Raw genomic sequence first — 72,089 nt, 5'->3', positions numbered from 1 at the left:
GGTTGCATTCAGTTTACTGGTCTGCTGGCTAACCAGGAAACTTTGTTGGACTGCTCTGGCACACTATAGCCTTCTTACTTGCATAAGCTACAGCCCCACAGACTTCAAGGCCTCCTCCAACCAATTCTTTCTTACTCTGTTTAGATGCCAGCATGAACTTCTCTGTGTCATCCAATGGCCTGCACTTGGTCTTCACCATTCTGGCCATCATGTTGCCGCCTATCAACAGTAGCTTGGAGCCTTCCAATCATCATGGCCATGCTTGGGGCATGTGATGTTCTAGCCAAAATGGGGTAATGGAGGTGGGCCAGTGTTGCTCAGAAGCCTTCTTCTCATTGTCAAGGAACTCTCATCCAGCTGGCCTTTCCAGTTGAACCACTATAGCACCTGAGGGTCTACTATGATGACTATAGGATGAAGCTTGGATAAGGGTTTTGTGGAAGCAAGATAGACCATCGAATAAGCACTTATCCGAGGCATTTATCATCAAGCTGCAAAACACAGGTTTAAATCCTGGAGGGCTGACTCAGACCTATATCAGTCAGAGCTTACTAAATTGGGTGCCATTCATTTGGGTATTAATAGCATATTTCCTTACAGTGTTTAGAAGTGGGAGGAATCTGCCAGGAAGCACTATATAAATTAGTATTAGATGTGGAGGATTTGTCTGATGCGCATCTCTACCTTGCCGTCTGGAACTGTGTTCTGCATGCAAATTGTAAGAGTATGTAGACATTTCCTTAACAAACAATGGTGTATAGGCAAGCTTGTTACTTGAAATAAATTACATTTCAATTGTTTTCCCATTTTATGGCCACCAACTTCCTCCAGACACAGAAAAAAAAGTGATAGGTCCAGTCCTTTGGCAAGCAACAGCTGGTGATGTTCGGACTCCTATCTGCAGCATGCCTTGACAGGTAATTCCACCACTTTTTTGGATCTTCAAGGCTGGCATGAAGTGCTATCTCTACTGATGAAGGCTAACCCCTCTTGTGCCCCATCAGATCCTTTTGCTCCTCTGCTCGTCAAGCCTAATGCCCCTTTAGTGGGCTCTCACCAAGATGAACTCGTCAACCTATCCTTCCCCTCTGCTTGGTTTCCCTCTGTTTAAAAACACCCACGGTCATCCATCTTCTAAAAAAGCAATGGTTGACCCGAACCTATCGGCTAACTTTCGCCCTGTGTCTCTCTTTCCATAATACTGTAAAGTGCTTCAAAGGGTTGTGCTCAAATGTATTACCAATTTCTTACACATCCACAACTTCCGAGCAGGTTTCCACTCCTGTCACTCCACGGAAACTGCTCTCATAAACATGAATGTCTCCAATTTCATCGCCTCTGCAAAGCACTTCAACTTACCCTCTATCCTAATTCTCCTTGGCCTGTTTGCTACCTTTGACACTGTTGATCACTCTGATCTCCTTAAATACTCTTTTTATTCTTGGGATGCATGATCAAGCCCTTGCCTGGATTGAATCATACCTTGCACCTTGCCAATTTTATGTCTCCTGGAGCAACACCTCTCAACTCACTGATCTAACTGTTGGTGTTCCACAAGGCTCTGTCTTGGATCCGCTCCTCAGTCCAATTTATACCTCCGCTCTTGGGGCACTAACCCCGCCTTTGGGTTCTTGTATGAACTTTTCATAGATGACACCCAAATCTTCTCTTTTCTTGTTCTCTCCTATGATCTCTCTATCAAAGTTTCTAACTGCCTCTCTGCCATTAATAATTGGATGGCTTTGCACTCTCGGATGTTAAACTCTACCATAAACAGAGGTGCTCCTGGCAAAAGGTTTGTGTCATCTCTCCCTCTGCCTATCCAGTTCCCGACTATTCTTCAGCTAGAAATCTCAGGGTCATCTACGACCCTTCTCACACCTTCTCTACTTTCATCTCCAAAACTGGAACAGCAGCTTGCCTCAACCTCCGAAATATTAGGAAAATCAGGCACCTCCTTCCTTTCAACACCACCAGGCATCTCTTAACCACTCTTGTCTTCTCTAAACTGGACTGCTGTACCAGCATACTCTTTGGTCTCCCCAACTATGCTTTGTGTCCGCTCGACAAGATCGTGAACTTCACTACCAGGTCTCTCTTTTAACTCCATCACTTCACACCTAGCTCCTCGTACTGTCATCAGGCTGGATGGCTGATGATGCAAAACAGTGCCAAATTTAAATTTCTTCTCCTGGTTCACAAATCTATCCACAGTAAGGCACAACTGTATCTATCCTCCTCTATCCAACTTTACAAGCCATCTCGTAATCTCTGCTCTGCCTCTTTGACTACCCTTGTGGCTCCTCACTCTTCCAGTGCTTCCTCTCACTTCTGCTCCTTCTCTCTTCTTTCTTCACCTGCATGGTATTTTCTTCCCCCAAACATCCGAGAAACAGTCTACATGGATTTGTTCAAAACCAAACTAAAAGCCTACCTCCTTGCCTCTGAATTACCCTCTTAACATAACTCTCCTCTGCCTGCTAGCTAACATTTTTCCTTCATCGCTAACCTGCCTCTGTCCCTCACTTCCTCTGCCTGCACTCTAGCACTTCAGCCATCCTGGTCATATCCCGAGCACAGCTGGCCATACCGCCTACTTGAACTTAAAAATGTAAATTGTCCTTAATCTATGAATGTCTACTTATGTATTTTCCCCTGTGACTGTTTAATTTACCCCCCGCCCCACAACCTGGTCAGAATATCCCTCAAACTCACCCATTGTAAGAAGCTCACTGCTTCCCGTCAAATCTGATTTTTTATCTGTTTTAAGTTCTTTTGTGATCAAAAGAGCATTGTTTCTCCTATGTATAAATAAAATACAATATTCGTCCTGATATGTGATGCTTAATTGTTTCAAAGAGTCCTGTAGTCAGGCCCTACCTTTGATGATACCATCCACATGGTTGGGCAGTCTTCATTAAATCATTTTTGGTTTTCACTATCTCTTAGACCTCATGCTATATTCCTTCCACTTCTAAGGACTTCATTAATCAATGTGACTAGTACTCAATTTAATGGTACTGTACTCAATGTATCGCCCTCTGAAGGAGGTCATTTTGCCTACCCAGCCTATGGGTGTTAGTATCGCCTACACAGAAAGCAAGTATGACAAGGCCAATAGTTTCACCTTATGTGTAGGCATAGAATACTGCTTTTTCCAGGCACTGACATACTACTGGACCATAGGAGGTCCAACGCTGGTAAATGGTGCTAGGACCCAAGCATATTATGGCAGTGTCTGACAAATGCCTAATGCCTATAAAAGAGCCCAAATTGTTTGCTTTGTCAAAGCTTGTTTTAATAGGAATTCAATGCAAGGAACAGATGCAAAGACCCACATACTGCTTGTAAATCAAGTGGCTGAAAGCACAGTTGATTACATCAGAAGATGATTTAGAGCTCAAATAAGCTATTTCATTTTATAAGGTTGCTCAGAAAGCTCAGAGCTAGAATCAAAGGGGTCTTGAGCGGAGGGTCTGGTTTTGGACGAAGAAGGGCAGGTGCTCATTTAGCAACTAGCATAGCCATGGGTGGCCAGTGGGTGGGTAAATAACCAAATAACTCCCACAGTCTGCGTGTCCTCCTCATGTTTCTCGCCTTTCCTCACTTCTAATGACAATAGTTTTGGCTTATGTGCATTCTTTTCACATCCCCCTTAGAGCCAACACTAATAAACAAGTATTGGCAATGGCAACAGTTTGGGTTTTTGTGTAGGCATGGGAAAGGCATTTGGCAGGCAGTGCCGTAGTGGTATTAACTGGCCATTGATGGTAGTAGATACAAAATGGTGTGTGTATCTGGGCTTTGTTATAAAGGTGTAACTTTGGGACTTCAGGTAAGGTTGTTCACAAGTTCATTTATTAAGTTACATCAGGCATCAGCTTAGGAAACCAGCAGGAACCCACTACTCCCACCACCCAGGTTTACAGCTCTCCAACTGCCTGGGCTAGAACCTCCTTCATATACAAACATTCGAGTCACTCTCACAGCATTCTCTCTCTGACATCATACACTCATGCACCATTGCAAGCACTATATAAAAGGCATCTAATAGCAGGGCTGGGCAAATCCCTAATACTTATATGCAAGCCAAAACTGTTGGCTTTGTCAATGCTTGTTTTGAGCAAGATTATTTATTTATTTTGCATTTACGTAGTGACCAAATCCGAATGTCTATCGGCGCTGGAATAGAGACAGTGTAGGAAGAAAAATATAGTTGATACATGGCTAAATGATGCATAAGTACTAGACATCCACGTTTTTACAAGTTTTCTGAAGGAAAGGCGAGATGTTTCTTTTCTTATGTGACCAAGGAGATTGTTCCAGAGCGTGGGCGCAGTGATGAACAAACTGGAACCCTCCGCTCCCTTGCGATTGAATCTAGGTGCGCATAGCTCCATGAAGGAAGAGGAGCGCAGGGAATGCACCAATGTTTTAGCTACGATGCAGGGGACAAGGTAGGAGGGTGCAGTCCATTGTACACAATGCTGGGTAATGCACAATGTTTTAAAATCAATTGTTGCTTTAAAAGTCAGCCAGTGGACCTCTCTTCTTGTGGTGGATATGTGGGCAGGGAGTCTTAGACCTAGTGCTGCCCTTAGTGCCTTCTTTTGTAAGAGCTGAAGTTTAGCAATCTTCTTGGAGGATGCGCCCGAAAAAAGAACATTACAATAGTCAAGCTTGCTGCAAATTATGGCGCGTGCAAGAGTCAGGCAGTTCTTTGGGTAGATACATTTTCTGCTCAGGGTGATCAGTTTGGCAGTATCAGCAGTGGCAAAGGCAAGAGCATTGGTATGCTGGGTCATGTTAAGCTCAGCATCAAGGTAAACCCCCAACGTCTTTACATGTTTGGATACGTGAATTGATGTTAGGTTGATGTGAAAGGAGGCGTAAGAAGGGTCCAAGGAGTTTAGGCGGTGAGAGGAAGCCACGAATAGCAGCTCAGTTTTCTCGATGTTGAGACAGAGATTATGGGTAGCCATCCATTTCTGAATGACACTGTATGTTTGTTTAAGCTTAATTGCTTAGACATCCTGGCCATAATACCCTGAAATTAGAAGCAAGATTTGTGAAAAGTCTGCAAAGTTTGTGTAGGGTATGCCCATGGAATCAAGGTGGTCGAAGAGGAGTTTAGTATAGGTTTCATAGAGGGCGGGGGAGATGCATGAGCCCTGGGGAACGCCACATGGGATGAGGATGGGGTCAGCAGTGGCAGTGCCGATGAAGACCCTGGAGGTGCGCTCGCTGAAGAAGGATTTAACCTAGAGGGCTGGTTCTCGGGTAATGTGAAAGTTAGTAACAAGATGCTGGCAGGGGATATTTTGATCCATAAGGTCAAAAGTAGCCAAGGAGTAAAGGAGTAGCAGAATGGCAATGTTGCATGAGTCTTGGAAGCTGTCAAGTTGGATTTTGAGGTCCAGTGGCGCAACCTGATTATGTGGGCCACAGTAACTTGTGTTGTTCAAGTTAGCTAAGAACCTGTGAACATGTGTTGCGGTCAATGATTTTCAGGAGGAAAAGAACTGTTGGCAGCAAACATGGTGTTCACGAGATCGGCTATGGCTTGTGGCAGGGTGGACGCACAAAGTTTGACAATGTGGACTGGGCATTTCTCCACTTTGCAATCAGAAGGTCTGGGGTGCTGTATCGTAGTACTGCTGTCTTCTGAAGCAACCAGGGACAAGAAGAATTGCATAGGTGGGTTGAGTGAAGCCTGGAGGGGGACAGAGCAAGGGGTCTGGCTAAATGTTGTAGTTTCTTCTGTGTAAATTTGACTTTACACTTTTCCATTTGATCTGAGAGGGCAGATTAGATGGTTGAGCACTGATTTCTATTGACCAGGACAGATGAGGGTGTGGGTGAAGGCATTTCCAGCCTTCACCCACATTGATCCTATTTTCATTATATGTGAGGCATGGGCAAGTGGATTGTTGGCCTGGGGGAGGCTGGGCGAGATGTTTCAGCAATGTAGGAGCAAGAATGTCTTCAGTGAGTCTGCGCGTGTTGCAGAAAAGGATGGGGGCAGAGTCTTAGTTTGAGAACATTCAGAATGGTCGTGAGAGAGAGGCAGAACTCATTGAGAGAATGGTCGTACCAGGGTACTGGCAGAAAAGAGGTGATATTGACAGTCGTATTTCGTATGAGGAGCCAGTCCAAGCATCTCCCTTTGGAGTGACGGGCAAGATGATATGCTAGATGAAATACAAAGCTTTGAGAGAGCTCGCGAGGTCGGTGTCTTTAGTGTCGGCTTGGTCAATGAAGCATAAGTTGAAATCATCTAGCAGTAGGAATTTGGTGGAAGGTTTGATGAGGTTCGAGAGGAGGAGGGGTTTGTACAGTTCAGGGGAGCTCTCGTGGCTCGGTTGGCGGTATAATAAGAGCATATTGATGTTGGTTTGGGAATTGAGAAGTTTGACCAGCAGAATTTCATATCCTGGTTATTGGGGGGGTCAAGATCTCCCTGAGAGCTAGTGAGGTTTTGGCAATGATGGCAACACCACTACCTGATTTATTCTCTCTGGCAGCTCTGATAATAGAGTAGTCTGGCTGCATGGCAAGGTCAAGCGATGATCCGGCAAAACTTTGCAGTCAGGATTCTGTGATCGCTAGCTGGTATTCGATACTGAGGTCATGGGAGCTCCTGGCATGTGAGCAGAGTGAACGGACATTGATAAGTGCCCCTCTAACTTGTATATTATTGTCAAGTAAGGGAGCCTTCTTCTGAAGATTGGGAGGCTGGTGCGGATCTGAGAGGGTCAGCAGGAAAAGGAGGGGGAGTGGTACGAAAGGACAACCTGTGGGCTGTATGGTTCCTTTGATGGAGTGACTAGTGGGTTACGCTGAAGGTGCCGTTCTGGTGAGCAGGTTAGTTAGTCTGTGGGCGCCAATACAAGGGAGCCGTTTGAGCTGTGGCTGGCTGAGCTTGTAATAGTTATGGGGATTGTTAATAGGGTTGCCCCTCAGGGGGATCGCTGTGGGGGTATCTATGTACTGGGCCAGGGCCGAGTAGTCGTGGTCATGGGCAGTATGGTCTTGTGAGAGAGGCACACTATGAGGTGAATGCATGGTTGCTGGTAGCATCTGCATAGTATTTGGGAGCATGCTGCTGCAACTACCAAAGGAGGTGAGTTTGGGCAAAAATAGCGTGGGTGCTGGTGTCATCTGCATAGGATTAGGGAGCATGGTGCGGCAACTGCCAAAGGCGGTGAGTTTGGGCAAAAATTGCATAAGAGATATGCCTTTAGGTAGAAGTAACGTTTGTAGTGGTGCCATGGGCGCTTGGTTGGTGGGTTAGAGGACATGGGAGTTGTCCTTATCAGATAGTAGGGGCCTAGGGGCCATATAGAGGTGAGTTGTGGAAAGCAAGGTTGGTCGGCTTCATGGGGATGGTTCCAGGGTGGGGTGGAATGTGAAGGTGAGAGCTAGAGGTGTATTTGGAAGGAGTGCAATACAAAATAGTATTTACATACATTTGGTCAGGTTGGTTTAGTTTACCTTGCTGTGCGGCGCTCACAACAGGAAAAACAGCCTTTCTGGGAGGCTTCTGGTGGACACACCGTGGCTGTATCTCGGGGTTAGCAGAGAGATGCTGCAGCAACGGGGGGAGCCACAGGGTAGGAGCGGGTAGATGGAGATTCACGATGCCTACGCCATGCATGCACAGACAGGCACAGACATGCTCCGGCCTTGCCTGATGCCTTTGCTGGCGTCCTTAGCCGGCATCGCTTCCCGGCTTGATGTATTTGCCAGAGGTGTAGTTGGAGCTGGCCAATGAGGCTGGACTGGAGGCAGGGCTTGCCTGCAGGCCTCCAAGTCCTGCTGAGGTGAGTCTCCGATGGCGGTGGCCATCTTCCTGTGGGTCGAAGGCTCTGTTGTAGATATGAAGCTGCCCCTAAGCAGACCTCACAAGAAGTAATTCTTAGCATGCTTGTGTGGACACAAGAACATACAGGCTCCTGCCTTCTGTGAAGGACATACAGAGTGCTTATAAATCAAGTGGCTGAAGGCAGACCTGGTTTACACCAGTAGCGGGTTTTCAGCTAAGTATTAAGCAGGGACGTCATTTCACCAAAATACCAAGGGTAGCGGAAGTGACATCACATGACCCTTAACCTCTGATGACATCACAGGAAGTGGTGTCATTTGACCACATCCTGAAGTGATATCATGGGAAGCAATGGAGCATGACTTTCACCCCTTGACAAAACAGGAAGTGCCATCACATAACACTGTTCCTAAGTATACTACGAAAAATATGGTTACGATATTACTGTAATGTGATAATGTGATATACATTTCATCAAAGAGCGGATCGCCATATGTATCATTAAGATCAGTGTGTATAGGCCCACATTACCAAATTACTGTGAACACAACCAGACGTCCATGGCCAAATGATAATGATGTGTTATTATATTACGCTTAAGCGCTTTATGTAGAACAAATATACATACAATATCAACCAACCTGTGTTGGTACTCATTTATCGACCTCTGAAGGATGAAAGGCTGAATCGAGGTGTTTAAGAACAGGCTAAGTCAGTGACTCACCCCCTGAAGTATGCCTGAAATAAACCTTTAATGAGGCTAGCAATTATTGTATAGAATTCCAGAAAGACAAATTGTTTGGTTTTCCTATTCTTTCTTATTTAGGGTCACTGCTGAAAGTGTCAGACTTGTGGAAACCCTGTTCTTTTTTTTTTTTTTTTAAAGATGCCTGATCAAGAAAGCTGGTCACTCCAGAAGGAAATAATCAACTGGCGCTGTCCACATCCTAGGACCTTGCATGTAAAAAAAAAAAACACTTTTTTTTACAAAAATGTTTAGGGGTAGCAAGGGAGACCACAGGGGCAGCAAGGGAGACATCAGGGTCGCAGTTGAAACCCCTAAATGACGTCCCTGGTATTAAGCCATTAACTCTCAGAGACTGCTTTGAAAAAACACTGGCAGGCACTTTGACTGCAAAGTTTGATGATAAGGCTCGATTAAAATAAGCTCAAAGAGTTCCCATGAGAAGGTATTTTGGGCGGGGAGGGCCAGCAACTGGTTGGGAATGGCCACAGGCAGTAACGGATGTGCAAAAAGCCAAACAGCACCTACAAGCTGTGTGGCCCAACTCAGATGCCATTTCTCTTTTATCTGTACTCTAATGAATAGTTTAGTTTAGGCTTATAGATGGCCCAAGCGCCATCTAATTGCCCGAACTAAAAAGGGACCAGGCCCTGAAGGTGCAAGCATTACGAACTGAAACCATAACGTTTCCTGGACATGCCTAAATGCTTTGCAATAGCGAAAAGCGGTTCTTTTCGAATATATTGTTTAGGCAAAACACATAATTGCACATCAGGCATCTGCTGGCTGACTCGTTTCAATATGCTCAAAGGGAGATGCATTTTAACCGTCGATTATCCCCTGAAAATGAGAACTCACTCTGCATGACAACCCAGAGGAATTTTCCCATGGGTCATTTGAAGCTGACTCACATGAAAGGCTCGCCTAGAGTGGTCATGCCCTCTGAGCAAATAGTGCCGCCGAGCAGCGCTTTTAGAATTCCAGAGGCCAAACCTGAACCATAAATCCTCATTGGAGGAGAGCAGGTCATCTACCTGTGACCCAGCCAATCCACGTCTGTATTTGTTCAAGTTGCTAACTTGAAAAGAAGGGAATGCTTTGAGCTGTCACTGCTCGCTCGCGAGATATTTCCTGTCCCGCAGAAGCAACGTTGGGCAGCCTGCAACATATTTAAACAGGAACCTCCCAAGGTGGGAAAACACAAAGGGTTTGACAGCTGAAGTAATGAGGCATTAGGTGAGTTAACGGGCATGTACGGAAATGAGGCCGAGGCACTAAAGGAGCTGACAGGATTGTTCCGTTGACCCCCTTCGCACATCATCAAACACGGAAACAAGCCCCCCGTTCCCCCTCCGAGTTCCTATTAAACGTGTGAAGAGGTAGAGAGCTTTGCATTCGGGGGCCGCAAGATGGGCACTTTGCTCAGGGCGCTTGGTCCAAGAGTGACACGTAAACAAATAAAGAGAAACTATTATATATTCAAATTTTAAAGTCAAATAAATATCTGAAGTGCAAAGCAGCAGTGAGCTCAGCGATTTAGGGGCTTCCTGTTGCGTTCTGTGTTCACACAGAAGCTGGTACCATGTTTGAATTTAGGAACTGCCGTCCATCTCACTCTGTTATTGGGAGGCCGACATCTTGATTACAATTAAAGGGGAAATAATGTTGGTACAGAAAACAAAAACTGTCTGTCCTTTGTTCTTGGTGTTTTCTCCTTTTCCTCTTTCCCAGCAGAGAACTCGAACCAGATCTTATTAGTAACAATTTGCAAACATTTTCATACTCAAGCATCCCTAATTTTGTGAAAACCCCTCAACCAGGTCTAATAATCCAATGTTACATTTTTGATTAATTGTTTAAAGGAAATAAGGACCACATGAAACATATGATGGCAATTCTGTCATCTTTATAATGACTTGAAAAATACATGCAATTAATGTATCATTCGTGTATTTAAAATAGAATAATGTATTTTTGTGTGTTGTAAATGGATGAATTTAAAAACGAAATGTTCATGTTTAGAGAATGGTTACGATAAAAGGCTTTTGGCAGTGCAATTTTAGTAAAATAAAATAATGGATATAGTGATGTATTTATTAAAGATTTGTTGACTTGTATCCCGGAATAAATGTTCAATGCCACTTTGGACAAAATGTGTAGTTAATCAGGCTCAGCTGAGTGATATGTTTTTAATGAGCTGTGCCTATTTCATTTAGTGAAGTGCATTTATCAGATGTGTTACGCACAACACAGCTATTCTTTTGTATGCTGAATTCTTAACAAATGGTTGAGTGTTTGACCAAATACTAATTTATGCACAATGGCACTATCATACATTATGAGTGCACAGAGGTACTTGGGAAATCCTTGTAACTAAAGTCACTGTAAAGTAAACAGGTGGTTAAGATAGACATGTTGGAAATGTAACATAATGCGTAATTTGTGTAAGGCCTTTCACCATTGGTGTGGGCATAACGCGCTGTTGGTTGAACGCCCTCGGGCGCCCGATGTCCAAGGTATGGGAAATTCAAGGAGGTGCTAGTATGCATGTGTGTATTTTAGCCATTAGGAGGATATGAAGGGTGGGCAAGTCCCTGCTACATGGTTAAAAAACATATAGAAAACACATCTTATGTGAGATTTGTATTTTATTCACTTTTCTCTTTTTATCTTGAAACATTCGTTTTATTGGTCACGAATGTTGTATGTCAAATGTTATGTTTTTGCCACATGCTAATTCCAAGGACAGATTGAAGGATCCAGTCCATCATCAGGGATCATCTATAAATAACAAATGTAAACCCTTATTGTAAACGACCCACTCGCCATCAAACCAAATAAAAATAAATACAACAAAACAATGTATATTCATATCAATCCCAAATGATTGCTAAAATGATACTTGTCCTGCCACAACAACCACCCACAGTCTCAATAATGATGTAATAATGGGCCTCTTAGTATGGATACTCTGGGTATTTTGTGACAGTTCTAGAACAAACTCTAAAAAAAGTTGCTTGACATCAAATAATCATGGAGCAGACACGAGACTAACTGAATCATTGAAGAAGTATTTTGACCGTACATTGTCGGTAGACTTAATCCATTACTTTTTGGTTATTCTTGAGGTCAAGACATGCAATGCTGACTTTTTTATATTGCAGCTTAAAAGGCCGGTGCTGCAAAGAGGAACTTCACAGTAAAAAAGGGAAATTCCTCATCATTATGACCATTAGCATCCGTGTAGTTTGATATACGCGTGCTAATGGTGTTTTATTTTAAAAGAACGGTATCTTTTGGTGCTGCGCAGCGTCGTAGTTTCCAAGTCCGATTTCTTTGTTGATGACCGTTTTACATCTTGGCTACCAGCTGAGCGAGTGTTTTGTGGCACTCCTGCCCCCATTTTGCATGATGGCGCTTCATTTTGGCCCCCCAGTCTCTCGTGGCTTTGCTAGCCTCGTTGCAGCTTCCCACTTGCAGGTCCCGTATCCCGTGCTCTCCCCCTTGCTCTTATTGGCCAATTTCACCCGTGTTGTGCTCAATGGCCTAACCCTATGCACACTCGCGCTATGGGCCATTTCCATCTCTGCAACCAGGTGAGCTAGTGTTTTGTGGCCCCCCCCGACTCCATTTTGCTTGATGGCGCTTAATTTTGACCCCACAGTCCCTTGCGGCTTCGCTAGCCGCATTGCAGCTTCCCACTTGAAGGTCTCGCCTCTGGCACACTCACCCCAGCCCTTAGTGGCCAATTTCATCTGTGCTGTGTTTGACGGCCTAACCCTATGCACACTCGCTCCCTGGGCTATTTCCATCTTGGCTACCAGGTTAGTGAGTGTTTTGTGGTCCCCCGACTCCATTTTGCTTGGTGGCGCTTCATTTTGAACCCCCAGTCCCTCGCGGCTTTGCTAGCTGCGTTGCAGCTTCCCACTTGCAGGTCCCTCCTCCCACACCCTCCTCCTGGCCCCCTTTGGCCAATTTCACCTGTGTTGTGCTCGAGGGAATAACCCTATGCACACTCGCTCCTTGGGCCATTTCCATTTTGGCTACCAGGTGAGCAAGTGTTTTGTGCTCACCGTGCCCCCATTTTGCATGATGGCGCTTCATTTTGACCCCCCAGTCCCTCTCGACTTGGCTAGCCGTGTTTCAGCTTCCCACTTGCAAGTCCCACCTCCTGCGCCCTCCCCCTGGCCCTTATTGGCCAATTTCACCCATGTTGTGCTTGAGGGCCTAACCCTATGAACACTCACTCCCTGGGCCATTTCCATCTCAGCAACCAGGTGAGCGAGTGTTTTATGGTCCCCTTGCCCCCATTTTGCATGATGGCGCTTCATTTTGACCCCCCAGTCCCTCGTGGCTTCGCTAGCCGCGTTGCAGCTTCCCACATGCAGGTCCCGCCTCCCGCGCCCTCACCCCAGCCCTTAGTGGCCAATTTCATCTGTGTTATGCTTGAGGGCCTAACCCTATGCACACTTGCTCAGTGGGCCATTTCCATCTTGGCTACCAGGTGAGTCAGTGTTTTGTGGTCCCCCTTCCCCCATTTTGCTTGATGGTGCTTCATTTTGAACCCCCAGCCGCTCGCGTCTTCGCTAGTTGCGTTGCAGCTTCCCACTTGCAGGTCCCTCCTCCCGTGCCCTACCCATGGCCCCTATTGGTCCATCTCTTTTTATACTGACCTCACCTGGGCAGCCCCCTACCCGGCAGCCCCTGCGGCTAAGGTCCCCGAGGCAGAGGGCGGCTCCATCAAAGTCAGCTCCAGGTTGTGTCTGCAGGTGTCAGCAGGCGAGGCCAGGGCCAGCTGTCAACCAGTAGCAATCATCAATGTAGGTGTGGCCGGGGTGGGGAGTAGAGCAATCACTCTACTTCAGAAGCCGCCGCTCTACCTACCCTCATACCATAGCATAGCAGGATATTAACACCAACCTGCGTAAAATTGTGAACAGCCTTCATCACATATAGATAGTATTGTGAATGTTAGCAAATGCCACACTTAGAATTGTTAACATTAACCTGTGCCGCACCTAGATTTAACTTGCGTTGCACCTATGTAGGATTGTGAATGTTAGCAAGCGCCACACATAGATAGAATTGTTAATATTAAACATTAACCTGTGTGGCACCTAGATACGATTGTGAATGTTAGCAAATGCCACACTTAGATAGAATTGTGAATGTTAGCAACTACTATATTTAGATCTTTGAATGATAGCAATGACTACATTTATTTGAAATGGTGAACATTAGCCTGCGTCGCAACTAGATAAAACTGTGAATGTTAGCAAGTGCCACACTTAGATCTGTGAATGATAGCAATGTCCTGACATACGGAAATATTCTCAATCTTCACTATTTATGGTGAGCCCTTCTGAGCTAGACAGCTGCCCTGATTGATCTGCAGCCTGCATCTTTATTGAGCTTTGGGGAAGATATTTGAGCGCACTTCCTTTTGCTTTCATATTTGAATATTGGTGCCTGATGCTAAAATGGCCACCTACTTCTGGAATCCACATCGAGGCTGTTATCTGGCTGCTAAACAACCAAGCCTCCCCATCAGCCAATCGGTTTCACCGGCTGGCGAACGCCGGCCCATGACGAAGGGCACAGACTAAGGCCCTGTTTGCATTCGAACCAGCTTAGTTCACCTGTGCGGTGCCGAGAAAAGGGCTGGATCCCTTTCTCCCCCCTCCACCTACCTCTTCAGGAAGTGTCTGCAATGCGGCAGATTGAACATCCGAAGTCTTGACATCCATAAATATTCTCAATCTTCACTATGTATGGTGCGCCCTTCTCAGCTAGAAAGCTGCCCTGATTGATCTGCAGCCTGCATCTTTATTGAGCTTTGCGGAAGATATTCAAGTGCACTTTGTTTTGCTTTCATATTTGAATATTGGCGCCTGATGCTAAAATGACCACCTGCTTCTGAAATCCACATCGAGGCTGTTATCTGGCTGCTAAGAAACCAAGCCTCCTCATCAGCCAATCGGTTTCCCCGATTGGAGAACGCTGTCCCACGATGAAGGCCACAGACTAAGGCCCTGTTTGCACCCTGTTCGCGCCTCTGGTGCGCCTGCCTCCTCTACTGATTACTGCCGCTACTCTTAGACCGAGACCTGAACACTATCGCAGACTACACACTGTCGAAGGCAAGTACCAACCTCCTGGTCAATGCCGCTAAGACTTTCTAACTGTTACGACTTTTACATTGAACTCATGCCCAACTCATCTCTATCTGCACGTTAACACAATTGTCTCACCTATTATTCTCTCGTGACCAGAACTAAGCTATCCAGCCCACCGCCCTGTCACAAACTGATGCGTACTGTTACGTTTTCTAATTGCATTCATTTTGCATTTGACAGCTATCCATTAGCACCTACCTGCCTATTGCTGCTTGTGATCAGGACTCTTGCCCTTAGCCTATAATGTAGCGCTCAATTAGAATACTTTCTCTTTATTTTCTACGAATTTGAATTGAGCCGATACCGAACCCGTCTCAGACCCCCTTCTACAAATACCCCGGGTCACAATGGAACATGAACCAGGCCGGTTGGTGGGAATACAATATTTATTTTAATTTCAAAGAAAATCCCACAATTTTTATATGGGTCAACAATCACCAATGGGGTGATAAGTACAATGAAAACCACTGAAATACTCTTGGGTAACCTTTTACAAGAACATATCCGAAGCACAAATGAATAGGGGCACTTTTTCAGTTAGGATAGATAGCACCCAAGTTAAGGTTTCCCCCTGCAATGTTCCTTCTACCCACCATTAATGGAATTCTGAGTGGACAGAAAGAAGAAGCAGGTGGTCAGGGATATGAGGCAGCAAACAGAATAAAAATCCAACCTTCCCTCACAAAATAAGAGGCAAAAACCCTTGCAATGGCCTAAAATGACACTCGGATTTTAACAAATAATTAATTATATCTGTAATTAAATAATGATCTACATATGTTTTATCACAGACAACTGTAAGGTAAGGTATCACAAAATGCATACAGTTCACAAAGCAGGTAGAAATTGAAAACACATTGCAGTCAAATCACAGATGGAAAAGTTGCATTTTTCTCTTTTTCAGCTTTAAATGTCAAAAACGTTTTTTTTTTTAAACGGGTGAAAAACACAGACTCGGAATGCGGTTTTTAGGCTGGGTGATAGATGCACATCACAGGGACAATATGAATGTGAAAGAGAGACTGCAGCTGAGGAATTGAATGAGATTTTCAAGGTGTAATGAGGTTCGATTTTAGGAAAATAGAGCAGTTAAAAAGAGAAAATCTGTTTTGAAAAGGAAAGGCAAGTTTTACTTAAACTAAATTATCTAGACTATATTGTTAAAGAAAGACACAGTACGTTCCAAGATTGATTTGCAACGTCAACCTTTTCACCCCGCGTTCAGCTTTATGTGGGAATTCATTTGATTATTCCAAATATGGCTATGGACTTATGCAAGACAAAAATGAAGAGAAAAGTGGCACTAACACTTGGAGATCAAGGACAAGATTCACAGAGAATTCTAACAGCCTTTAACAAGTTACCAAGGCAAGGATAGGATTTCTTAGAGAGTAGAACAAAGACAAAGTATCAAGATGAGGTAGACTATGTGTGGCTATGGGATGGGGAAATACTCACAACCTGCACTTGAGTTTGGGGATTTGGGCAGCCAACCGGATACGGGACTCAACAGGTTCTGGTCACAGGAAGGCCGCTCTCCTAACAGCAAACAGCTGGGCAAATCTAGTTACTGGATGATGGCAAGGATATAGTGGGCTTGCAGGGAGTGGGCAAAAAGCCGGTCTGGTCACAGGATGCTCCTCAAGCTACCATAGCTTTACCCCTTTGCTATTGGGATTTTAGTGAATTTGTGTGGATCAGTGGCCTTGCTGGGATAGGATCAGCTATGCTTTGGCCTTGTTGGGATAGCATCAGCTATGCTTTGACCTTGCAGTAGAGTCTGGAATCTTGCAAAGGTGGATCTGGAATGTCAGGATACGCAGGCGCTGGAAATTCAGGAGAGAGTGTCTGTCCCTGTGAGCTCCCACCCTTTTAATAAAAGTAGGTGACATCACCAGGTTATTGATGGGCAGAATGGAGCAAGACCTACCCCCAAGAACCGGGTAGGGCAGCCAATGTTGGTTGCCTCCTTTAGATTGGGACTCAGTTTATGGGGTTGTGTTTTTATGAGGTGCAAAGCATTCCCACAGTCCTTTTTGCAAAAAATCAATCTTAACCTAAATTACACATTTGTACAGTTATGGCACTTTAACAAATTACATAGGCAGATACATACATATTTCACGCAGAACATTGCAGTCCAATTCTCATGGTTGTAAGACGTTGTTTCATCCATCTAATATTTTTTCACGGCTTTTCAATGAAATTACTTTACCTAAAATTCTATACATTTATACATGTGTGTAGTCATAAGGCATGTGAATAGTGAATTTCTTAGTGTGCATCATATACACTTTCCTCAGAATGTCCAATTCGTTGCCAATTGTATCCACAATATGCCAGTGAAGGCTACCACGTCTTGTTTAAAAGCAACGAAAATTACACTTAAACTGTACAACTTTTACATTTCTGTGCTTTTCGGTTACAGAATTAACTGTCTTAAAAGTTTATTCATCAATAGTATTTTGAGACAGATGGTCCTGCCTTTGTCCTCTAAATATGGTCATGTCTTTCCAGGCTACCACCAACTGTCAGTTCAGTCCAGGGTGGCCATGGGGGTTTCCCAGTTTGATTGAATGTTTATTGTCACTTCCCCCACTTCACACATAGGTGTCCCAGATCTATTGCCTCAAGCTGAAGCCCAAACAAATGTCTGACAAGCATGTGATAGTTATTTGTCTTGGTCCATTCAAAGTTTTCAAAAGTAGCAATTAACATGCATGTGTTTCAGCAATTTATGGTGGCTCCTTTTGGGGGAAGGCCTCCGTTTAGCCATCAGAAAAACCTGTTATGGAGCTTCCACAGTCCAGCCACTGCATTTAATTCTTTATTTTATTTTTGCTCTGAATCAGAAGCAAGCCTATTGAAATAAAACATCCCATATATGTTTCCCAGCAAAACCCTGTTTGCATTGCTAGGCCAAGACAGGGCCTTCTTTCAACATTACACTTTTAAACAGGCATTTTTCCTTATGTGCAAAAGCAGAATTTAACCTATGGTAAAGTCTGATGGGCTGACCATTTCAAAAGGTTTTCTCTTCCTTCTTACTTCCCAACATTGTTTCGTCCTAGTCATTTTCACTTATACAGCAATCTGTTTAAGACACATATCCACTGAAGTTGACATATGCCCTTAGAGCTAGGGTTTCTTTTTGAAGCCGTGATTTTTGACATTTTGTAGCCCAAAAGTCAAGTGTTTTTCTGTGCAACTGAAAGTAAAGCTCCTGTTGATTTCCTGGATCTGATATGACACAGCCTGCCATTCAGGAATAATGATCTGAACATGGATGGGCATGGCAGAGCTTCACTGATAAAAGCAAAGTAATGTAGAACAGATGAAAAGAGCATCAGAGCGGCATCATTTTAAACGTAAAATATTTCCCTTTTTCACTGGGAACTTTTGGGCTAGCAGCAAAGCAGCGCCGCTTCTCACTTCGCTCCTTTAGTACATACAAGAACACACCCTGGCAGCCTTTCTCGGCATGCTCCCTGTTCCAACTTACCCAATGGTGTTTGGCAAAACAGTGCAGCCATCCTTTTGTAGCTGCAAAAACACAGTTTTGATGAGAGGCAGTGGTACTCAAAAGAGCCAGTGCAGCCATTTTGCTGGTTCTGCTGAAGTGCAGCTTGGTTATGGATGTGAATTCTGCTGAGTGGGTCAATGTATCCCACACGCTCCCCCAAATGCCGGACATTGTGCCTTTGCGCAACTACTCTGGTGCTAGCAGACTTCCAACTACTGTACCTCTGCAAAGCTGTGTCCTGCAAAATACCCCCTTCTCGCTACCGAGTACTGTGTGTTTCGCATTGTGTCCTAGCGTTATCACCTGATGCCAGTAAACAACCAATCCTTATCATTATTATTGTAGTATAACATTGTACTGTACCTGCATTACATTGTTTCCAAATGTTATAACTTGATGCCAGTAGACTTCCAATGCCTATCACCATTATTGTTGTTTAATCTCATACCGCACTTGTCTCACACTATGTCCAAAGGTTTGCTTTTGATGCTAGCAGACTTCAAATGCCTATCGTTATTATTGTAGTATAACATTGTACCGCACCACTGCACTGCCAGCAGACCTCCAATGGCATCGCACATTCTTGCATTATATTAGTGTACCGTACCATTATTGTCAATATCAACACACTTCCTTCCACCTCAGCCCTGAGCAAGGAGACTATTGTCTAAACATATTGCATTCTGTCACCTGCACCGCCTTGACCTTTGCACGATTAAACTACACAACTGCATAGCCTAAAACACTTGACTTCTCTACATTGGCATTGGCTCAGGCCTTTCTTAAGCTACTGTGCATCCCCAGCCATGGTCCATGCGCGGCCCAAAACTGTCACTTATACCGTGCTCATTGTTCTCCTAACCTCCTTCCTTTGACCAACCTCTAAGGCACGTATTAGTATCAAGGCATCCTTAACATTGGAAACTAACATGACCATGACTCACATGGTCCCGACCTCTTCTTCCTTAAGAAAACCACTACCACCATCCAATCTAATGAAGCCAACATACTTCATACCGCCTCTCGTTACAAGGCATATGGAACCTTGCCCTATTAATGACAACCTGCAACAAACATCCGAGCTAACACATATTGATCTTACGATTCGCTAGTAAACCTAAGCTTAACCAGCCATGTACCACTAAATGGAGAAACTATAGACTAGGATCCAGACTCACCAATCCTTCATCAACTGCCATAACAGGGAACCCCCAGACATTACCTAAGCGGTGTACTATCAACCCCCTTAATGTCAAATCTACCTAAGCGGTGTACTATCAACCCCCTTAATGTCAAATCTACGCAGAAACTGTAGCCTTGCTCCCCCTGCCCCATATCCATAGCCCCCACTAAGAATACTATTAAGGAAAATCTCATAATCAAGGGAGCCCTTATTAATGCTAGATCCCTTGTGGACCATGCCACAGACATAGCTACATGTTACAGAGACATGGATCCATAAAGCAGCCGGACCTGCTCTGTCCCTAGCTATCCCGGGAAAATTTCACCATTAATAGGCGAGATAGAGAGACCTCTAAAGGAGATTTTCAAACCCGCTTTAGCCTTAATAGAGACAGAATTGGGACCTTTTCCTTCTGCTGAGTTACTTTCGGTTAAGCTAGCTCTATCTCCTTCACAAACTATCTCTGTGCATCTAGTCTATAGACCTCCTGGTCCACTAGGAACTTTCGAAGAAGACATAATGTTACTCTTAAATACGAACACTAAACCTGGATCCCAAATCATCTTACTGGGTGACTTCAACCTCGGCCTAAATGATCCCAATGACACCAATGCCTCCATTTTAGCTAATACCATCGCTGAAGCAGGCCTTACTATTAGGAATAATGGACCTACTCACACCAAAGGTCATACCTTGGATTGGATCACAGATATCTACTGTATCTCCTGCATATGCACCATTGAACCCTTTGTCTGGACAGACCACTACTTGATCTCTTTTAATATCCAAGACAGCCCTCAAATAAATTTAGCAAAGCCCATGGCCCCACAGGCCCTAACTAGATGTAAAAAGAATATAACAGTTGCTAACCTCTTACCCTTGATCTAACCTATAACTAATCCCATCTAGCTACCTGTAGACCCAACAGACATTGTTGATTTATACAATAACACAATCAATTCAGCCATAGACATCATTGCACCGTTGAAACTCAGCAAAGAAAACCCTCTAGCTAATCTGAAATCTTGGTTCACCCCCAGTTTGAAAGCCAGTCGTAAAGCCAAAAGACAGGCTGAAACTAGCTGGAAAAATAAACCGTCTGAACAGAATAAACACATTCTCACATCCCTTACAGATAGATACAAAAAAGAAATTATTCAAACTAAAAAAAAGACATTTAATGAAAGAATCAAAAAGCCAACTCAAGTACCAGGGACATTTTCTCCATACTAAGAGAACTAGAATCCCCGGTCGCTCCAAACGACTCGTGTATTACAAACAAAATCTGGTGTACCGATATCCAATATGCTCTCTGCAATAAAATATCCATGCTCCAAGAGAAAGTCATATCCAAAAAATCTACTCTACACAAGATTGCTCTAGCAACTCAAGAAGCCATCCTGCAAGAAATTGCTAACAATCAAACTAAACCATGTAATCAGTTCAGTTTTAAATCAACAATGGAGGTTGAAAAACATCATCACATCACTCAAACCCTCCCAATGCCTTGGGGATACCTGCCCAGCATCAATTATTAAAGAAGCCATGGAGAATCTAGCTCCTTTCATCACCACCTTCATCAACTCCTCTTTCAAATCTTGCTCAGTTCCCACCAACCTTAAAGACGCTTGGGTTCTACCCTTACTAAAGAAACCTAATCTGGACCCCAGCATCCCCACCAATTATAGGCCAATTACCACTGTACCGTTTCTCCTTAAAATCTTGGACCAAGCTGCTTATCTCCAGATTCAATCTTAGCTGAAGATCAACAACTTACTAGGTATCCGCCAATCAGGCTTTAGGCCAAGGCATGGGGCAGAGTCGACTCTCTTTGACCTGAAGAACCAACTGGATGACCTGAAAGACAAAGGAAAAGATTCCATTCTTATCTGCTGCATTTGACTTGGTTGACCACAAAGTCTTGTGCAACCACCTAAAATCAGCTGCCCACTTTTCCAATGAAGCTACCACTTGGATAAACTCCTTCTTAGACAATAGATCCAAAAGAGTTTTCGCACCCTTCTCAGCAGCAGACCCAGTACCCATCGCATGCGGTGTACCACAGGTTCCTGTGTCTCCCTGTATAATATATTTACCAAGCCTCTCTTCGATATACTTGATAATCATACACAAATTACGCTGACGAAACCTAGATACTCATCCATATTCAAGGAGACTACGACAAATATGTAGAATTAATCATTAAAATGTACTTAATTATACAAACTTGGATGGCCACACATGGATTATGCCTCAATGACTAAAAGACTGAGCTCTTAATCGCCGGCTCTATCAATAGACTGAACAAACTCGCACCTCTATATAGCTCTGTCACTATTGATGGAATCAAGGTCGCTAAAGAAGTAAAAATATTAAGCTTCTATCTGGATTCTGCACTCCATCTCAACAAACAAGTAAATGCTACAGCTTCTGCAACTAGCTACACTTGTAAACTGATCTATGCATGCAAACCATTCCTGACCACAGACAACTGCACCACGATTGCACTATACGTGGGCACCAGCAAACACAACACCCATAAACTCCAGACACTCCAAAGCAATGCCTTAAGGGCTGCCTTAGGCATTACCAGATCGCAGCATATCTCCCACGAAAGACGTTCTGTCAACTGGCTCGCCATAACGGACAGAATTAAATTCAAAGCACTCAACCTTACTTGCAAATGTCTCACCAACAAAGCACCTATATATCTGACAGATAGATTTACCAAACATACATCGGAAAGACCCATCAGAAAGGCACAAGCAAATAGACTTAGAGTACCCAACTTCAAATTTAAGAAAACAGGAGGCGCTAGCTTTCCAGTCATGGCGGCTCTACTCTGGAATTCTATACCTGGCACCTTAAGGGCAGCACCTTCCTTCCACTCCTTTAAGATTAATGTTAAACGCTGGCTGCACTCCTGTGACCATTGATCATTCTAGATCTATGAACTTGGATGTCCTACAGCATTACTCACGACTTTGTATAATACACCTTTAATCATATTATTGTATATATTCTGATATATTTTGTATAAGCCTGTAAATGTTCCTCTCTGTATATTTCCTTATTGTGATGTAAGCTCACCTGCAACTTTGAAACGTGTAAATGTCCCTTTTGTATATATTTACTTATTTTGATGTACCTTTCACCTATAACCTTTGAAACGTAACCTTTGTAAAGCGCCCAGATGCCTGAAGGCCCGGTGCGCTCTATAAATAAATAAACAATAAACAATACAACAATGGCCACATTTATTTAGAATTGTGAACATTAGCCTTCGTCGCATTTAGATAGGATTGTGAATGTTAGCAAGCATTACACTTAAGATAGGATTGTGAATGTTAGCAAGAGCCACACTCAGATCTACGAATGATAGCAAGTGCCACACTCTGATAAAATAGTGAACATTAGCCTGTGTCACATCTAGATAGGATTGTGAATGATAGCAAAGGCCACATCTAGCTAGAATGGTGAACACTTGCCTGCGTCGCATCTAGACAGGATTGTGAATGAAAGCAATAATCACATTTAGTTAGAATTGTGAACATTAGCCTGCGTCGCAACTAGACAGAACTGTGAATGTTAGCAAGTACCATACTTAGATAGAATTGTTAAAGGAATGGTTCGGTAAACATTTTTTATTGCCTCTACGGGTCGGCCATGTGTTTTTAAGCCTAAATCGCTCGATTTTAGAAAAATTTCCTATGGACCTTACCCGAGTTTTCGTCCATTAAACACACGCGAAAACAGGCAGTAGGGCGCCGCCATTTTGTGATAATCTTATCACTTGCCTCATTGCCCTTGCTGATCTGCTTTTATGGCACTAAATCATATCCCCCGCCCCAGAGCCTGACATTATCAAAACATTCATATTCCCCGCCTCTCTCCGTGACGTTTCTGTGCTGCGTAGGCAAACGCGCCCAGTCGTCTTCTACGCAACTTCACACAGAACCCGGAAACCAACACAGATCAACTCACAACACAGCGCGCCACAATTCTGAATATGAAACTGTACTTTAAAATCAAACAGCAACACGGTACATTTGGTAAAGTACATTTATTTGACATTAATTGTTTATAGAATATTCAGCAATTGCCATATGAACTCGGAATGCAATTTATTTTCTTTTATCTCTATCCGCAAATCCGTAAAAGTTTATCGTGAGTCAAGCGCTGTTCCTTTATGGTACACAGGGTGTTGGTTTTCGTTAAAAGAAGCACTTTAGTCGCACGGTGAACCGCAAGACTGTTCCATCAAGTAGGCACTAGGCCAGCGTAAAGGTTGAAATGTTGCTTCTAGCCGCTAGTACTGCGTAAGGGCATATGGGCCCTTGGCGATCGTCCCATAAGATCATCAAAGTGGTGCAGTTGTTTACGATAAGCTGCAGCTGACGGTTGAAAAAACTATCTGCCGGGGTCTGAAACTGGTGGCAGTAGCAGTAGGGTAGGATATACCTGTTTTGAAAACATAAAAATTATAATTAGTCTCGCCAGACGATCTTTATTAATATTATTCATTTTATTTATTACGGCCGAGCTGAAACTATTTGCTTTCAAGGATAGTGCAATGGAGTATGTTTGGCTCTAAAATCAATGTGAAAAGTAACGAAATAAATCGAGGTTAGCACACAATGAGAAACGACTGTTTGTCTACATGCGTGTGGAATGTGGACCTGCATGCCCATGTGCCCGCTACAAGGATGATCCCACAAACGTTTTCCTAGCTCTTCATTCATTCATTTATTCATGCATCCATTCATTAATTCTTCATTCCGGTATAAAAGCGTCTAACGAGTTACTTACATTATATTTGCAATTTCCATTGTGTCTCTGCGTAATGCAGTCTGTAAATCCCACTGTGCTCTTGACAACGATTTTTCGTATACTGAACTAACATGAAGCCCGGTCTAGTTTCAGAATGTTCTGCCTTATCGTCTCTTACATTATTGCACCCCCCCTTCAAATGTCTTTCGGCATGGTCCCTGTCTCTCAAGGTCAAAAAACAATAGAACCTTATACTGCCAGTGCGAGTTGTGGGCCTCTTCAGGGCGCGAGCTGAAAATCAAAGCCGCTGACCTTCACTAGAAATGAGCATACATTCTTTCTTTGCAACATCCCGTAGTAAAGCCATCTGTGAGAACTTGAAGTTTTGAATCCATCTATGTACTGCGCCTCTTTGTGCAAATGCAAACTGGCTTCTCTCCCATCTGCAACGGCTCGCTTGGCGCGTTCTAAGGCCCCCAATTTTGTCCTCCTTGTCTGCGAGCTTTGAAGCCCCAAAGAACCATAACTATTAAGACTTTTAATTTTTTGGGGAAGGTCAGGGAAAGTATAAAGTACCCGAGTAGTTGAGTTGAAAGTGAGATTTATTGTTTGTTTGTTTTATTATTTGCAATAAGCAAGTCTCCACTCAGTTAACAGTGCGCAGCATTTACATGAGATTGAGTAAATTAGTTACATCAACAAAAATATATACATACACATATAGACAAGGTCAGCAATATGAGGTGAATAGAGAGAGAATTTAAAGATGACACCCAGGTTGTTCGCCACCCAGGATGGTGAAGGTAGGGGTTAGGGTTAGCGTACTTTGTATGTACACTGTACAATAACATTTATTTACAAAAAGACAACCGTATTACAATTATTTAAACCGGGATTTGTACTTCACAACCAGCTCTCCTTTGGGTGGACATGGCACAGTGGCAATGTTGGGTGGCAATGGATCAGTGCTCTGCACAGAAACGTTAACGTTCAAAAATCCATATCTGTGCTTCTCTAATACAGCAACAATAAGGCTTTTGACAAAGTCGAACTCCATTTCCTCATAGACTGGTTTGATCACCTTTTGCTTACTTCTTTTTGAAAAGGCCTTAGTGTACCTATGCATCCTTACATTACCCGTAGTCCTAGATTCTTCACGGCCGAGATTCTCGTTATGGGCCAAGACGGCAAGTAGAGTCCTATGTCTCATGCCCTGTATGCTGAAATGCAAGCGCTCTGACCTGTACTTTAGGCATATATTGTGGAACAACTCCAAACCTCATGTGTGACATAATTCTGTCAGTCCCCTCAAATCTCTTGATAGAGTTTTATCGAAAACAATCTTCTCAATGGCTTTGCGTGTCAGTGAAGATGGATTCAACCACTTCTTCTTCCGTGCCTCCACTGGGGACAAAGGGCCATGTTCACATTGGTGGAAATGTAGGTTTTCTGATCAGTGGTGCACGTTGGTACAGTGGTGCATCAGTGACCGCCATTTTTCAAGTAGTATTTCCACTGACCCTTCACAGGTTTTGGAGCTCCACCAAAGATGGTTGCTGATAGACTGGGACCACTCTGAAATACTTTCCAAACCTTTTTTTTTTCCCTGCAGCCGAGATTTTCTTATTGATTGATTTAGCAAGATGCCATACGTCAAATTGAGGTTTAATATGTGGGAACTGCTCTCTCATTGTCTTGGCAATTGAAACGTGTCTGTCCGTGGCTATGAGGTCGATGTGCATTCCCCTCGATTGTAGATATTCCACTGATTTTATAAATCCTAGTTTCTCCATGGCCACTGAGAATGTACATTGTGTTACCTGCACGACCACAGAACTCACAATTTTCTTACTATCCATGTCCTGAAATGGTAGGTGCAGTACTTGGCAGAAAATCCAGGGCTGTCGCACTGTCCATCGCCGGCTAGCCTGAATCGTTTGCCTTCGGATGTACTTGCTAGAGACAATTCTTCAATTTTCCAAGCATCACTAATGGCCGGAAACAGATAATCATGTTGGTATTTGTAGTACTGTGTTTTTGAAATGAAATGGAGTCCCACAAACTAAAAGAAAGACTCTAACTTTCTAAAACTGGACCTACTAAAAAGTGAGGCAGCTGCACAGAGTAGATTGCCTGCTGGCAGTTTCCCTAGCATTGGTTGTGCAGACCATGAGAACGTATGATTTAATCTACAGGCGGCATGTATTTTGACGTTACTGCCTTGTTTTTGACGAGTCACATGAATCAATGGCTTCCCACATACTTTCCCTCTAACTGAATGCCCACATTTCAGCATACTTATATTATTCATCAAACAACTGTCGAATACTATGTATTTGCCCTCTTTCATTAGACTGTCATCCTGCGTCAAAATTGTTTCGGCCTTTGACGTTGAGGACATATCACCACATTTGAAAGAAATATCGCTGCTATCAAGTTCTGATGCGTTGGTGAATGCTGCTGCTGGTTCATTCTCTGTCATTTCAACATCTGCTACTTCAACATTGATGGGAGAACACAACAATGTCGACAGCTTTTTGGGTGGCAATTTTTTGGCGGGTGTAGATTGTGTGAATTGATCTGCGACTACTTCAGAGCTATCTTCAATACATCCAGTATCATGTTGTTGTGGTGGTGCGGTCGCACTGTAGCAATGGTCCTTTACAACTTTACTGGATTCTCCGGACACATTCATTTCATGTTCTGGCCATTGGACATGAGCATCTCTAGTCTCAACACGCAGCGTCTGAATTAATAGTTCCTCCATAGTGTAAATGGTGTGGCAAGCAACATCTCTCATTCGCTTCACTGTCTGTGTATGTATAGTTCGGACACCCACGGGTAACTAGAGGATAGATTGGAAAAGGGATGTTCAGTTTAAACACAAGATCAAGTATAGTACAAAACATAAAATAGTCTCCAGCACAAAAAAAAATCTAAAGTTATGAACTGTTTGTAACTAACCTTATTTTTGTTTCTTTTCTTTGCAACTTTTTTGACTCGACCTTCAACATCTGCACACTGTTGCTCCGATTCGTATCCGCATGTCTCCCCTTCCGCTTGCGCTGCACCGACTATATTTTCTGTATCCGCATAGACAGCACGGAATGAGGCTCCATCGACTCCTTGAAACATAGTATTTTCATTACTGTGTATCAAAATATTGTTAGCATAAAACACACGTGAGGACGAACACACAGGTACATCTCAATAGCCAAACACGATTTAAACATTATGTGGAACAATCAAATAACAAGTATTCGACCTCTGATGACCTACTTCGATGGAGCTGTCAGTATCCATACCTCTGGCTCTGCATGGACTGCCACGAATGATTGTATTAAAGAGGAGGCATCAGCAACTCCCTGAAACACAGTACTTGCGTATGTATGCTTTTCAATATTGTAAACATAACACACACTTGGGGTCGACGGCACAAGTACATATAAAGAGATAACCACAAATGTTGCATTGTCTAAAAGAATCAAGGAATATTTAAATATGATCAGATTTAATCGACTTATTTCTCCGATTTCTTTACATCTGCATCATCTAAATGGGATCTTGTGATTGTAGTGGAAGCTCCATCGTCTCCCTGAAACACAGTACTTGCGTTAATAGGGAAGAAAGTATAGCAAATGGAATCACATTATATGATCACGCTCGATGGAGCTGTCAGTATCCATACCTCGTGCTGCTGAAGAATATCTATGGATGTTGTAAACGTGGTGCGCACTTCCGAAAGCTGTTGCCCCGATTCGTATCCGCATGGTCCCGCTTCCCCTGGAATTACTTGAATGTCAGGCTCCGCATCAAGTGCATGGATTGACGCTTCAACAACTGCCTGAAACATAGTATTTGCATTAGTAAGGATTACAATATTGAAAACACAACACACACTTGGGGTCGACCGCACAGGTACATATCAATGGCTAACCACGAATGAAACATGGTGTAGAACAATCAAACGACAAGTGTTCCAGTCCTGATGATCACGGACGATGGAGCTGTCAGTATCCATACCTCGTGCTGCTGAAGAACATCTAGGGCTGTTGTCAATGTGGTGGACGCTTCAGCATCTCCCTGAAAGACAGTACTTGCATTAGTATGGATAACACTAATTATAACTGAAAACAAACACCAGGGGACGACAACTAAGGTGTATATCAATTGGAAAGCACTAACCAAAACAATTGGTAAAATAATCACACGATACATAAAAACTATTACTTGACATGCATAAAACAAGTCTGTAGCGGAATAGGCAAGTATGATTACCTGATAGGCGCTAGAAGTGGTTGATAACTGCGGGTACGTCACGGATGTAGAATGTTCTTGCTTCAGATTCAGTGGATAGCTAAGCAGTTGTAAAGGTAAATTATTGTTTGATGATGAAATGCAAATATTAAAAAATTGCCATGTGAACTGACAGAATACTTGAGAATAATGCTATTGAAAATGCGTAATATAGTACATTTCCCTGTGCCCATAAATAGATTTCCTTTCGGGGTTATAAACTCAAAAAATAATTTATTGATAAATGTCATTATTCAAAAAGCTATACACTCATATCAATATCGAAAGTATTACAAGGGAGTATTACAAGGGACACAACACCTAAAATATCAATTAATCCATTCGGCTACCTACACACTACCGCAAGGCTTAAAGCTAAATCCGGATACTTGAATCACCAGTGGCGGAATGTGGACGAATAGAGTTGGAATAGCATTTGCGAGCAATTTTCGTGTCGTTCGCCGTTTATTCTTCTTTGTTACCCAAGATGTGGCGTACATGTTCGAGGAAAAGTGCCGGCTGCAGATGCGGTATCGATCACCCTCTTGTCCTCCAATACTTGTTGGACTCTACTTTCCAGCTCATCCAGTGGAAATCCGCAATATCTGACCCATTCTCTTATTCGATCAACAATTTTCGGGAATACATGCATTTTAGTGCCTTCAGATTTAGCATGGGCCTTGGAAGGGCAATCGCTAATCGAACAGGCAGGCATTGTTGAAAATTCTGTAAAGTAAATATCAAGATTATTATAAAACCTTGATGAATAAAAATGTCATAAAAAAGTAAATGAACCATACCATGCTCAATGCAAGCTTTGTTTTGGTCGCCGGAACTATACCAGTTCATCATGTGCGGCTTAGTATTTGCATAAGTTACAGAAATGTTTTAAATTATGTGACTAAACTCTGAACATGTGACTCGTCCCTTGGATGTTCTGTCTTGCACGAAAAGGAAACCTGCTTACATTATAGACTGGACCCCCGAAGGATGCAATTCGATGACAATTGACACAGATGAAAATAAATAGATCTATTTGTAGCATAACAATTGAAACTCAAGTCAATAGCAATGAGACCAATGACCATAGCTCTATTGGGTACTGTAATCGCAAATAGATAGAAATGTAAAAATGACCGAAATATGACTAGGATACATTGCCTTACCTTGACCAACAAACAGTTGGATTCAGCAGGCCGAGCAGTATGTTGCAGGAGAAGAGGTAGATGGCCACAGGTAGCACACTGACGAGTTTGCTCGAAGCGGTCACAGATAGCATGACGACGAGCAGATTAGCATAGATCTCAGTGCTTCTCAGGTAGAAGGTTCAGGAGTTGACTTGCAAAGCACAAAGATGTTCTCATGAGACATATCAAGTGGTTTATAAAGTATTAGAAACAGGGGTGTGTTTGTGAATGAATGACGTGTGTATGTTGTGGTATTATGTGGTTTGCAGGGGGGTGGCCTGCTTCAGGGGAGGACTGCCTGGAGACACGGGCTCTGAGGAGGCCATGAGAGCGATGGCCCCTGTGCGTGGGATACCTTTTGAAGTGTACATGCTGTTTGGCACCTTGGCCGTTTGCGCCCGTGACAGCCCCCCATGCCAGCGCTCATCCCCGGGTGCAAACCGCCTTTGACAGAGGGGGGTGGGATGGATGGGCCAGTGGGCATGCAGGCAAGTGTGTGGGAGCGAGGGGCAATCAGGCCCCTCTCATCCTTTACTTCTCAGTAGAAACTCGGACCAAGTGCTTCCAGTAGTGGGTTCGCCCCTTGCCCTTATGTGATGTTTACTTTGGTTGACATTCGCGTAGATGGGACCACTGAGCAGGACATGGGGCATCCATTTTTGTACCCCTTTTCCAATCCATCTTGGTGACCAGGCCTCACTCCGCACAGCACATGGCCCCCACCCTCGTTCCCACTCTGACTGGAAATCTCCAGAGGTATTTGCAACAGCTAATAAATGTAACACATCACTCTTCCTCTTCGATCACTGTCCTGCATGTGAACCAGCCTGAACTAAGCACATAGCTCGTTCATCTCCACAAACGTGTCCTCAATACCTGCATGCATTATTGAGAATATATTATGTTAGCTTAGATAGTGACCACCCTGCTTCACAGCGACCTGACCTTCACCCATTCGGAGCACAGATGTCTGACGTCCATTCCTGAATGGAGACACACTTGATTCATTTGAAAAATCGAAACAACCGTTGTTAAAATATATGTGGTGTTTTATTTTGTATCTTATTTTGATGACACAAAAATACAAGACTTTACACATTGTACAGGTCAGGTTGCAGCACAGTGAGAGAAAATCCCCTGTACTGACCGCTGTCACTCTGGAACGTTTCTCTTATGGCACGAACGGCACAGGCGGGTATTACTCTTCGAACGCGGTGTCTAAGCCTCCCGTGAAGCCACCATGTAAAGGAACGATAGGCCACCAGCCTGTACCACCTGTGAAAAGGAATGAAACAAACTGTTTTTAAATGACCAAGATAAGTTTAATAAACGTTTGTTGTCAATGACAATTCTTGTAACTAATGGCATTCTGCTCGGACAAATGCTATCTAGACACTGCACACTATTGAATGACTTTCATGTGTTACAATGATATGTATATGTAATTTTGTATATAGTAGAAGACCATGAAATAGGAGTGACATGACAAGCAGAGTATACTTACTCGTTACTGGGATTACGAGGACGAACAGTTGCGTCCATCATTATCCTCACCACGGACTGTGTGAGGCAGGCTGCCCTGAAGTCTGGCAGCTCGGTGATGCATTGCGGTCGTGGCTCACCTTCCAAAATGTAGGCCACGCATCCCGAGTTTTCACAGCAGCAGCAGTTCTCGTCCTCGGTTGGCATTAGCTTGCACCGATTGCATGTGCACTAGGTGGAAACACCGTCCTTGCGATTAGGTCCAGGCTCTTCAGCTGTTGAATCGTCCTCCCAACTGCCATCCGAAGACCCATCGTTTTCGCGTGTTTCCCTTTCCAGTAGTTCCTCCTCGGTATACTCGGGCTCGTACATGTAGGGCATTATTGTAGCCATTGTGTGTTAAACAAACTAAAATAATTTATAGCAGTGGTACTGGTATCTGTTCACACGGGCTACAAGCAACGAAGGTAGCTGACCAGAGCACAGAAACGAGTCACAGAATACTCAAAGTAACACAGAGAGAGGAATGGAATCGAAAATCTGCTGCTGTGTGTTGTGAAACGGTCTGTTTATACTTATTGAGGAAAGAGGCGTCCTGCCATTTCCATGGCGACACGTCATTAGCTGAAGCGCAGCGAATGTTGACACAAGACATGCTTTGGCGTTGTGAAATGGGCGGTACGTGTCTGCTGATGACAGGCTCAGGGGCGGGGGATATGATTTAGTGCCGCAAAAGCAGGTCAGCCAGGGCGATGGGGGAAATGATAGGATTATCACAAAATGGCAGCTCCCTGATGCCTGTTTTCACGTGCGTTTAATGGACGAAAACTCGGGTAAGGTCCATAGGAAATGTTTCTAAAATCGAGCGACTTATGCTTAAAAACACATGGCAGACCAGTAGGGGCAATAAAAAATGTTTACCGAACCATTCCTTTAACATTAACTTGCGTCGCACCTAGATATGATTGTGAAAGTTAGCAAGTGCCACACATAGATGGAATTGTTAACATTAAACATTAACCTGCGTGGCACATATATACGATTGTGAATGTTAGCAAATGCCACACTTAGATAGAATTGTGAATGTTAGCAAGTACCATATTTAGATCTTTGATAGAAATGGCTACATTTATTTCGAATTGTGAACATTAGCCTGGGTCGCAACTAGATAAAACTGTGAATGTTAGCATGTGCCACACTTAGATCTGTGAATGATAGCAATGGCCACATTTATTTAGAATTGTGAACACTAGCCTGCGTCGCATCTAGATAGGATTGTGAATGTTAGCAAGCACCACACTTAGATAGGATTGTGAATGTTAGCAAGTGCTACACTTAGATCCGTGAATGATAGCAAGTGCCACACTTAGAATAGTGAACATTAGCCTGCGTCACATCTAGATAGGATTGTGAATGATAGCAAAGGCCACATCTAGCCAGAATTGTGAACACTTGCCTGCGTCGCATCTAGACAGGATTGTGAATGATAGCAATGACCACATTTATTTCGAATTGTGAACATTAGCCTGCATCGCAACTAGATAAAACTGTGAATGTTAGCATGTGCTACACTTAAATCTATGAATGATAGCAATGGCCACATTTACTTAGAATTGTGAACACTAGCCTGCGTCGCATCTAGATAGGATTGTGAATGTTAGCAAGCACCACACTTAGATAGAATTGTGAACATTAGCCTGCGTCGTATCTGGACAGAATTGTGAATGATAGCAACTGCCACATTCATTTAGAATTACGAACATTATGCTGCGTCGCATCTTGATAGGATAGTGAATGTTAGCAAGTGCCACACTTAGAATAATTAACATTAACCTTAGTCAAGGCTAGATAAGATTGTGAATGATAGCAAAGGCCGCATTTAGTTAGAAATGTGAACATAAAAAATCTAAAAAGAATGTGGAAATTTCACACATATCTCTTCTAGATAGCGAGGCCAATAACCAACCGACTAACAATTTCACCCCTCTGCATACACCTCTCAAACTCTAACCAAACACAACCACAACCTAAAGCACAACAAACCGCACAAACTTGACTACACCGCAACAACAAATCAAACCACACATAGCTTTGCACAACAGCACACAACGGCTGCCAACTGGAAAGCACCCCCAAGCTCAGCGAACAGTGTTAACCGATCTGAAGCTACCAACAGCACATCACTGCTCTCTTGCAAGTATCCTGCTCATTCCCACTAACTCACCCTCCTCCAGCCCCTTTCCTTTTCAGATCCGCCAGAGCACCAGGGGACCACTCCGGTGGTGATAGTGCGCGGTACAAATATCCTTTAACATTAACATGTCATCAACAGAGAAACCAGAGTTGTGGACGACGATGCTGTGCAGCATCGAAAGGTACGTTTCTTTTTTAAATGAAACTCTTTTAGCACCTGCGTAGGAAGCTACACAGATTTTAAGAGGAGAAGGGGGCAGGGGACGGAAGGAGAAGTGAAGATGGTGGCGCTGGCCAGCAGCACTAAGGCTGCTGAGAACTTGGGCTCATACCGTCGGATCTAGCCTGCGTTCCGGGCATCCTGATAGGCCAGCACCCCTTTCTAGGTTGCTAATGGTAATTATAGGCCCAAAGTTAAACATCACTCAGGTCACTTTCCAAAGGGGAACAGAGTGACTGGTGCAGCATGGCTGGATATCTTTGATATTACTGACTGCGGCCAGTCTTTGCTCCGACTGGGATTGAAGAGATGCTGGTGAGACAGAGCTGATGAAGCTAGGAATTCGAGAAGAAACTGCATTCATGTATCTAAAGAGATTTAGCTGTTTATTTGCCCTAATGCTAATTCCAGTGCCTATGCCTTGACCAGCCAAGGGAAATTAACATTGAAAGGAAGCACTAATTAAGGCCGTCCTCTTACTCCTATTCTTTAAAATGTAGCCATAGAGTAAGACCTGGTACCATTAGCTCTGAAGAACAGAAGCATGGAACTGCTAAAAATAATCAGTTTCAAATTACTATTGCATACAGGTGATGTTGTCTCTAGATCCTGCTCTTCCTGTGTTTAAGCAATGAAGCTGTATCTCAGAATACAACTAAATATAAAAAAAAGAAAAACAATTCCTTAGGACACATCATTAAAGTCATTTGGGAAATGAAGGCATGTGTTGGTGTTGAAAGGGAGTGAAGTTCCTGGGGATACAGGTAACTTCTATATTTCTGAATTAATGCTTTAACAAATATATCATTTAACGGGTAAGGAAAGATAGGCAGCTGGGCAATCTGGGGAAAGGTTATGTGGCATAAACATGATTCAAAAAGGCTCAAGGTGTTCTCACAGACTCTCACACTTCTGTCTCCAACAGGCACCCGGATTTCTCCTTCTCTCTCTTTCAATGTTCCCTCTGGGTTCCAGGATGCAGCATGGTTCTCACTCTTTCTCACATTCTTAATGTATGCACTTCAGAAGCTTTACTCCAGTTTTCAGGGTGCTGCATAGGCGTCTCTCTTTCTCATAATGTTCAGTAGCTACTGTGGCACACCTGGAGACCGTTTCTCCAGGGTCCAGGATACAGGATACAGGGTAGACGTCTCTCTTTCTGACAAAGTAACATTGCAACTGCAGTGTGCTTGGGACCATTCACTCCATCTTCCAGGATGCAGTTTCATCTCTCTCTGTCTATTATTGCTCGGTGGGCTGCAACCCACTACAGGAGTAAAACCGGGACAGGTGAAATGTTTTTCCTTGTGTCCTGAAACAGATGGGCATAGAAAGGGGACATTACACTGTCTAACAGTGTTCCTTTGCTACTATAGGTGAACTTTCACTCTAGCTCACGTGTGTCCTGCAGGTTTCTCACACGGTTCAGTTGCTACAGGGACATGGTTGAGAATCTTTACTCTAATTTCCAGGATGCAGTGTGGTTCTCGCTCTTCCTCACAATGTCCAATGGTTATTGTGATAAACTGGGGAGCCTTCAGACACGGGTTATGGATTCATCAGAGCTTTTTTCTCTTTCTCATAATGTTTTCTTACTACTGTGTTGCTGCAGGATGCATCGTGGATTTCATTCTTTCCCACCATGTTTTCTCGTTACTGTTGCATGCTGGGAAACGATGACTCAGAGGTGCACAGATGCACCATTGCTTGTCTGTCGCGCATGGTTTTCTTTTTAACCGTTGCACATAATTGGAAACGTGGACCCACGATTTCTGACATGGTTGCACTGCTATAACCCTTCAGCCCAGGTTGCAGGAAACCATTCTCCCTCTATTGCGTGTTTAGGAAGCCTCACTCCATCCTCTAGCATTTCATGAGGATTTCACTATTTCTCACAATGCCCACTGGCTACCGTAAAGAGCTTGGGAATGTACTCCAGGTTTTAGGATGCTGCACTGTTCTATGTCACAATGTTCAGTTTCTCTTTCTTCAGAAGTTTAATTCGTGCTGCGCGGGAGGAAATGGTCTGTGTGCTTCAGGATGCTTTGAGGGCCTCAGGTCTCTCTCTTCCCAAAATGTTCGTTTGCTACTGCTGGGTACTTTAAACTAATGCTGGAATACCTTCTCACAAGATCCTCAAACCCCCTAAGAGACATTCGTCCTATCTTGAGTGAGCACTTTTTTGGTCACATCTTGACGCTGGTTCGTGTGTCTCGGGTGGATTCGAGGCTCCTATCCGCAGCCTTCCATCAGAGGTCGAATGTAGCGCTGACTCATCACGTTTTTTTTAGCCAATCAGAATCTTAGGCCTGATATACAAAAATGTTTTCAATGGAACTTTCCCAAGTTAAAACATTTTTGCAAATCAAACCCTTTGTAGCTTCTAAATGAAAAATGTAGCTCCATTAACGGTCCAGCACGTATCCTGGTCCTTTGCAGCGTGTGTTAGGCTGTGACAATTTGCAGGTGTTAATAGGATTTTCACGTTTGCTTTTGTATGGTTTGTTGTTATTTGGAGAGTTGTCATTGTGTGGTGGTGATTTTATATGCGCCCTGTTTAGTGTTATTTTCCATTTCTTGTAGAAAAGCTACAGAAAAGTATCTCTTTTGATTTTGTTTACCCTGAAAATATTAACAAGGCTAATGGAAATCCTCCCTTTCCTTTCCATAAATAACACAAACACCCGAAGGTTGTTCACCCTTTCCTAGTTGCTCTCTGACTGTTTGTGGTCTCCCCATATGTTGTTGGGCTGATTTGTCATTCCTGCCGCGTGTTCCTATAGTACTATGCTGTTTTGTGTGTGTTTTTACTTGGTTGACATTCTGTGGGTGTTTCTGGTTCGCATTCTCTAGTTTTCTAGTTCTCTTGTAGTTTGTATTTCCAATCTCTGGGGGGAGGAGGGAAGGCTAAAGAGGATAGTATCTCCTCCTCACATGAGATGGAGGAGCCCCCTTTAATTGAGGGGGGTTTGGGGCTGTCATGCCATTTATTGGTGCTGGCTCACAGGCACAGGAAGCATTGCAGAGCCTCCTAGTTAGCAGAGGAGCATGAAGGATTAGGGTTTCCTCAGAAGAAGGGGAGTGGGGGAGTCTGGAGGAAGAGTCCGGCCCTTTGGACAGACCTTTACCATGGCTGAAAGGGAGGCAGGTCCTGTGGTGGAAGTCCCTGGAGCAAAGAGGCAGGTCCTGTGTTGTAGGCCCCCACAGAGGTATGGAGGGCATGGCCTATGCCACAGACCCCTTTGAGCAAGGTCACAGGAGAGGCAGGGTCTGTGGTGAGCAGGAAGGCATGCTGCAGGTGGCAGTGCAGGAAGAGGAAACAGACATGTTCCTAATAGGTTCGCAAGGAGCTGTTTCCTCAAGCATACTGGAGGGTGGTTTAGAGACAATTCCCATCTGGGTCAGGGCCCTTGTACAGAAGGAAGTGGTCTTGACTCAGCAGAGCGTGTTTGCAAATGTGAGGTCCTTGAGGAACATGACGTCAGGGAAGAGCCTTGGGGTGGGCATCCTCTTGTGGTTACTTAGCAGGTGCTCTATCTGAGGAGGAAGAGGGGGAAGAGTGAGCAGTCAGGGAGGAGCGTAGGGGGGGCATCACCCTGCACCTGTCATTTCAGAGGGGCAAGGCAGGAAAAGAAGTCCCCTGTGAGACCTGAGAGAATGGAGCAAAGATGTGTACAGTTCAAAAAAACATTTATTTTGGTAAACATCGTAAAATCGCATCAAAGTTTCACAAATGACACCTAAAAACAGACACCAATATCATTAGACTATTAATAAATTCAATAATTATAAAACCCACTAGGGTTCATATTAAAAAAACAAAAAAAACAAGCAAATAGCTTCACAGACCTTTGACCAAATTGACCATTCTAACTCATAGCATTGCTACATCCATGGTAATAAGTATTAGCAATAGCCTGCAGTGTGTCCCACAACGACCTACACCTATCATATATAATATCCACTAGTCAACACCGGAACCCCATATCCTAACCAAATGAAGTCAGACGAATCAGTTTCCATATTCAAAAGAATGTCTTTCCCGATTGTCAGAGCTACCCTCAAATAGGAAAGCAAGGTCAATGAGACCGCTGGGGTTTCAGCCATTAAGACAAAGAGCATGGAAGGCCTACATTGCTTACAATTATAATTTCCTAATAATGGGATCAAAGTCTGCCCGCGGATCATAACATAAATGCAATAGATCTTCGGACCTTGCATGACACAGTTTGCAGCTGGTGGTAGATGGCAAAGAAGCTGCCCATACTAGTCACGGCCCTTAAAGGCAGGGCATTGGACCTGGCTCTAGTTGTGACGGGGCGTTCTCTAACATGTGTGGAGTAACCAAGATCATTTTGGGGGGAGTTAACCATAGCAATAGCATGCAGATGATTCCAAGGTGTCATTAGCTCCATGGGTTCCCTCTGGAGACCCAAGTGCTCTGCTAACGTCTTAAATCCTAGCGGCTTGACTAGTGATAGCCACAGGGCTGATCAATATTGCAGTGGCATTAATCAAATGAGACTAACTGTTTATTTGCTTGTGCCATAGAATAGCCAAAGTGTGATGTTCCGAGGACAACAACATGAATCAAAATGTGTTGGGCCAGTGCAGTCTGCCTGTAGCTTGTGTCATGCTGTTTAGTCATTTGATACAGTGTTTGGCGCCCAGCAAAGACAGCGTGCAAGGCATCCCAAGATAGTTATAGGATGTGGCCAGTGACCATCTGGATCCTTTTACAAATGAGGGAGGTAGAGGCCCAGCCATAACATCATCGCGGATTTGGGAACATTTATTAAAAGATCTCGATCATTCATCAAATCGGTATAGAGATTAATTAGAGTTTAGAGGGCTCAATGTGTTCTGGAAAGCAAACCAGGGTTGTCCCCATAGGCCAAGATATAAATTGATTTCTTGCCAACTTGGGGGGACATCTGCTTTGAGTTCCACTATATTTTCCATAGATCTGTTATCATAAAGTGAGAAAAGTATGGCGGGGGCAGATGACAGCCCTGTCTGATGCCCTTTACAAACGAGAACCATTGAGTGCACTACCCATCACCTCCACTACCCGCACATGCTCTAGAGTTTTGATGAATCATAATAAGAATGTGTACTAGGTCCTCTGGGAATTTATAATCTCTCAGGTGATCCCACTGTCCTTTGAAAGATGGATTGCTTTAGTGAGACAAAGCAGAGGAGGTAGTGCCATTGCCAGGAGATCAGAAGACTTGTGGAATCACATTTTCCAGTTGCCCCAAGAGACTTTAAAGGCAAATGAGTCTCTGGGTCGCCACTGATCCCACCAGAGGCCCAGCTGCCACCATAGCACCCTCCAGCACCTCTCTGGGCGAAGGTGCAGCACCATGTCATTGGGCAATGCTGTGCCAAGCAGTAGACAATCACCACACTTACCAAGACTACCCAATCAATGCTAGTGGCACCAGCGACTGTGGGCAAATGCAGGACCAGGGTGCTGCACACACTAACGACTGGCTGAAGGCAGCCTGTCACTGGCAGTGCCCACACTTGGGGATTTGTGGCACAGGGAGAAGTGACATTCATTGGCACGCTGCTTGCTTTGCCTACTGGCTCACAAAAGGGGCTATTTGGACTCCACAGCAAATGAGACTGCCATGGAGAGGCATATGTAGCAGCACTATCCTTCTCTCCGGTAAGTGGCTGTGCAGGGGTGAAGGATGCGGGGGTGAAGGAACGATGCAGTCATGGAGAAGCAACTTTCCTCTCAGAGAGACAAAGTGGCTGTGCAGGGGGGAAGGAACAATGCAGTCATGGAGAAGCAACTTTCCTCTCAGGGAGACTAAGTGGCTGTGCAGGGGGGAAGGAACTATGCAGTCATGGAGAAGCAACTTTCCTCTCAGGGAGACTAAGTGGCTGTGCAGGGGGGAAGGAACGATGCAGTCATGGAGAAGCAACTTTCCTCTCAGGGCGACTAAGCGGCTGTGCAGGGGTGAAGGAACGATGCAGTCATGGAGAAGCAACTTTCCTCTCAGAGGGACTAAGCGGCTGTGCAGGGGTGAAGGAACGATGCAGTCATGGAGAAGCAACTTTCCTCTCAGACGGACTAAGCGGCTGTGCAGGGGTGAAGGAACGATGCAGTCATGGAGAAGCAACTTTCCTCTCAGGGAGACTAAGTGGCTGTGCAGGGGTGAAGGAACGATGCAGTCATGGAGAAGCAACTTTCCTCTCAGAGAGACTAAGTGGCTGTGCAGGGGGGAAGGAACGATGCAGTCATGGAGAAGCAACTTTCCTCTCAGAGAGACTAAGTGGCTGTGCAGGGGGAGGGAACGATGCAGTCATGGAGAAGCAACTTTCCTCTCAGAGAGACTAAGTGGCTGTGCAGGGGTGAAGGAACTATGCAGTCATGGAGAAGCAACTTTCCTCTCAGGGAGACTAAATGCACTATCAAAACCTATACATGATGTTATGTTATGTTATCATGATTTGTTCTGGTCACCCCGGGAAAAGGGAGTAAAAACAAGATTGCAATTCTTCATGTTGATGGTGTGGACAGAAATAAACTGATCTCTGAATTCCGAAAAATTCAGGTACTAGGTACTATGTGCTATTAGCTTTGGGTGCTTTGTGTCCAGAGCAGGGTCACGTACATGCAGTGTGGGTGTGAAGTGCCTGGGGGCTGGGTGTTCCAGATAGTGTGCGAGGTAAAGAATTTTGTAAAACCAATGCACTGGTAGCTAGTTTGAATTTCCATGTAGTGAGGAAGGTGGGGAAATTGAGGGTTATTGAGTAAGTATTCCTGCAGTGTATCTTTATCAGTTGTGTGAGACAAGCAGGGTATCGAGAGATGAGACAGACAACTAAAAGATAGTTTGTTTGAAAACCTTTATTTTACTGGTCAGAATGGTGTAACGCCTATCTTGCCCTAGCTCTAAGGTGAGAATATTCCCTATCGGAAAGTAAACTAAGGGAAGTCTACGTCTGTCAGTCCAAAACAAAATACTGTCTGTGTCAAAACCTATGCTTGCCCTCACTCCATAGAATAACAATGTGTATGGGACTTGGTAAACTCAATAGTGTTCAAAGTAAAAATAGTTTGGCAATGGAGTTCTTCTGTAACTCCCTTCCCCAAGTTCAAGGAACTCAGGATCACAAAGTTCCACAGGCTTCACTTGTCAAAAAGTTCACAGTACCTGATTTGGCTTCTCCGGGTTCCTTCTCGCTGAACCCAAAAGCCCTTTGGTTTTCACTCTTCAATGGGTCTTCGGGCATCCCTTGAACAAGCTTAGACTTAGACCCTTTCGATTCCACAGAGTTCATTTTCAAAATATCAATGTTCATCTGGTTAAGTTCCACTTTCTTTAAACACAAAAGTTAAACGTGCTTAACAGAAAAGTTCCACTTGCAAAATCATGACAGTTCAACAGGTTTCCTTCTGGGTTCCCCTCCCCATTCTCAATAACCCCTCTTTGCTTATTTCACTTTATTTTGTCAGGCAGTTCACCTATTCAATGGGGCTCCCTTGGTCATGGCGCAGTTGTCAGACCGCACGGTCCACCCACTATAGGTCGCGCAACCAGATGCCCTGGCCTTTAGCTGTGCCCTCTTGTTAAAGTTCATTATCCAAAATATATTATTTTATGGTTGGGTCTCTGTGGCCCTCCTGGATTGCTCTTCCACCTGGGGGCCACCCTGATGCTTAATTATTCTTTATAGTTTTGTTTGGGGATTTTGCTCACACTTCATGTCTTCACATAGTTCCCCGTTTCTCTCAATGCCTTTTTTCTCACACTTCATGGCTTCACACAGCTCCCCTTTTCTCTGTTTACTTTAAAGTATGTTTCACATGTTTGAAGGAATACAACCACTCTGATACAATGTATACTTTAAAACTGGATAGAAGTTCCTTCTCTAGCACTCACAATCAAGGTCACAAACACGTTTTCAGCCTCTACCACTCACCAGCTCCCCTTTGAAGGCTTAACTTTCGATGGTGCTTGCCACAAACTTCGTGAAAGGCCTCTAGGGGTTCCTTCTTTACCCGTCAGCCACTCCAACTCTATCACAGTGCCCCAGGAAGGTGAGCAGTCTTCTTGGTGGTTGGAAGAATAGCCCCTCAGCTGGCCTCCTTCCTCCGCCTCACCTCTGTCCCAAGGAGCTCCATCTCCTAAACCACACCTGCCAGGACCAACAGCCTGAGTGCTTTCCAGGCTGCAGCACTGCACACACCGGCTGCTCCCCGCAGAGTCGCGCCTCTTTTCAGCTTCTCTTCTGGCTTCACGGCTGCTTCTGTCATTCCTAGGACTGCTACTGCTGTTGCTGCTTTCTCCCTCTTTTTTATACACCTGTGTCTGCTTAATGGGTTGCAGGTGGGTAGATATAGGGACAGTTGCCTGACCCTGCCTGACATTGTTATTAGGACATCTGCATTGAGAATGCTGGTGTGCCTCTGTTTGCAACTTCTTCTTCCCAGTGCCATACTGGTGTTTCACATAGGAAGTCTGTATTTCTCTTGACTCCCTCTTCTTTGTCACAGTTCTATAATGGTGTTTCCTATGGGTGTCATGCATTACTCTATGAGGCTTCTTCCACATCCCAGTACTTGGTATAATCTTAGGGGGAAGAACTTTAATAGATAAGTCCCTTTTGACGCTGGTTGTTCTTTCCTCACTCTCCTGTAGGAATGGGATTTAGGAAGAGAAGTAGGTGGCATCTCTGGTTGCCTTTTCCTGGCCTCAGTGTCCTGTGGAAGAAAGGCACACAGGACAGGATTAACAATAATCCATGAAAGCTACGGGAGGGAAGGGTAGGTTGGTATGAGGAAAGGGGGGATACCATGTCTCACCCTCAAGTGTCCTTCCCCTTTTCTTCAAGGACCCTCTATCCAAGTATTTTTCCCTCGCAGACTCTGCCCATGGGTCGGGATATGGACACTTTGCCTTTCCCCTAGTTACCTAAGAGGGAGTATTAAGGGAGCTAAATGTGAGAACAGCCTCAGATTTATCACAGTTGCAAGCATGTGATGCCTCAGTAAATTGGGTTGAGATGTTGAGGTTCTTCGTGGCTGTTGCTAGCAGGTGTCCTATGTTGTGTTTCTTATTGATGAAACAAGGGCAGGCATTATATTTAGGGCTTCAGTCTTGACAGAATGGGTTGCCTGGTTCTGGACTTTGGTGCCTTTCTTGTACTACCATGAGTCGACCTGATTGGTAGGAAGGGCTACGCAGCCAGAAAGGCTTTCATTTATGGTGTATCAGTAGCTCTACATTTTTTGATTGGCTTTCTTCTGGTGCCCTGAGTTGCTTTGGAACAGAATTGTAGGGGGCAGAAATGGAATTTCCTTATGGATGTTAGTATTGAAAAGGGAGACCTAAACATGGCCCTCGTTGCACCTATCCCACTCTCATCTCAGCGGCAGAGACACTAAAGGTGTACATCATTCCTGCGTCCTTCCTCCCCATCATTGATGCATTGAAGGTCTGAGAAGCGCTATTCACACAGACAGCCATTCAGTCCCTATCCTAATGAAGTTACTGAAGAGATAAGCTTGCAGTCAATGGAGTAGGTGGAAGCACTGAGACCGTGCAGAACTTGATGACATCACAACTGACACCATGACGTAGATGCATTAGACATGACGCACATATGCATCCCTGCATGAAGTTACAGAGACATTTTAGATTGAATAGTGGCTAGACACGAAGAACATGTTTATGATTCACTTAGATAGAGGACAGACACACTCTTTGTATGCATTAACCACAATCTGCACAAGAATACATGTTAACCACTTGCTGATGCTTAAATGCAATTAACATAGACGGCCATGAAAACAAAGATGGAAGCAACAGCCCCATTGAAATTAATGGGAGGACATTGGAAGGGATCGAGAGCACAGAGGGAGATGTGACATGTTGACTTTGCTGAGATGCGAAGACCACGCTTCCAGTTCAGCCACTGTGCACAGCATTGCCAAGGACACTCAGAGAAGAAAAGTTTCATATTAACCGACAAGATAGGACAACTACATGCGTAAAAGCTGAAAATCCTCATAAATGCGAGCAGTAGAAGTCGTTTGTGGTCCCTGCACATGAGAACTAAGACTGCAAGACAATAACTATTCATTTGAGCCAGGCTAAGGTAGTTGTTTACATCCAACTGAAGGCAGGATGATACAAAAGTAATACCAGCTTCAAAGCAGAATGGCCTTTATCAAGGACTAGGAGATCGAAGTTGGTAACTTGTTGAGAACATGAAGCACCTTTGTGGCTGTTCCCACTACCTTGAATAGTTGCACTTGGCCTGGTAACATTCCAAAGCTCCAAGGCTGAGAAGACCCTCTTTTCCCAATCCCTATTCACCTTCCACACTAATCTCACACTTTGTTACATCACCCCATCACAGCACACTAACCTGAAATTCTGTAGTTGCAAAATTTAGGAAGTGGTCGCAATAGGAGCCACCAGATATGTTTTATCCAATCAGTGTACTAATTCCCTATACAATGTACCTGTAGTTTTCCTTACTAACCAATCCCGTTCCACGTTAGGTTTTTATGATGTATCTTATTTGTGACATCATGCAGCAACAAAACGGGACGACAAGCTCGAGATCTACGAGAGAGCACTGCAGACTGTTGCATTGTTCATGTCTTGATCCCTGTTGGTGATTTTTGAATGAACAATAAACTTTTTGTCAGATGGCTGGCCTCTTCCAATTTTGGTGCATGGGATTTCCTCGGCCCAGTTCCTATTGCTTGTAATCGGGGAGATTAATAACAATTCCCCCTTGCCTACTTCAGTACCTTTATCCAAAAAGCAATTAGTTGGTTTGGGGTGCGCAGTAGGAAGCAGGAAAGGTGTTTCCTATAGTGTGTCTGTGTTTCCAGTTTGGGCCTTTGTATTTTGCTGAGTGTCTTGAATTTGTTTAGAACCAAATGGTAGGAATCTGGAATCTGTGATGGTGTACTTCACTTTTCTGAATTCGGTTGATTTAGGGGTGCATATTTCAGCTGTCTGTTGGTTGACTATTATAAGTACATTATGCATTGAAGACCACATTTTTTTGAGTTTTTCTGAATTCAAAAGATCCTATAATGTATGATTCTCAATTGGAAGCACGTTCCAAAGTTCTGTAACCATAAAGCAAAAGGTGCAACCTCTGTGTTTTTCTCTGCCAAATCTCCCGGTTTTGATTAGCACCCCATGTCTAGATATCATGTGTAGGTGATTGACAGGATAGCATTTGGCTATGGATGAATTCTGCATGGCCTTTGGAGGTGTAGAAGTTTCCCATATCTGGAGGCTATGGCAGGCCATGGCAGAGGTGTTTCCGGTGTAGCGTTAGTTGAGGCTATCATTTCCATTTTATCTGGGTAAAATTTTAGGCTGTTAGCAGTAAAAGATGTGCTTTAAAGTGTGAGGCATTTGTTTTATAAATGACTTGAGTATCATCTGAATTGTTAAAACTAAAGAGCCCATGCGTTTTTATGATTTTATTAAGTGGGTCAATTTATATGTGGAAGAGGAGTAATGAAACACTTTACTCTTTAGCCTGGGGCTCCCCTAAGAACTTATATGCATGCTCTTACAGCCGATGTAGCCCCTGAACCCCTGGGTGTGGCTTTTCCAGAGTGCACCCACTACCTAATTTGTCATTGTACCCACTTATGCTGTGCCTTATACAGCCGAAGTAGCCCCCAGAGCCCCAGGGTTCCACTTTTCCAGAGTGCGCCTGCTACCTAATTTGTCATTGCACCCACTTATGCTGTGCCTTATACAGTCGATGTAGCCTCTGAACCCCTGGGTGTGGCTTTTCCAGAGTGTGCCCACTACCTAATTTGTCTTTGTACCCACTTATGTTCTGCCTTATACAGACGATATAGCCCCCAGTCCCTCTGGTGCGGCTTTTCTGGAGTAGACCCACTAGCTAATTTGTCATTTTACACTTATGCTCTGCCTTATATAGCTGATGTAGCCCACAGAGCCTCAGAGTGCAGCTTTTCCAGAGTGCGCCTACTACCTAATTTCTCATTGCACCCACCTTTGCTCTGCCTTATACAGTTGATGTAGCCCCCTGACCCACAGGGTGCTGCTTTTCCATAGTGCGCCCACCACCTAATTTGTCATTGCACCCACTTATGCTCTGCCTTATACAGCCGATGTAGCCCCCTGAGCCCCAGGGTGCCTTTTTTTTCTGGGGACCGCCTAGTACCTAATTTGTCATTGCACCCACTTATGCTCTGCCTTATACAGTCAATATAGTCCCTGAAACCCTGGATGTGGCTTTTACAGAGTGTGCCCACTACAGAATTTGTCATTGTACCCACTTATGTTCTGCCTTATACAGCTGATGTAGCCCTCAGATCCCCAGGGTGCCGCTTTTCAGGAGTGCACCGACTACGTAATTTGTCATTGCACCCACTTATGCTCTGCCTTATACAGTTGATGTAGCCACCTGAACAGGGTGCTGCTTTTCCATAGTGTGCCCACCGCCTAATTTGTCATTGTACCCATTTATCCTTTGCCTTATATAGCTGATGTAGCCCCCAGAGTGCGCCCACTACCTAATTTATCATTGCACCCACTTATGCTCTGCCTTATACAGCCAATGTAGCTCCCAGTGCCCCAGGGTGCTGCTTTCCCGGAATGCACCTACTATCTAATTTGTCATTGCACCCACTTATGCTGTGCCTTTTACAGTCGATGTAGCCCCTGAACCCCTGGGTGTGGCTTTTCCAGAGTGTGCCCACTACCTAATTTGTCATTTTACACTTATGCTCTGCCTTATACAGCCGATGTAGCCCCCAGAGTCCCAGGGTGCTGCTTTTCCGGAGTGCGCCTTCTACCTAATTTGTCATTACACCCACTTATGCTGTGCCTTATACAGTCGATGCAGCCCTGAACACCCCTGGGTGTGGCTTTTCCAGAGTGTGCCCACTACCTAATTTGTCATTGTACCCACTTATGTTCTGCCTAATACAGCTGAAGTAGCCACCAGTCCCTCTGGGTGCAGCTTTTCTGGAGCAGACCCAATAGCTAATTTGTCATTTTACAATTATGCTCTGCCTTATACAGCCGAAATAGTCCCCAGAGCCCCTGGGTAAGGCTTTTCCAGAGTGCACCCACTACCTAATTTGTCATTGTACCCACTTATGTTCTGCCTTATTGTTAGGCAGAATCACATGCACTACTCTTTGGGAACACTACACACAATTAAGACTACAAGTATAAGTACAATTTCACCTTTGATACAAGCCTGGACTACACAGTAATGTGGTAGCAGTGGCTGAGCAGCCAGCCTTATCGCAAGAGTAAAGTGAGCAGTACAAGAGGTTACACAAAGGACTAGCAATTACAGTGGTTCAAACAAACACTTACTCAAGGTTTCTTGGTAAAAGATTATACATTTATTTACAGTCAGTTGGAAAACATTGCACTAGTAAGAGCAGCTCAATATCACAATCTTATATCCTACAATACACAACCAATCAGTTTCTGAACAAGTTCAGATCCCCTGAAGTATTTTGTATTTTGTTTATTTGCATAGCACGCCTTGCCCAGGGGCATCTGGGCGCATATCTTAAGGTTACACAGACAAGTACAGTTTACAAAAATAGACTAGGTAATACTACAGTAAAGTACATTTTCCAAAGTATGTAAAGGTATGATAAATATTAGAAGGCTGTGTAAAGGTGGTTAGCATACCATAGTGTATCGGAATATTATACAAATACTGTACAGAGGTGAGATCGCAGTAGTCAACATAGTTACTTAGAAGTAGTGTACAAGGGAGCGGTTACAGTGGTCAATATACAAAATGTTATAGAATTGACTACAAGAGATATACAAAGGGGCAGTCGCAATGCAAGGTTGGCCTGGGCGGTAGTGGCGTGGTGTCTCAAATGACTTGAGCTGAGAGCCAGAGTTTGGTTTTACTCTTAAAGGACTGAAAGGATGGTTCACCTCTAATGGCGTTGGGCAGGGTATTCCATAATTTCGTGGCTAGGACCGGGAAGCTTACCCCACCCGCTTTCTGGAGCTCGTATCTAGGAAGGGAAAGACTGTGGGCTTGGGCATCTCTCAAAGGTCGGGTAGCAGTGTGCGGGGTAAGTCGATTCGCCAGGTAAGGAGGGGTCTGATTCGCCAAACACTTGTGTGTGAGTGCAAGCGTTTTCAAGGAAATTCTTTGTGTAACAGGGAGCCAACGTAGATTGCGTCTGTGGTCAGAAATGTGCTAATTTCTGGGAATATTCAGGGCAGCTCTAATGGCATTATTCTGTGTGACTTGTAGTTTATTTAAATCATGTGGATTAGTTTTCAACAAATGGTTTATTGGTGAGACTGACAAATCAACTGCCGACACGTGTTTCGACCTAACGGTCGTCCTCAAGGCTGTTGTGCAACATAAATGGCATTAGCAAGTACCAAAAATAAATGTGGTTACAGAAAAATACACAGATTTATAGACCAGTGACAACATGACATTTGACAAATATTCACACATAGCGTGGTACATACCAGATTGGCAATTAGAGGCAGGAGCGACGAAGGAGAACAGAGGAGAAAATAATTTCCAAAATAATGAATGACCTTGTGTCAATACACATCAAAGCGCAAAAAAACTATATGTATCAATTGCACACTTATTCTTTGATGCTGCCTTAAGATCCCCTCCTGTGTTGGAACTGAGTATTGTAATATACCTTATGAGTATACGGGTCATTCCAATATCTAAAGTGACAGGTGCCATACCCAATATGTTCTGAATTCCCTACAAATAATGCAAAATTCTACTGGGTAATCCTACTAAGACTGTTACCAAAATTGTACATCAACTAGTAGACCATTGGTATGGCAAGGGAGCTCTAACTGATTAAGAAAGTTCATTTTTGAAAAATGGCTAATGCCATTTATGTTGCACAACAGCCTTGAGGACGACCGTTAGGTCGAAACATATGTCGGCTGTTGATTTGTCAGTCTCACCAATAAACCATTTGTTGGAAACTAATCCACATGATTTGAATCACATGGACTAATTTCACAGAACACAATTGAAGCTTGGGTCTCTGCGTAGATTAACAACACATTGGACTTTGTTTTATGGTTGTGATCTGTAAGGGTGGACACGCTTGTTATAACTGCTGCATATGACCATTTACCTTATAGTAGGCAACTAGAACACCCATCAAGTCATTCCCCTTGAAGTGTGTGGATTTTGTAGTTTATTTAGATTGCTTTGGCTAGTCCCTAAATACAAGGCACTACAATAGTCAATCTTAGACATGACAAGGGTTCTGGCCAGAGTGGTGCTATTGGCAGTGGTCAATAAGGGTCTACACGCTGCGATAATTTTGCAGGCATAAGCTGAGCTGACAGCATTAGTTTGTCTAGACAGTGATAGTGAGGAATCAAGATAAACTCCTAAGGTTTTGGTATCCTTGGAGACCTTGATGGCATTGCCGTCAATGATGAATGACTTGAAGGAAGGGTCAAGTTTACTGTGACGTTGATCCTAAAATGAGGAGTTCCGTCTTGTCATCAATGACCCAAAGTTTGTGTTGGGCCATCCACGCCTGTATAACAGTGTAGACCTCGTTCAGAGATTTAGTGTCCGCTTTGTGGTCACCCGTAATAGGTATGAGTATCTGGGTGTCATCAGCGTAGTTGATGTACGTTACATCCAGAAAGTCAAGGATATTGAAATGTGGTTTGGTGAACACATTATATAGTGTTGGCGATACTCACAACCCTTGGGGAACACCACAGTGAATGGGAGAAGGCTCTGCAGATGCTGAGGGGGAGGATAGCCGCATAGATCTGTTATCTAGAAAGGATCTTATCCAGGCGGTGGCAGAATCTGAAAAGTAGGCAACTGACTTGAGGTGTTGACAAAGAATGTGGTGGTTGACCAAATCAAAGGCTGCTGAAAGATCAAATAGGAGTAGCAAGGCTAGTTTCTCATTGTCTTTGAGATCCTCAATCTGAGTTTTAAGGTCAATAAGGGCGGTTTCTGTCCCGTGCCTCGGACGGACAGAAACAAGATTGCCTAAGGCCAAGGAGTTTGTTAACTTCCAGGTAGTCCTGGATCTGCAAGTAGGCAGCTCGGTCCAATATTTTAAGCATGAAAGGGACCGTGGTGATGGGCCTGTAATTATTTTGTTTGTATACTGGGATCAAGAGATGGTTTTTTGAGCAAGGGGATGACCCAGGCGTCCTTTAGGTTATTTGGGAATATACCTGATTCGAAGGTCGAGTTTATGAAGGAGGTAATAAACGGGGCTAATTCCTGAGAGGCCTCTCTGATGATTGGGGCTGGGCATGAATCACCTTGGCAGTTGGACGGTTTTAGCTTGTTGATGATACTTTCAACAGCAGCAATGGTGAGTGGCGAGAAACTGAATGGTTTATGAGTGAGGATGGCCCGGGTGTTGGAGCTGGTGGGGGGATACGGTTGCTGGTCTAACTGCAGAGAGTTTTGCTTAGTTTTGATTTTGGCTTGGAGGGTGGCAATTTTGTCCAAGAGTGCTTTTTGTATGTTCGAGCACCAAGTGCTGTCTTTGGTGCAGGGGATTCAGGTTCTTTCAGAATCTTGAACAGTTCTTTAGTGTTAGAATCCGCTTGCGTAATACACATGTTGTAGGAATCTTTTTTAGCCTGGATGATGGCCTTTTTGTAGTTAAGGGATGCTATGATAATGCTACCCTTATGGGCATCAGAAGGATGACTTTTCCATCGGGATTCAGCAGTACGTTTTTCTTTACGCAGCACTCTCAAGTGTGGTGTAAACCAAGAGTTGAGATGTGAGTGTGGTTTAGATTTCCTAGGTTTAATTGGGGCAATGGAGTTCAATGCTGTGAGTATGACATGGTTGTACGTATCGATTAGTGTGGTGGGGTCCGAACAAGATACAGAGGCTTTGCTAAGAGTGGGAATGATGAGTGGCAGTAGTTTATCGCAGGTGATGTCCGTTTTGTTTCTTTTGTGCAAGGCAGGCAGGGTAGTTGATTTGTGATGTTGGTTAGCTTTTATATTAAAGGTAATAATATGGTGGTCTGACCATGCACAAGGTACGTTAGACTGTAGGCTGATGTTGCGATTAGAGTCAACTAGCCAGTCAAATGTCCTCCCCTTGGTGTGGGTGGGTTCTAGTATGTGGTGGGTGAAACCTAGGTCTGTTAGCGAGTTGGCAATGCCAGCTGCCGTGGGGTTGTTGGGGTCTTGGAAGCTCAGATTAAAATCCCCTAGTAGGGTGATTTGTGATTTAGTTTTGGATTTGTCCACTAATAGGGATGTAATGTCATCCTGGAAAGTGGTGGTAGGACCGGGGGGTCTGTAGATCAAATGTAGGGTGGCAGTTTGGTTGGGTGAAATGGGGAGTTTAACGGAGAGACGCTCCGCCGAAGGAATCTGTTGGTTAGGCATTGATCTGAGGCCAAGTGAGTTTTTATGGATAAAGGCGACGCCACCGCCTCTCGATAGAGAGGTGTTGCGGTTGCATCTAGAGACGGAGTAGCCTGTCGGTATGGTAAGGGAGAGTAGTGTTCCAGAGGCAGCCATGTCTCGAAGATGGCGAGGACGTCAAGATCTTGATTGGTGATGAGGTCAGCAATGTCCAACGCGTGTGCAGGGAGTGACCTAGCGTTGACCAAGGTGCCTCTGATCGTACCATCTTTAGGTCTGTTAGCTAGGAGGCCATGAGTGGAGGTGGGTAGGGAGATGGTGGGCATAGGGTGTCTCAAACTAGGTAGTGGAGATTTTGCCGTGGTGCAAGGCTTCTGTGTGTGGGTGACTACACAAGTGATTCTAGAGCCCAATCTAGTGTTTCTTAGATGTCGCGCGCAAGGTTGATTAGATGTGGTTTTGTGGCAAAGTGTTCTAGACATAAGGCAGGTGAGTTTAAGTAGGGATTTGTAGATAGTTGTGTGGTGCTAGGCAGAATGTTACTTATAGGGTAACTTCCTAAGGTGTAGCCTTGGGGGGCTTGGTTGGTGTGAAAGCCATTTACCGTTGGAGCTATTGAGTGGGTGAGGCATCGTAGAGGTAGGTATTGCAGGGTGACTCAGAATGAGGCTGGTGTAGTGGTGTGGGGTGGTGATATGGGTGGGTGCCCAGGCTAATACGTTGATAGTAGGATTAACCTCTGTGTGAGCTGTAGTGAATAAGGCAGGGGCATATTGGGTAGCTCTATGGAACAGGCGTGCAGGAGAAATGTCAGGCTGGGCTGTGGTATTTGAGGACCCAGTAGTGAGCTGGGAGTTCTAGTACATCGTAGTGAGCTGGGCGTTCTAGTTCCAGGCACTAACTGGATCAGGGTGGGCTAGTTCACTAGGCCAGGATAGGCTCGTTTAACATTACGGTATAGGCTAGTTCAGCCGTATAGGGTAGGCTAGTTCAATAAGGCAGCAGGCTAGTTCAGTGGTGCAAGATAGGCTACTTCAATATTGGCAAAAAAGGCTAGTTCGCTAATGTAGGAAGGCTAGTTCAATATTACCGAATAGGCTAAATCACCAATGCAGAATGGGCTAGTTCATCATTACAGTATAGGCTAGTACAGCAATACATGGTAGGCTTAATCAGCAAGGCAGCAGGGTTGGTTTACTAATGCAGAGTAAGCTATTTCAGTACTACAGAATAGACTGGTACACCAATACAAATAGGCTAGTTCCACTTTACAAAGTAGGCTATTGCAGTACTACAGAATAGGTTGGTTCACCAATACAGAGTAGGCTAATGCATTATTACGATATTATTTAGTTCAGCAATGACAGGTGTTAAGATGGATTTCTGAACTCCGTCCTGGAGGGGCAGAGGTTCAGAAGGCCAGCCTAGTTTTTTGGAACAGAGTAACCTCTGGACAAGCCAGACCAATCAAGGTAGCGATCGCGGCGGTCAAGACTAGGTATCAAGAGGGGTGAGGGTGACTGAAAGCCCGCAATGAGCACACAAAGCAAGGACACTTACAAATTACTCCAAGCAGGTGTTATATGAAAAATATAGACACATTTATTACAAGGCCTTTGTAACATTGACCGTAGCGAGAAATCACAATAAAACTCAAGTAAACCAACACATCACAATCAAAGACAATATATATACAAGTACCAACGAGTCTAACGAGTTAGACGCACGAAATGTGTAGACCACCTAGATGGGGAGGAAAACAGGCAGTACGAATAATAGTTAGACCCAGTCTGCCTTCAGAGGCACCTAACTAAAAGGAAGTCTGAGCCCTACGAAGAGTGGAGCCTTGTGCTCAAAAGTACCTGCACGCGCTGGTGCCAACGGGCAAAGGGGAGTCTCTTCGAGGGAATCGGGCAGTTTAGTTCGATGAACAAATGAAGATGAACAGAGCTCCGCGACTCAAGCGCAGCCTCCACTGTGGGCAGAAGCAGAGCGCGAGTACGGAAAGGCGTGCTGTTAGACACTGCGGGGAAAAGCTATGGGCTACTGCAGGAGGGCGACCAGTTCCTAGCGATGCTACTCACCGGTCCCTGATGCAGGCAGACCCAGGCTTCTCTGCGTCAGTTTCAGTGCTGGCAGGTTCAGACACGAGCAGGAGAAGTCTTGGCGTCGTGTAGATTCCGCAGCAGCAGAAGTTAGAGTTGAGGATGTCCCAAACGTAGTGAACCCGCACAGATTGTTACCACAGCAGGGCAACGGAGCGACCGTGTGTGTTTCAGCCCAATGTACACTTCTCACTTCAGACCTGGGAATGCCAAGTGTACGAATCGTGTGAGAGTGACAAGGACTGGTAATACAACACAACCTGACGGCGGTTACAGATCAAGACTCCTGGGTAGGCTGGTCAGTCTGCTGGATGGCCCAGAGACACTTCCGAAGGCTTACGTGCAGGAGATGGTGAAGATGCTGAGAATAGTTGTTCCCACTATTCCAAGGGGTCGAAGTACCAGTACAGGCCTTCTCGTTCGAGCAGAGGTAGAAAGGGTTTCACCAAGCGACAGCAGTGCAGGGGAGCAGTCCTTCAGCGGGTCACCAGCGATTCCTCGGTTCAGCCTCGTAGTTGCAGGATACTTGGCTCCTGTATTCCTTCGTTCGTTAGAACTCAGGAGATCGACATGGTAGTGGTGTTTCCAGCCTCCTCTTATCCACGGTTCCCTTCGCGCCAAAACGGAGGGGACCCAATGGGAGATCTGCTCACAAAACACTCACACCATACGTGGACCTATCACGGACCACGGTGGTCCCAGGCATTCACGACACACTAGACTCTCTGGCACCCAGGATTTGTATTGGGACCAGACATCCCAGCCCACATCCTGGAGGCACACACAAGGACTGTAGAAGCCCGCAAAAGCATCTGTGTTTTGCAGGAAAGTTCATGCCCAAATGAGGAAGGCCCCGGGTCGGCTCGACCTGGGGAAGGTGAAGGGGGCAAGACGGTCAGCGGACAGGACAAAGAGCCTCGTTGTCTGGCCATTTTGGGGGCCAGGCCACCATTTTGGGCTAAGCGCAAGAAACACGCTTAAACAGCAAAAAGGAGCTCAAAACACAAAGAAACAATCTCTGCCACCAGTCCCGTCCGTGATTCACTTGCACTGTTCGTTAACAATCCAAAGAGAGTATCTAGGGCCTGTAGAAGACTAGAGACCCAAGAGAGCAGTAACTTAGCTTACAGTGCCCTCTTGTGCCATGTTGCGCGAAAGCTGCAACATGATAAAAGAACTACGGAAAACGTTTCCCGGTACTGACTGTCTTAAGGGCATGTCAGTTTCCCCGTAAGAATGGAGTGAAAGCCCAGAGGAGTGCGGCAGAAGGCTGCACTTTTCTGGCAAAGTCTAGATCATGGTGAAAACAACAGCAAAAAGTTTAGGGGTTGCCACATGGAAGGAAAATTACCCACAATTAAGAAATCTTTCCTAACACTCGCCCCTCCCAGACTATGGACAGGGGGAACTAATCCACCCCGGATGAGTCTCTTGTTCAGGTCGGTTAAACATTCTGGACAACCCATCAGCATTGCTATGTTGGATACATGGCCTATGCTCAATAGTGAAGTCGAAGCCTTGTAGACTTATGGACCACCTAAGCAACTTTGGATTCTCTCCCTTCATGTTCATTAGCCACTTTAAGGGCTTATGGTCAGTTTGCACAGTGAAGTGGGTCCCATGAGGTAGGGCCTCAGCTTCCGTAGGGCCCACACAACAGAGAAACATTCTTTCTCCACTGTGGACCATCTGAGCTCTCTGTCCTTAAGCTGGCGACTAATAAAACCAATAGGGTGTTCCTTACCCTTCTCATCCACTTGTGATAGTACAGCTCCTATTCCAGTGTCAGAGGCATCCGTCTGCACAATAAAAGGTCTTTGATAATCAGGGGCCTGGCACAAGGATTCTTTTAAGCCGTTGAAGGCCTTCTCACACTCGCCGGTCCAAGTTACCTTCTTGGGTTTCTTCGGAGTAGTGAGGGCAGTCAAAGGGTCAGCTATAGTGCCATAGTCTGCCATGAAGTTGCGGTAATACCCCGTGAGTCCTTAGAAGGCTCTCACTTGGGTCTGTGTAGTGGGGGTAGGCCAGTCTTGTACTGCTTGTACTTTACTGGGAAGAGGCTGTATCCTCCCTCGACCTACTTCATGTCCAAGGTAAACCACTGAGCCTTTTCCAATCTGGCATTTACTAGCCTTTATGGTCAAGTGTGCTTTATGAAGAGCCTGGAGCACAATCCCGAGGTTTTTCACATGGTCTTCCCAGGTGGCACTGAAAACTGCTATATCATCCAGATATGCAAGACAGAATTCGTCCAACCCATTCAACACATAATTCACAAGCCTCTGGAAAGTGGCAGGTGCATTCTTCAACCCGAACGGCATTACCCTGAATTGGTAAAGGACGTCTGGAGTGGAAAACGCTGTCTTCTCCTTGGCATGTTCTGCTAAAGCTATTTGCCAATAGCCAGCAGTGAGCTCAAACGTGCTGAGGTACTTGGGGGCACCCAAAGTATCCACCAGCTCATCTGTTCGAGGCAAGGGGTGTGCATCTGTCTTGGTGACAGCATTCAGAGCCCTGTAATCCACGCAGAACCTCAATTCAGAATTGCCTGCCTTTGGAACCAAAACCACAGGGCTGGACTAAGGACTACTAGAGGGTTCAATCACCCCAAGGTATAACATCTTGTTGACCTCGGTCTTAATGTAAAACCGTACTTTGTCTGACATCCTGTATCCCCTACTTTTAGTAGATACACTGTCTCCTGTGTCTATGTTATTTTTGCACCAAGGTGTCAAACCAGGCGACTGTGAAAACAGGCGGAAAAACTGCCTAAGCAAACATTTCACCTCAGCCTGCTGATCAGAAGTCAGGTGAGGGGTCACTCGGACACCCTCAAAGGAGCTATCTGAAGGACCGCTTTGGAACAGGTCGGGGAGAGGTTCAGACTCCTCTTCCTCAACATCTGAAGCCAGTAGCAGTGCTGCGATTTCGACTCTTGGGACGAAAGCCTTCAGCCTATTTACGTGGAACACTTTTGGAGCCTGTCCAAGGTCCACTAAATAGTTGACCTCACCCAGGGGCTCCACCACTGTGTAAGGGCCTGACCATTTGTCATGTAAAGCTCGAGGCCTTATGGGATTCATGATCAGGACTTGCTGACCAGGTGTAAAGTTGATGAGGGAAGCTTTCTGGTCGTACCAATGTTTCACCAGCGCTTCTCCTGCCTTCAATTTATCACTAGCCAAGCCCATCAGAAGTACCATCCGTTTTCTGAGCCCCTGCACATAATCTACTACGTCGGTAGTAACAGGGGGAGTGGGCATCTCCCATACCTCTTTGACTATGGCTAAGGGTCCCCGTACAGGATGACCGAACAGAAGTTCGAAGGGGCTGAAGCCAACACCCTCCTGTGGTACCTCTCGGTAGGCAAACAGTAAGCATGGTAAAAGAAGATCCCATTTTCTTCTCTGAGGTTCTTCCAGAGGCCCAATCATGCTCTTTAATGTTCTGTTGAAACGTTCCACAAGACCATTGGTCTGGGGCTGGTATGCAGAAGAAAACTTGTAGGTGACCCCACATTCTTTCCACATAGCCTGCATATACTTTGACATTAAGTTGCTGCCTCTGTCAACCACAACTTCTTTAGGGAAGCCAACCCTAGTAAAGATGCCAAGTAACGCTTTTGCAACTGACTTGGCAGTTACAGTTTTCAATGGGATGGCCTCAGAACATCTGGTAGCATAGTCGACTAGCACCAAGATAAACCTATTGCCTGAGGATGTCTGCAGGTCAAGGGGACCAACGATGTCAATCCCTACCCTTTCGAATGGTATTCCCACAACTGGGAGTGGTACCAATGGAGCTAGGATTGTTGAGCCACTCTTACCAGATAACTGGCAGGAGGCACAACTCCTGCAGTGACTTTCTACTTGCACCCCCATCTTGGGCCAGTAGAAGTGCATGGATAACCTTTGCTTGGTCCTCTTAATACCAAGGTGACCAGCAAGGGGCACTTCATGCGCCAACTGCAGGAGGAAGGGTCTTACAGCAAGGGGAACCGCCAACCTCCTATGGTCTCCTTCTGTAGACTCTGTGGGCTCACTATACAGGAGTCCACCTTCCCAATAAATCCGATGCGTCCCAGGAGGTTCACCCTCAAACTGGGAGCAGGCCTGTCTCCTTAGGCCTTCCAGAGTTGGGCACTCACGTTGGCCTTTACTGAATTCTTCCCTGTCAGGACCACCTTCTACCAACAAGTCTTTTAGTTCAGGATGGTCGTTGGGGTCAAATACTTCAGGCATCGCCACCTCCTCGTCAGGCCTGGGCGATTGACCAACTTCCTCCACCGCAGTGGTAGGCGAGTTCGGGGGAATGTTCTCTTTCCCTCGTCTTGACTTTCTTACTCCTTTCGCCTTGGGTTTCCCCTTCGGCTGGGGCGGCGTATTGGTCTTGGCCAATGCTGCCCGTGTTTGCGACCGTGTGCAGGGTCTGTCGGCAGGGTCTCCTATGAGCCCTAAAGCTCTGAGATCATTGCCTAACAAGACCTTTCCTGCGAATTTTCTCTGAATGCTCACTGGAATCCTGACTGCTGTACCATTTAAAGTAAGATTTACAGGTATTACTGGAAACATGCGAGGTGGGCCGTCAGCCAACTTAGTGGGCATCAGAGTAGCTCTGGCATCTTCCTCTGAGTCTACCAAGGTAGAATCCACTACAGTTCGACTGCACCCACCATCCCTAAGCGCTGGAGTATCCACTCCATTGATCAGCACACTGTCTTTAAAGTAGTGCTTGGTATTATCTGGAATCCTAGCATAAACCTCTGCGACTTTAGACTCCCAGGAACCCAGGGAAACTAAAACTACCTCAGCTTCTATCCCGCTGGGGAAGGAGTCTGAGGAGAAGGATGCTCCTGTAATCTCTTCTTCCTCGTAGGAGGAGAAGGCCAGATTAGCGGAGTGGACCCCCAAAGGTTTAACCTTACACCGGGGATCCCCCTTCACGTGGTCAGTTGCTCCACAAGCAAAACAAGATCCATTGGGTCTGTTTACATAGGGAGGCTTATTTTAACCAGAGTTCTGTTTCGGAGGCTGACCTCCACTACCCTGTGAGTTCTCTTGTGTCTTACCCTTATTTTTCTTTTTGTGGCCCTTTTGAAAAGAAGATTTATCAGATTCTCCACCCTCCTTATCTTTGGACTTTTTCCCTTCCTCCTGCTTACCAGGATGAGTTTTGTCCTTATGGGACACTCGATGTGACACCCATAAGTCTGCTGCAATGGCCAGCTTCTTAGGATCTATCTCCTTTGAATCGGCCAAATGCTGCTTAAGCTCCGGGAAGAAGATGCAAAAATATGTTCCAGCATGGCAAGACTTATCATGCCTTCAAAGGTAGAAACCTTGTAACCTTCGACCCAGCCAGTCAAGTTTTTTAAGGATTCAGTTCATAAGATACCCAAGTACCACCTTCTTTTTTCTTATACTGTAGGATTCGTTTTAAATATAGGGCAGGAGTCTTTCCAAACTGTAAAATGAGTGTTTGCTTTAACATTGCGAAATACGCTCGCTCAGCCTTCGATAATGGCACTACACCCAGAATGGGGCAGTCTGCAGAGTAACGAGGCAATCTTATCAGCATTGTCAACTTGTTGAACTTCACATGCATACTCAAACGTATTCAGCCAGTCCATAATGTCATTCTTTTCCTCATACACACTGAGCAGATCTTTTGGAAACCGTGGATGAGAGGAGGCCCCAGACCCATGTCCAGGACCCTTGGATCCATTTGCAACCTGAAGCTTGGCCAGTTCCAACTGGTGATCCCTGTCTTTCTGTTTTTCTGCCTGTTTAATTTTTAGCTTGGCCATACTGAGATCAAGCTCCTTCTGCCTAAACAGCAGCTCTTGCTTCTTGAATTCAAGCATGGCGTCCCCATCAACACTGGCAGAGGAAACATTACACATCTCATCCTCCCTGTCCTCGTGGTCGCGGTGGACCAGTGCAGCGGCAGAACCGTCGGTTCTACCAGTGAGAGCAGCCCCACCTCCTTCCGCACTGTCCTCAGAAGTTATAGCGTCAAGCTGCGCTTCTTGCCACGCCACGATTCTTTGGATCATATCCATTTTGGTGCCTTGAGAGGAGACACCTCTCTCCGCACACATCTTTTTCAATGTTTCGGATTTAGAAGCATTTAAAGTTAACAAGGTATTTATTTCCATACTTTTAGATAGGACTATGGCCTTTTAAAAATTATACTACGACAATTCACTACGTGTCCTGGTAGGAATAACTTGAAATGCCTTCGCTCGTGCGCAACACTGGATACCTTCAGTCGTATCCCACCGCTGTACACCAATTTGTTACGATGGATTTCTGAACTCCGTCCTGGAGGGGCAGAGGTTCAGAAGGCCAGCCTAGTTTCTTGGAACAGGGTAACCTCTGGACAAGCCAGACCAATCAAGGTAGCGATCGCGGCGGTCAAGACTAGGTCTCAAGAGGGGTGAGGGTGATTGAAAGCCCGCAATGAGCACACAAAGCAAGGACACTTACAAATTACTCCAAGAAGGTGTTATATTAAAAATATAGACACATTTATTATAAGGCCTTTGTAACATTGACCGTAGCGAGAAATCACAATGAAACTCAAGTAAACCAACACATCACAATCAAAGACAATATATATACAAGTACCAACGAGTCTAACGAGTTAGACGCACGAAATGTGTAGACCACCTAGATGGGGAGGAAAACAGGCAGTGCGAATAATAGTTAGACCCAGTCCGCCTTCAGAGGGACCTAACTAAAAGAAAGTCCGAGCCCTACGAAGAGTGGAGCCTTGGGCTCAAAAGTACCGGTACGCGCTGGTGCCAGCGGGCAAAGGGGAGTCTCTTCGAGCGAATCAGGCAGTTTAGTTCGATGAACAAATGAAGATGAACAGAGCTCCGCGACTCAAGCGCAGCCTCCACTGTGGGCAGAAGCAGAGCGCGAGTACGGAAAGGCGTGCTGTTAGACACAGCGGGGAAAAGCTATGGGCTACTGCAGGAGGGCGACCAGTTCCTAGCGATGCTACTCACCGGTTCCCGATGCAGGCAGACCCAGGCTTCTCCACGTCAGTTTCCGTGCTGGCAGGTTCAGATACGAGCAGGGGACGTCTCGGCGTCGTGTAGATTCCGCAGCAGCAGAAGTTAGAGTTGAGGATGTCCCAAACGCAGTGAACCCGCACAGATTGTTACCACAGCAGGGCAACGGAGCGGCCGTGTGTATTTCAGCCCAATGTACACTACTCACTTCAGACCTGGGAATGCCAATTGTACGAATCGTGTGAGAGTGACAAGGACTCGTAATACAACACAACCTGACGGCGGTTACAGAGCAAGACTCCAGGGTAGGCTGGTCAGTCTGCTGGATGGCCCAGAGACACATCCGAAGGCTTACGTACAGGAGATGGTGAAGATGCCGAGAATAGTTGTTCCCACTATTCCAAGGGGTGGAAGTACCAGTACAGGCCTTCTCGTTCGAGCAGAGGTAGAAAAGGTTTCATCAAGCGACAGCAGTGCAGGGGAGCAGTCCTTCAGCGGGTCACCAGCAATTCCTCGGTTCAGCCTCGTATTGCAGGATACTTGGCTCCTGTATTCCTTTGTTCGTGAGAACTCAGCAGATCGACATGGTAGTGGTGTTTCCAGCCTCCACTTATCCCCGGTTCCCTTCGCGCCAAAACGGAGGGGACCCAATGGGAGATCTGCTCACAAAACACTCACACCATACGTGGACCTATCACGGACCACGGTGGTCCCAGGCATTCACAACACACTAGACTCTCTTGCACCCAGGATGTGTATTGGGACCAGACATCCCAGCCCACATCCTGGAGGCACACACAAGGCCTGTAGAAGCCTGCGAAAGCAACTGTGTTTCGCGGGAAAGTACATGCCCAAATAAGGAAGGTCCCGGGTCGGCTCAACCTGGGGAAGGTGAAGGGGGCAAGACGGTCAGAACCAGGACAAAGAGCCTCGTGGTCTGGACATTTTGGGAGCCAGGCCACCATTTTGGGCTAAGCGCGAGAAAGGCGCTTAAACTGCAAAAAGGAGCTCAAAACACAAAGAAACGATCTCTGCCACCAGTCCCGTCCGTGATTCACTTGCACCGTTCGTAACAATCCAAAGAGATTATCTAGGGCCTGTAGAAGACTAGAGACCCAAGAGAGCAGTAACTTAGCTTACAGTGCCCTCTTGTGCCATGTTGCGCAAAAGCTGCAACATGATAAAAGAACTACGGAAAACAACGTTTCCCGGTACTGACTGTCTTAAGGGCATGTCAGTTTCCCCGTTAGAATGGAGTGAAAGCCCAGAGGAGTGCGGCAGAAGGCTGCACTTTTCTGGCAAAGTCTAGATCATGGTGAAAACAACAGCAAAAAGTTTAGGGGTTGCCACATGGAAGGAAAATTACCCACAATTAAGAAATCTTTCCTAAAAACAGGTAGGCTGGTTAAATAATGCTTGAACTGCTGGTTCAATAAGGAACAAGTTACTTACCTGTAACTGTTGTTCTCCAGCATGGGTCTGGCATGGATTCACATGCTCATGAATATTCCCCGTCGTCAGGCTGGGAATCCTCGGTAAAGAAAAAATCAGTATCAGTTTTGTTTCTGATCTGTCTTTCTCAGTAGTAACCAATCACTGGTCTCTGGGTCATACTGCCCCCAGCCAATGACTGCCCTCTCCCTAAACCCCGCCTCTGGCAGCCATCTTCAGATTTGGTAGCATGCAAAGTGGCAGTATGACCAAGTGAAGAGCCGTAGAGGGGTAGGAGGGAGGGTTCGCATGTGAATCCATGCCAGACCCATGCTGGAGAACAACAATTACAGGTAAGTAACTTGTTCCTTCTCCAGCATGGGGTCTGGCATGGATTCACATGCTCATGAATATAATAATACATAGCAGTACACACATGCACAACAAACGGGAGGTGGAAAAAAAGCTCAACATTAAGCATTACATCAAAGCTCAACATTAAGCAGTTCTTACCTTCTCACCAGGCTCACCTTAGACGAACAGGTTGCGCAGCACCGCTTGGCCGACCTTGGACTCCTCTCTGGAATCCCGGTCGACGCAGTAAAATCTCATGAAGGTGTGCGTCGACCTCCACGTAGCAGCCCTGCAGATGTCCAGCAGGGGCACACCAGACAAGAACGCCGTGGTAGCAGCGATAGCTCTGGTCGAATGGGCTCTCGGACGGCCAGGCAACGGTCGGTTTGCCAACCAATGACAGTGCGTGATGCAGCCGGAGAGCCATCTGGAAATGGAAGCCTTCGAGAGAGCCTTCACTTGGTTCACAGGTCCAAAGTTCACAAAAAGCTGTGATGTCTTCCGAAAACTCTTTGTGCGGTCCACGTAGAACTTCAGCGCTCTAGCCACATCCAGCGAGTGCAAAGTCCTCTCGGCCGGTGACGAAGGCGACGGGAAGAAAACAGGTAACACCAAGGGCTCGTTTAGGTGGAAGTCCAACGGCAGCCTGGGGCATAAAAGAGGGGTGCGTCCTCAGCACCACCCTTGTGTCGTGAAAAGTCAAGTATGGAGGCTTGCAGGATAGGGCCTGGATCTCTCCCACTCGCCGTGCGGAGGTGATGGCCACATGAAACGCAGTCTTCCAGGACAGGAATTTCAACGGTGCCGAATGCAGGGACTCGAATGGCGCCCCCATGAGCCTGGTCAGCACCACGTTGAGTTCCCACGCCGGGGAAGGGGCCTTCACCGGCAGGAATGATCAGAACAGTCCCTTCATAAATTCCTTCACCAGGCGATGGGACCACAAGGACGCCCGTCCTGTGGTTCTGGTGTATCGGGAGTTCGCAGCCAGATGTATCTTGATGGAGGCATGAGCCAGTCCAGCCTTGGCCAGCGACAGTAGGTACAGAAGCACTTGAAGGGCCGTAATCATTAGAGAGTTAATCTTCTGTGCACGGCACCAGACAGAGAACCTCTTCCACTTATGTCCGTAGCACTTGAGAGTTGAGGACACCCTGGCTTTTGCAAGGACCTCTCTGCAGTCAGCCGGGATATCGTACCCTCCAAACTCTAGTGCTGCAGGAGCCAGGCCTGCAAGTTCAGCGACACCGGGTCGTGATGAAGCATGGCGCCTCCTTCTCTGGAGAGAAGATCTGCATCCGTCGGCAGCTTGACTGGTGGGGACGCTGACAAGTCCAGAAGGTCCGGGAACCAGATCTGCCTCGGCCACGCCGGTGCGACTAGGATCATCCTGCACCGGGACCTCTTGAGCTGGTTGACGAGTCGGAGCAGCAACGGCAACGGAGGGAACACATATAGGAACAGGCTGTTCCAGGGGAACGAGAAAGCATCGTCCATGCTCCTCAGCTGGGGAAACCTGCTGGCGAACCTCTGGCACTTGGAGCTTGTCGCCGTCGCGAACAGGTTTTCCCCATCATCGGAAGATTCGATCCACTTGATCCTGACGTAGTTCCCACTCCCTGCTGAGTGAGTCACAATGGTGTTCTTTATCCCTGCCAGATGAAAGGGCACCAGAAACATCCCTTGGGCGACGTCCCAATGCCACAGATCCAAGGCTTCCTTGGAGAGGGCTGGGGATCTGGTTCCTCCCTACTTCCGGATGTAGAACATCGTGGTGGAGTTGTTGGTGAAGATTCTCACCACCTTGCCCTTGAGGGACAGGAGAAAGGACCTGAGGGACCAGAACACTGCACGGAGCTCCAGGATGTTGATGCGTGAAGTTCTCCGGTGTGCGCTCCCCACCCTTCCAGGGAGGCATCCGTCATCACCGTTATCTGGTGGGATGGGGTCTGAAAGTCTGTGCCCGCTGTCAGATGAGCACGGGTGCCCCACCACCGGATCGCTCGTCGGAAGGTCTTGTCGAGCGGGATCCTGTCCTCGAAGCTGCCCATCGCTTGGATCCAGCAGGAGTCGAGGAACTCTTGCAGAGGGCGCATCCGAAGCCTGCACAGGCGCACGAGATATATGCAGGAGGACATCATCCCGAGGAGGGACTTGATGGACCTCACCCTGGCCACGTCCGTGGCCAGCAGATGCTGCACCTTGCCCAGGATGGCCTTGGTCCTTTCCTCCGACAGCGAGGCCAGACGCGCCACTGTGTCGAGCTTGGCTCCCAGAAACAGTGCGACTTGCGACGGGACCAGGTGGGATTTGGGAAAGTTGATGGAGAATCCCAGGTCCGTGAGCAGCTGACGGTCTTGCTGTGTGATCCACAGCGAGCTCCCTTGTCCTTGCTCGGATGAGCCAGTCGTCCAGGTAGGGATAGACGTGGATCCCCTGCAGGCGCAGCCGCGCCGCCGCCGGTTCAAAACACTTGGTGAACACCCTGGGTGCTGACTTCAATCCGAACGGGAGGGCCTTGAACTGGTAATGCCGTCCTTGACCACGAACCTGAGGAACTATCGGTGTCCTTTCAGAATGGGGATGTGGAAGTACGCATCCTCCAAATCCAACAACGACAGGAAATCGCCCTCCTCCAGCTGTCCCAGGACGTGCTGGAGGGTGAACATCCGGAACTTCTGTGCCTTGATGTACTTGTTCCGTCGTCGCAGGTCCAGGATGGGGCGCCATCCTCCTGTCTTCTTTTTCACTAGGAAGTACCTTGAGTATACTCCTAAGCCCCGGAGCCTCTTCAGGACGAGCTTGATGGCACCTTTTTTGAGCAACGCCCTTACCTCCAATAGCAGTTGAGGGACGTGATTTTCCTTCCTGACCACGGGTGGAATGTGGGGGCACTTTTTTAGAAATTCGAGGGCGTGCCCCTGGGCCAGGGCATCCAGCACCCAACGGTCGGTGGAGATGGACGCCCACACGCTGACGAACTTCGCCAGCCTGCCTCCCACCGGGGTGCTTCGGTGGGGGCCCGACACAGCTGTCGGTTCAATCTTGCTGCCTTGGCCTCCCTGGCGACGACGGTGGGGCCCACCCGACTTGCCTCGTCCTCTAAAGGCTTCCTGTGATGAGGAGCGGGCCGCTTGGCGGTACGTAGAGGAGCCACCGCCAAATCCCTTAGAGGCACCCTGCTTGCCTCTGGTGCTCCGAAAGGACGGCCTTCGTTGCCGGAGAACGCATAGGGCCCTAGCTGTCTCCGTGTCCGCCTTGATGGCTTGGTGGGACTCATCCACCGTTTTCCCAAACAGGTTGTTCCCGTCGAACAGCATGTCCAACACCTTGGCTTGTACATCCTGGCAGAAATCCGTCGCCTTGAGCCAACCTCGTTGTCTAAGGCAAATGCCGTTGCCTAGCTGGTGGAAACCGGTGTTGGCAATGTCCGTTGCCACCATAATGGCGTGGTCCGATTCCACTTCGCCTTCTTGCAAGATCTCCAGGGCCTCGGCCCTCTTGTCATCCGGTCGGAAGTCCAACAGGGGGGCGATCTTGTGCCATAACTTCCTGTCGTAGCGGGCCACGATCGCGAGGGCGTTGGCCGCCTTAATCATTGTTGCCGCTGACGAGATAACTCGTCGTCCCATTGCATGCAGCTTCTTCCCTTCGCCGTCAGTCAGGGAAGTTGACGTTAAGGCCGATGCCCTCCCCCGCTTTCTTCTTGGCCGCCGCTGAGACGACCGAGTCAGGGGTCGGTTGTGCCCTAAGGCACAAAGGGGCCGCGTCAGGGACCCGGTACTTCTTCTCGTACTGATCCCTCTTGGCAGGCGTCGTAGGCGGGTTCTTGAGAAGGGTGAGACCCTCGTCCCAGATGTCATCCAGCAGAGGCACGGCGAGGACTGCCTTCCTCTTGGCCTTGCGCCGTTGGTAAAGGAAACCTTCCTTCTTCTTCTCTTCGGGGCAGAGCTGAAAAAACTCGGATGCCCTGGCGATCATTACATGGAAAGATCCGATCTCGTCGGACGGGGAGGCCCGGGCTGGTGATGGGAGCTCTGTCCTGTCATCACCGTCGTTGTCGTCGGTACCCGTCGTGGCCGTGTCCGTTCCTGTGTCATCCCCAGGGACGGGGGACATGGCCAAAGGCCGAGCAGGCTGCAAGGGCTGAGAAGGCGGGCTGGATGGATCCGTCTTCTCTTGTTCGGGGGGCTTCCCGCCGGGCCCGGCTCTGGTTTCTCCGTCGAGCCTGGTTCCGTATCCTCCGTCGGTGGTAAGGGCAATCTCGTCCTTATCGCCGAACATAAGGATTGTATTGCCAACAAAATGGCCGCCGAGTTATCCTGCGGCTCCGGAAGCGACGGGCGCAACGGGTGACTAGGCCCCTCACCGGTGCTGCCGTCACTCTCGTCGTCACCCTCGTCGGGATCCCTCCCGTGGGGACGGGCCTCTTTGACACCCTCTTCGAGGCCCTCTAAGACTTCTGCCAGCTCCTCCTCGGATGCTGTGTCCGTGTCCACAATGGCCACCGGCCCCCCCTCCTCTTTTTCCGCCGGGGTCTTCACGGGGGTCTTTTCGATGGGTCTGAAAGAGGCTTCCCTCCGCAGGGAGACTCTGGGCCCCGAGGTCGCCTCCATTGGTGTAGCCTTCACAGGCTGCGCCAGGGCCGCCACGACTCCCTCGATAGAGGCCTTGGCCGGGTGAATCAAGGCCTTCACCGCTTGGGTGTGCTTGAGGCCTTCACCTACGGGGGAGGGTCACCGCCTCGCTCCCCCTCGGCCGAATCCTTCGAGATCGACTGGGGCCTCTCCAGAAGTTTTCCCCGGGTCCTTGGATTTCCTCTTCCCGAAACCAGAGCGTTGGCTCGTGGTTGATGGTGCCGTAGAAGGCGCGCCTTGCCTGGCACCCGAAGAGCCCGACTGTTCGGCGCTCCCGGTGCCCACGGACTCGCAGTGCTTTACCTTCTGTTGGGCCCCTGTCGCCGGGGCGCCCTCACAGGAATTAGAGGACCGCTCGGACTTCTTCTTCTTCTCACCTGACAGACTCCTTCCTTCTAGCCAGTTGGAGAGACGAAGGTGTTGGTCCTTGATGGTCCGTTCTGACATGTTCCTGCAAAACGCACAGTCCTTCTCCACGTGCGTTTTGTCCTCATGAAGGCAATAGAGACATTTCGAATGCTCGTCCTCCCTGAACACATTCTGTAGCTGGCATCCAGGGCAAACCCTGAACAGCTTTACGGGCGTCGAGCTTCCTTTCTCCTGGGCCATGTTCGGGCAGGCCGCAGAAACTTCTGGAATCCCCCAAGAAGCCTAACTCAACGAAATCTTCACCCTTGAGGGGCGTAGAAAAAAATCTGACACGGATACCCGTTAATCGGATATAGAGATGGTGAAGCTTGAGGCTCTATTTGACCGAAAAATTAGAAATTCTCTTTGAAAAAGCGCGAAAACGCAGCAAAAGCTCGAGAGCTAAACACGAGGACTCCCAACACTTGAGCGTGCGGTAAAAATCTGAAGATGGCTGCCAGAGGCGGGGCTTAGGGAGAGGGCAGTCATTGCTGGGGGCAGTATGACCCAGAGACCAGTGATTGGTTACTACTGAGAAAGACAGATCAGAAACTAAACTGATACTGATTTTTTCTTTACCGAGGATTCCCGGCCTGATGACGGGGAATATTCATGAGCATGTGAATCCATGCCAGACCCCATGCTGGAGAATGCAGAATAGCAGAGTGGGCTAGTTCAATGAGGCAGGATAGGTTAGGTTGGCTAAGCATGTGGTGCAGTAAAAATTGAGTGAGCACTGCCGAGTTATGATAATATAAAAGGCAGATTCACTATACCCAGGTCATTTAGCGATAGTGACATTTATAATAGTCGTAGTGCTAGATCAGTATATTTGATCTCGTTCACCAATGTTAGAACAGTAGTACAGAAGGAGTAAAGTGTGCAAGTTCATCAATACAGAACATTAATACAGTGCAGTCAGTATACCGGGCAAGTTTTTAAAACAGAGCAATATAATGCAGCAAAGGATCAGTAGGTTGGACAAAATCGTTGTTTTGAGATAATAGTTATGTGAAGCGCGGACACGATACATGGCCCGTGATGGACTAGTTGTTGTAGACGAAGAGTTGGGTTGATGAGAGGGCCCGGGCGCAAGTACAACAGGGCCTGCATTCAATAATAGCAAGCCACAAATACTTTATCGATGTAGCAGTGTAGTGGCGACGTTCGCAAAAAGTTAATCAACCACTTGTTCAGTAGAAATAACGTTTGTGGCTGGGTGTACAGCACGCGTCTAATGATATCGGGACATTAGTGTATCTTTATAGTTTTGGAAGATGCCGTACCTGCGTTTCGTAGGTTTCCGGAGTCAGTGGATCAGGAAATATGCACGGATTCTGGCATACGGCATGGGCAGGCGTGGACAGGATATTAGCCTTCGCTCGGCAGCCTTAGAGAGGCAGGCCGGCTCAAGCCTATCGGTGCGTAATTGGCTAAGAAATAAACAGCTGTGGCCAATGGCGTCGGACACCAGTCTGGGGTTGGCCGGAGAGGCAAAACAAAGTTAGTCGAAGTGGGTGGCCATCTTGGGGGGGCAGCCACGAGGATCTCTGACTGGGCACTCATAAGAGTTAACGTGAAAATGGGCATATCTGGATCCTGCTGCATTTTAGATATACAGACTGAATAAATGCGCGATAAAGCAGCGCTTATCCGGGTGATGCTTGGAGAAAAGCAGAAGCCCTCGGGTAGGCCCACAGGCTCACCTTTCAGAGCAGAAGGACTCCGTCTTCTCCTCTAAATCAGTGTCACTGCTCCAGCAGAGGGAGAAGGAGCTCCAGCTCCTCCAACGACAACGGCTGCAATGTAAAGGCAGAGACAGGTGGGAGCAAAATAGCACTTCAGTTACTTTAAAAAGGGGTAAAAAGACAAGGTTAAAAGAATTAAAGCACAAATACTTTCAGAGGTAGGGAAAATAGTTTCATTTCACTAAAACCAGCAATTCAATTCAATAGACCTGGGCCAAAGTCAATGGTTCAGAGTCTTGGATAGGATAGCACAGTTCTGGTAGTCTTTGCCACGGTTTTTTAGAAGTAGTTGGTCAGACGAAAAGTTATATGTCGGTTTAGGGAAGGACAAGCCTTCAAAGTTGGGAAAGTTTCACAAACTTTCACAATGGCAGAACAGAGTCCTTGACTGCACTTGCACAGTACCTTTTAAATGAAGAAGAGCTGTAGCTGAGGCAGTTGTTCCTGGCAGTTCCTGCAGATCTCGCTGTTCCTGAGCTTCAGTCGTGGGGACAAGAAGGAGGACGTCGGGAGGTTCCTGCACTGCATAGGGAAGAGGCCACAAGCTTGGCAAAACGGCAGTTTAAGGTGTGAGTTCCTTAAAGCTTAAAGACCACAAACTAGTATCCTTCTCACTGGCTATCCGGTTTTCAACAGCACTCTGAAGAAAATTCGACCAGTATAGAGACGGTGTCCAGGTGCTCTGGAAGATGGTAGTCAGTCCCAGAGAAGGTATTTAAACCTTGGGGAGTCTGAAAGACACCCCTGTGCCACTGCACTGAAGGTGTTGTGTGACACACAAGAAAAAGATGATGCCTATGGAGTTTGTCTAAAATTCAATATCCAAAGAACAAAAAAGTAAAACACACATCAAAATGAAAGGTTCAAAGTCCCAAAATATAGCAAAAGAGCTGGAGGGCTCTAAGGTACAGCGAATTTAGCACTTGGGTGAGAATTCTCCCTAACACTTATACAGCCGGTGTAGACAGCCAGAGCCCCAGGGTGCTGCTTTTCCAGAGTGCGCCTATTACCTAATTTGTCATTGCACCCACTTATGCACTGACTTATACAGCCGATGTAGCCCCCAGTCCCGTTGGGTGTGGCCTTTCCAGAGTGCACCTACTCCCTAATTTGTCATTATACCCACTTATGTTCTGCCTTATACAGCCTATGTAGCCCCCTGATCCCCTGCGTGCAGCTTTGCCAGGGTGCACCCACTACCGATTTTGTTATTTTGATATGGTCCCGTATGCCCACCATGTCTTATTATGAACCTAGTAAACGGGACACGTCCTAATATTACTGTCATGTACCTCACTTAACGTTCCTGTCTCTCTATAATATGCTTCCTTCCTGTAACTGTAACTAGCCCCTAGATGCCCCAGGGCTTTGTGCGCCGCTTAAATTCAAAATAAATATAATAAAACATAAATACAAATAAATCCAGAAGTTATGGCATTGGATCTTTTGGTTTGACCGCAAACTGCTCACATTTATTGTGCTGCTTTTTTTCCACTCATATTTTAGCACCAAAATGTAGATGGTAGGTTGGGGTCAGGAAATATTGGTGGGTGTGCGGTATGTGGGATGGGGAGGGTTACCCAGGGGAAGGGCAGCAAGGAAACACGTCGTGGCAAGTACATTGAGTAAAGAAAACGAGCAAAGTTAGCAGTTTTGTTGCAGCATTAGAGATACTACCCAAGTTAGAATCTGTGTGTTTGCACTGAACATGGGGAAGCCACGTGATTTGTGTTCTGTCAGTTTGGATGGGCCTCATTCATTGAAGAGTCCAGTTTGTTCCTTATGCCTGGTGAATGTTCTGTGGTTAATGCCATTGAAGGCTGCTGAGATGTCCAAGAGTGTGAGTGTTAATGTGATATTTTTGTCTCCACCTATTGCGTGTTTGTCCTAGATGGATGCAAATGCTGATTCCATGCCTCTCATTGGCCTGAAGCCAATGTGTCAGTGGTCTAATATGTGATTATACTACAAGAGACCAACAATTAGATTTGCAGAATTTTGGCAAGGTAAGGTAGGTTCAAGAGGTCCATAAATGAATGGGTCTTTTGAGTATCCAGCAGGGCTCTTGAGAAGCGATTTGACATAGGCAGTCATAAGTGCGTTCAGTTCAGTGCATGTTTTGAGGGAGCAGTTCATCAGTTTTTTAAAAAAAAGCTAGCCAGTATTTCCATGGTGAGGATATCTTTGTATGTATGCAGGGGCCATGGGGTCATTCAAAGTGCTGTCATTTTTGCTGTGGTTTGCCATTGTTAAACTCTGATTCAGTTAGTGGTGAGAATTTGGTCATTAGAGGAATGTAGGAGTAGTTGCTACCTAAGGATCAAATGTTCATTCGCTTTCTGTGGGCTGTGTTGATTATCTTTTGCATACTTGAACATGTGCTTCTGCAATGGTCAGATTGCTTTGCAATCAGCAGTGTGTTTTTATCCAATTTAAAATTCGGTGTAATTTCTTCTATGTGTGAAGAGCTTTGTTGATGTGTTCGCAATAATAGTACTTCATTCCTTGGAGGAGTTCCACTTTGTAGTGGTCGATCTGTCTTTCATATGCTGGTTTGTCTTGTTGTCTATACCGTTTTCTCCATGTTTTTTCTAGTCTTCAAGAAGTGACCGATATGACACATGTAATAGGTCATTTCACGAGTACTGGAAAAAAAAACATGGAGATAGCATTGTAGACAACAAGATCTACCATCATTGTCTCTTTCTTCTTTTTTTCTTCTCACGAAAATGTGCTACACTTATGGCATCTTTAACAGCAGGCATGGATTCATCCAGTTGTTCAAATAAGTCCTCTCTGCGATCAACGGAGTCATTTGCGTTATTGCAACACTTTGCACAGTGCTTTGAATGCAGGTCACACATCACTTGCTGGTAGGAGATATTGACTACCACATCAGAAACACTTCCTCCTTTCAGCGTTGTCCATATGTTCCATTTTGTTCCTCCTTTTCCAATTTTGTTTCCTTCAGTTCCCTCATTTGTTTTCTACTGTCAAAAGGACTGCCACAGATTGTGGGTTGCCTTCATTTCTCTTGGTTTACTGGGTATGGTTGTTGTTTCTGGCACTCTTGACTTCTGTAATGCCGCTCTTTTGGCTCTACCCAAATATTTCATCAAGAGACTGCACATATTTCAAAATTCCACAGCTCACCTTGTTGCTGGGTTATCAAAATATGACCACATTTCCTCTTCTCTAGTCCAGCTTCATTGGATTCCTGTTGAATGTAGGATTAAATGTAAGGCCTTATGCTTGACTCATCGAACCCTGCATAAACAGGGCGCTTTGTTTCTCCAGGAGAAGATCGTTCCCTACCTTCCTACTAGAAACCTCCACTCTACAGAACTTGGTCACAAGGGTGTACTAAGGTTCAAAAAGAAGTCTGTTGGTGGCAACGTTTTTTTAGT

Source organism: Ambystoma mexicanum, chromosome 12, assembly GCF_040938575.1.
Source record: "Ambystoma mexicanum isolate Mex_15411 chromosome 12, UKY_AmexF1_1, whole genome shotgun sequence".
Taxonomy (NCBI): domain Eukaryota; kingdom Metazoa; phylum Chordata; class Amphibia; order Caudata; family Ambystomatidae; genus Ambystoma; species Ambystoma mexicanum.
The sequence above is the reverse complement of the archived record's forward strand: the minus strand, read 5'-3'. Positions refer to the sequence as shown.